General features: G+C 37.6%; 1 protein-coding gene and 1 non-coding gene across 2 annotated transcripts; one reads left to right on the top strand and one right to left on the bottom strand.

Annotated features, from left to right (window-relative positions):
• Positions 1–23,960: 23,960 nt before the first annotated feature.
• Positions 23,961–24,068, bottom strand: LOC112700211 (small nucleolar RNA R71). Its single transcript, XR_003153125.1, has one exon. It is a non-coding gene; the product is annotated as a small nucleolar RNA R71 (small nucleolar RNA).
• A 20,806-nt stretch (positions 24,069–44,874) lies between these two features.
• On the top strand, positions 44,875–47,348 carry LOC112696761 (NDR1/HIN1-like protein 10). The gene has a single exon (XM_025749620.3). It carries the CDS (start codon positions 46,224–46,226, stop codon positions 46,908–46,910), a length of 687 nt encoding a protein of 228 aa, XP_025605405.1. The 5' UTR covers positions 44,875–46,223; the 3' UTR covers positions 46,911–47,348.
• The last annotated feature ends 24,741 nt before the right edge of the window (positions 47,349–72,089 follow it).

Here is a 72,089-nt window from a genome sequence, read left to right as displayed (position 1 = left end):
CCACTATTCCATAAGCTTGTCTCAATGACTTGTCTGCCAATTGTAATGAGAACAAGGCAGGTTGTACCTCAATGATCCCCAGCTTCTCCATTACAGAGAGTGGCATAAGATTTATCCCTGACCCTAGATCACATAGAGCTTTTTCAAAGGTCATGGTGCCTATGGTACAAGGTATTAAGAACTTGCCATGATCTTGTTTCTTTTGAGGTAGAGTTTTCTGAATCCAGGTATCTAGTTCACTAATGAGCAAGGGAGGTTCACTTTCCCAAGTCTCATTACCAAACAACTTGGCATTTAGCTTCATGATAGCTCCTAAATATTGAGCAACTTGCTTTCCAGTCACATCTTCATCCTCTTCAGAGGAAGAATAGTCTTCAGAGCTCATGAATGGCAGAAGGACATTTAATGAAATCTCTATGGTCTCTGTATGAGCCTCAGATTCCTTTGGATCCTTCATAGGAAACTCCTTCTTGCTTGAGGGACGTCCCAGGAGGTCTTCCTCACTAGGATTTTCGTCCTCCTCCTCCCTTGTGCATTCGACCACATTGATCACATCAATGGCCTTGCACTCTCCTTTTGGATTCTCTTCTGTATTACTTGGGAGAATACTGGGAGGAGTTTCAATGACTTTCTTACTCAGCTGGCCCACTTGTGCCTCCAGATTTCTGATGGAGGATCTTGTGTCATTCATGAAACTGAAAGTGGCCTTTGACAGATCAGAGACTAGATTGGCTAAATTAGAAGTGTTTTGTTCAGGATTCTCTGTCTGTTGCTGAGAAGATGATGGATATGGCTTGCTATTGCTCCCTATTGCGTCCACCATTGTTAAAGCCTTGTTGAGGCTTTTGTTGATCCTTCCATGAGAAATTTGGATGATTTCTCCATGATGAGTTATAGGTGTTTCCATAAGGTTCACCCGTGTAATTAACCTCTACCATGGCAGGGTTCTCAGGATCATAAGCTTCTTCAGAAGCTGCCTCTTTAGTACTGTTGGATGCATGTTGCCATCCATTCAGACTTTGAGAGATCATGTTGATCTGTTGAGTCAACACTTTGTTCTGAGCCAGTATGGCATTCAGAGCATCAATTTCAAGAACTCCTTTCTTCTGAGGTATCCCATTATTCACAGAATTCCTCTCAGAAGTGTACATGAATTGGTTGTTTGCAACCATATCAATGAGTTCTTGGGCCTCTTCAGGCATTTTCTTTAGGTGAATAGATCCACCTACAGAATGGTCCAATGACATTTTCGAAAATTCAGATAGACCATAATAAAATATATCTAATATGGTCCATTCTGAAAACATGTCAGATGGACACCTTTTGGTCAGCTGCTTGTATCTTTCCCAAGCTTCATAGAGGGATTCACCATCTTTTTGCTTGAAGGTCTGAACATCCACTCTCAGCTTGCTCAGCTTTTGAGGAGGAAAGAATTTATCCAAGAAGGCAGTAACCAGCTTATCCCAGGAGTCCAGGCTATCCTTGGGTTGTGAATCCAACCATATTCTAGCTCTGTCTCTTACAGCAAAAGGGAAAAGCATGAGTCTGTAGACTTCAGGATCAACTCCATTCGTCTTTACAGTCTCACAAATCTGTAAGAACTTAGTTAAAAGCTGATGAGGATCTTCAGATGGAAGTCCATAAAACTTGCAGTTTTGTTGCATTAAGGCAACTAGCTGAGGTTTTAGCTCAAAGTTATTGGCTCCAATGGCAGGAATGGAGATGCTTCCTCCATCAAACTTGGATGTTGGCTTTGTGAAGTCACCAAGCATTCTCCTTGCATTATTATTATTGGGTTCGGCTGCCATCTCCTTCTCTTGTTCGAAAATTTCTAAAAGGTTACCTCTGGATTGTTGTAATTTAGCTTCTCTTAATTTTCTCTTCAGAGTCCTTTCAGGTTCTGAATCAACTTCAACAAAAGTGCCTTTATCCTTGTTCCTGCTCATATGAAAGAGAAGAAAACAAGAAAAGAAAGAGGAATCCTCTATGTCACAGTATAGAGATTCTTTTATGTTAGTAGAAGAAGAAAGGGGAGAAGAGTGAAGAAGAATCCAAACTCAAGGGATAGATTAGGTTCGGATCTTTAGATGAAGAGAGGTGAAGAGAGGTGTTAGTAAATAAATAATTAAATAGAATAAGAAAAGAGATGGAGAATTTCGAAAATAATTTTGAAAAAGTGGTTAGTGAGGGAAGAATTTAAAACAAAAAGAATTTTTTTTTTTTTAAAAAGAGATGAGATATTTTCAAAAATTAGAGAGGGAAGAGTAGTTAGGTGGTTTTGAAAAAGATAAGAAACAAACAAAAAGTTAGTTAGTTGATTGAAAAAAGATATTAAAATCAAATTTGAAAAAGATAAAAAGATAAGAAGTTAGATAAGATATTTTGAAATCAAATTTTGAAAAAGATAAATTTTTTTTGAAAAAGATAAGATAAAAGATAAAAAGATTTAATTTTTAAAATGACTTAACTAACAAGAAACTACAAGATAAGATTCTAGAACTTAAAGATTGAACCTTTCTTAACAAGAAAGTAACAAACTTCAAATTTTGAACCAATCACATTAATTGTTAGCTAATTTTTGAAAATTAGATGTAAAAGATAAGAAAAAGATTTTGAAAATAATTTGAAAAAAGATTTTTGAAATTTTCAAAAAAAAATAGGAAAGAATGAAAAAGATATAATTTTTTTGAAAAAGATTTTGAAAAGATAAGATTTTTGAAATTGAAATTTTGACCTGACTTGTAAGAAATAATTAATTTTAAAAATTTTTTGACCAAGTCAACCCAAAATTTCGAAAATTTGGAGGGAAATAAGGAAAAGATATTTTTTTGATTTTTGAAATTTTTAAGATGAGAGAGAAAAACACAATCATGACCCAAAACATGAAAATTTTGGATCAAAACACTTAATGCATGCAAGAACACTATGAATGTTAAGATGAACACCAAGAACACTTTGAAGATCATGATGAACATCAAGAACATATTTTTGAAAAAATTTTTGATGCAAGGAAAACATGCAAGACACCAAACTTAGAAATCTTTAACGCATGGACTCTAACAAACAAAAAATGCACATGAAAAACAACAAACAACACAAAAAATGAAATCATCAAGATCAAACAAGAAGACTTGTCAAGAATAACTTGAAGATCATGAAGAACACTATGAATGCATGGATTTTTTCGAAAAATGCAAGAAAAATTTTTAAAGCATGGAATTGACACCAAACTTAAAAATTGACTCAAGACTCAAACAAGAAACACAAAATATTTTTGATTTTTATGATTTTATAATTTTTTGTATTTTTATTAATTTTTTTCGAAAAACATTATTAGAAAAACGAAAAAGAAAAGAAAAATTTTGAAAAATATTTTTTTTTTGAAAGAAATTTTTGAAAAGAAAATTACCTAATCTGAGCAACAAGATGAACCGTCAGTTGTCCATACTCGAACAATCCCCGGCAACGGCGCCAAAAACTTGGTGGACGAAATTGTGATACAAGAGTTCCAGGTACTGTTAGAGAAGCTTTTTCTTTCCACAACTCTGTTCAACTTAACCAGCAAGTGTACTGGGTCATCCAAGTAATACATTACGTGAGTAAGGGTCGATCCCACAGAGATTGTTGGTATGAAGCAAGCTATGGTCACCTTGTAAATCTCAGTTAGGCAGATTAAATTTGTTTATGATGAGTTCGAAAATTAATAATAAATAGAAAATAAAAAGGGATAGAAATACTTATGTAATCAATAGTGGAAATTTCAGATAGGCATATGGAGATGCTGTGCTCCTCTCGTATCTCTACTTTTTTATTACATTCATCCAATCCTTCTTACTCCTTTCCATGGCAAGCTGTATGTAGGGCATCACCGTTGTCAATGGCTACATCCCATCCTCTCAGTGAAAATGTTCCTATGCTCTGTCACAGCACGGCTAATCATCTGTCGGTTCTCAATCAGGTTGGAATAGAATCCCTTGATTCTTTTGCGTTTGTCATCACGCCCAGCCTTCAGGAGTTTGAAGCTCGTCACATTCATTCAATCCCAGAATCCTACTCGGAATACCACAGACAAGGTTTAGACTTTCCGGACTCTCATGAATGCCGCCATCTATCTAGCTTATACCACGAAGATTCTGTTCGGGAATCTAAGAGATATGCGCCCGGTATAGAGTAGAACGGAAGTGGTTGTCAGTCACGCGCGTTCATAGGTGAGAATGATGATGAGTGTCACGGATCATCACATTCATCAGGTTGAGTGCAACGTATATCTTGGAATAAGAATAAAAGAGAATTGAATAAAAAGTAATAGTAATTGTATTGAAACTTGAGGTACAGCAGAGCTCCACACCCTTAATCTATGGTGTGCAGAAATTCCACTGTTGAAATACATAAGTGAAAGGTTCAGGCATGGCCGAATGGCCAGCCCCCTAAAACGTGATCAATAGCCTATTAAGATGAAGAATAAAACAAAACTGAGACCAAAGATGTCTAATACAATAGTAAATTATCCTATTTATACTAGACTAGCTACTAGGGTTTACATGAGTAAGTATTTGATGCATAATTCACTTCTGAGGCCCACTTGGTGTATGTTTGAGCTGAGCTTGATCTATTCACGAGCTGAGGCTTCTCTTGGAGTTGAACGCCAAGTTATAACGTGTTTTGGGCGTTCAACTCCGGGTCGTGACGTGTTTCTGGCGTTTAACTCCAGACAACAGCATGTACTTGGCGTTGAACGCCACTTTACGTCGTCAATTCCCGAATAAAGTATGGACTATTATATATTGCTGGAAAGCTCTGGATGTCTAATTTCCAACGTCGTTGAGAGCGCGCCATTTGGAGTTCTGTAACTCCAGAAAATCCATTTCGAGTGCAGGGAGGTCAGATTCCAACAGCATCAGTAGTCCTTTTGTCAGCCTTTTTCAGAGTTTTGCTCAAGTCCCTCAATTTCAGCCAGAAATTACCTGAAATCACAAAAAAACACACAAACTCATAGTAAAGTCCAGAAATGTGAATTTAACATAAAAACTAATGAAAACATCCCTAAAAGTAGCTTGAACTTACTAAAAACTACCTAAAAACAATGCCAAAAAGCGTATAAATTATCCGCTCATCAGGAAGCATGAAGTTCTTCTCTCAAAACAGAGTCAAACAGAGCCCCCACAGTCAAACTTTAAGTTTGGTGTTGGGAGGCCACAACCAACTTCTAAGTTTGGTGTTGAACCCCTACAGTCAAAGTCTAAGTTTGGTGTTGGGAGGTTCCAACATTGCTCTGGGTATCTGTGAGGCTCCATGAGAGCCCACTGTCAAGCTACTGACATTAAAGAAGCGCTTGTTGGGAGGCAACCCAATGTTATATTTATCTATTTTCCTTTGTTATTTTATGTTTTCTGTAGGTTGATGATCATGGGAAGTCACAAAATCAATTGAAAAAGCAAAGACAGAATGAAAAATAGAAAGAAAAATAGCACACCCTGGAGGAAAACTTGCTGGCGTTTAAACGCCAGTAAGGGCAGCAAATGGGCGTTTAACGCCCAGTCTGGCACCATTCTGGGCGTTTAACGCCAGAAAGGGGCACCAGACTGGCGGTAAACGCCAGGAAAGGGCAAGAATTTGGCGTTAAACGCCAGAAATGGGCACCAGCCCGGCGTTTAACGCCAAAATTGGCATAAAGAGCAATTTTGCTCGCCACTTGGTGCAAGGATGAATTTTCCTTGACACCTCAGGATCTGTGGACCCCACAGGATCCCCACCTACCCCACCACTCTCTCTCTCTTCTTCACCCATTCACCAATCACCCCAACACCTCTTCCCCAAAAACCCCTCCCCTATCAAATCCCACTATTCTCTTCACCACTCACATCCATCCTTCATAAAACCCCACCTACCCCACCATCCAAATTCAAATCAATTTCCCTCCTAACCCACCCATAATGGCCGAACCCTACCCCTCTCTCCACCCCTATATAAACCTTTCTTCACTCCTTCATTTTCACACAACCTAAACACTACTTTTCCCCCTTGGCGAACCACAAAGCCTCCTCCATCTCCTCTATTTCTTCTTCTTCTACTCTCTTCTTTCTTCTTTTGCTCGAGGACGAGCAAACCTTCTAAGTTTGGTGTGGTAAAAGCATTGCTTTTTGTTTTTACATAACCATTTATGGCATCTAAGGCCGGAGAAACCTCTAGAAAGAGGAAAGGGAAGGCAAAAGCTTCCACCTCCGAGTCATGGGAGATGGAGAGATTCATCTCAAAGGTGCATCAAGACCACTTCTATGAAGTTGTGGCCATGAAGAAGATGATCCCCGAGGTCCCTTACAAACTCAAAAAGGGTCAACTTTGATCAAAGGTTGGACCAAGTCCTCATAGACATTTGTGAAGAGGGCGCTCAATGGAAAAGAGATTCAAGAGGGAAGCCGGTTCAACTAAGAAGGCATGACCTCAAGCCCATCACCAAGAAAAGGGTGGAGCAAATAAGAGAACCTCATTAAGAGCATGAGGAAATTCCTCATGATGAAATCCCTGAGATGCCTCAAGGGATGCACTTTCCTCCACAAAACTATTGGGAGCAAATCAACACCTCCCTAAGAGAATTGAGTTCCAACATGGGACAACTAAGGGTGGAGCACCAAGAACATTCTATTCTCCTCCATGAAATTAGAGAAGATCAAAGAATCATGAGAGAGGAGCAACAAAGACAAGGAAGAGACATTGAGGAGCTCAAGCACTCCATAAGATCTTCAAGAGGAAGAACAAGCCGCCATCACTAAGGTGGACCCGTTCTTTAACTTCCTTGTTCTTTATTTTCCTGTTTTTTGAATTTTTATGCTTATGTTCATCTATATTTGTGTCTTATGATCATTAGTGTCTTAGTGTCTATGCCTTAAAGTTATGAATGTCCTATGAATCCATCACCTTTCTTAAATGAAAAATGTTCTTAATTGAAAAAGAGAAGACTTGCATGAATTTTGAATTTTATAACAGATTAATTATTTTGATGTGGTGGCAATACTTTGACTTCTGAATGTATGCTTGAACAGTGCATATGTCTTTTGAATTTGTTGTTCATGAATGTGGGCTCTTGAAAGAATGATGAAAAAGGAGACATGTTACTGAGGATCTGAAAAATCATAAAAATGATTCTTGAAGCAAGAAAAAGCATTGAATTAAAAAAAACGAAAAAAGGGGAAAGGAAAAAGAAAAAAATAAAGTTGTGATCCAAGGCAAAAAGAGTGTGCTTAAGAACCCTGGACACCTCTAATTGGGGACTCTAGCAAAGCTGAGTCACAATCTGAAAAGGTTCACCCAGTTATGTGTCTGTGGCATGTATGTATCTGGTGGTAATACTGGAAGACAGAGTGCTTTGGGCCACGGCCAAGACTCATAAAGTAGCTATGTTCAAGAATCATCATACTTAACTAGGAGAATCAATAACACTATCTGGATTCTGAGTTCCTATAGAAGCCCATCATTCATAATTTCAAAGGATAAAGTGAGATGCCAAAACTGTTCAGAGGCAAAAAGCTAAAAGCCCCGCTCATCTAATTCATACTGATCTTCATAGATGTTTTTGGAATTCAGTGCATATTCTCTTCTTTTATTCTTATTTGATCTTCAGTTGCTTGGGGATAAGCAACAATTTAAGTTTGGTGTTGTGATGAGCGGATAATTTGTACGCTTTTTGGCATTATTTTTAGTATGTTTTTAGTATGTTTTAGTTAGTTTTTATTATATTTTTATTAATTTTTATTTAAAATTCACTTTTCTGGACTTTACTATGAGTTTGTGTGTTTTTCTATGATTTCAGGTATTTTCTGGCTGAAATTGAGGGACCTGAGCAAAAATCTGATTCAGAGGCTGAAAAGGACTGCAGATGCTGTTGGATTCTAACCTCCCTGCATTCGAAGTGGATTTTCTAGAGCTACAGAAGCCCAATTGGCACGCTCTCAACTGCGCTGAAAAGTAGACATCCTGGGCTTTCCGGCAATGTATAATAGTTCATACTTTGCCCGAGATTTGATGGCCCAAACAGGCGTTCCAATTCAGCTCAAGAATTCTGGCGTAAAACGCCGGAACTGGCACAAGAATGGGAGTTAAACGCCCAAACTGGCACAAAAGCTGGCGTTTAACTCCAAGAAGAGTCTCTACATGAAAATGCTTCAATGCTCAGCACAAGCACACACCAAGTGGGCCCGGAAGTATATGTTTATGTCATTTACTCGTTTTTGTAAACCCTAGCTACTAGTTCTCTATAAGTAGGACCTTTTGCTATTGTATTATAGGTCTTTTGATCACTTGAATCTTTTGATCATGTTTTTATGATTGAACCCTCTTTGGGAGGCTGGCCATTCGGCCATGCCTAGACCTTGTTCTTATGTATTTTCAACGGTGGAGTTTCTACACACCATAGATTAAGGTGTGGAGCTCTGCTGACCTCGAGTATTAATGCAATTACTATTGTTCTTCTATTCAATTCAGCTTATTCTTGTTCTAAGATATTCATTCGCACCCAAGAACATGATGAATGTGATGATTATGTGACGCTCATCATCATTCTCACTTATGAACGCGTGCCTAACAACCACTTCCATTCTACAAGCAAACAAGGCTTGAATGTTTATCTCTTGGATTTCTTAATCGGAATCTTCGTGGTATAAGCTAGAATTGATGGCGGCATTCAAGAGAATCTGGAAAGGTCTAAACCTTGTCTGTGGTATTCTGAGTAGGATTCAAGGATTGAATGACTGTGACAAGCTTCAAACTCGCGATTGTGGGGTGTTAGTGACAGACGCAAAAGAATCACTGGATTCTATTCCGACATGATCGAGAACCGACAGCTGAATAGTCGTGCTGTGACAGAGCGCGTTGAACATTTTCACTGAGAGGATGGGAGGTAGCCATTAACAACGGTGAAACCCTACATACAGCTTGCCATGGAAAGGAGTAAGAAGGATTGGATGAAGACAGTAGAAAAGCAGAGAGACGGAAGGGACAAAGCATCTCCATATGCTTATCTGAAATTCTCACCAATGAATTGCATAAGTGATGAGCGGATATTTTATACGCTTTTTGGGGGTAATTTTATGTAGATTTTAGTATGTTTTAATTAGTTTTTAGTAGAATATTATTAGTTTTTAGGCAAAAATCATATTTCTGGACTTTACTATGAGTTTGTGTGTTTTTCTGTGATTTCAGGTAATTTCTGGCTGAAATTGAGGGAGTTGAGCAAAAATCTGAGTTAGGCTGAAAAAGGACTGCTGATGCTGTTGGATCCTGACCTCCCTTCACTCGGAATGGAATTTTTGGAGCTACAGGAGTCCAATTGGCGCGCTCTCAACGGCGTTGAAAAGTAGACATCCAAGGCTTTCCAGCAATATATAATAGTCTATACTTTGCGCAAAGATAGACGACGTAACTTGGCGTTGAACGCCAAGTACATGCTGCTGTCTGGAGTTAAACGCCAGAAAAACGTCATGATCCGGAGTTGAACGCCCAAAACACGTTATAACTTGGAGTTCAACTCCAAGAAAGGCCTCAACTCGTGGATAGCTTTAGTCTCAGCCCCAGCACACACCAAGTGGGTCCCAGAAGTGGATTTCTGCACTAATTATCTTAGTTTACTCACATTCTGTAAACCTAGGCTACTAGTTTACTATTTAAACAACTTTTAGAGACTTATCTTGTACCTCATGACATTTTCAGATCTGAATTTTATACACTTTGACGGCATGAGTCTCTAAACTCCATTGTTGGGGGTGAGGAGCTCTGCAGCGTCTCGATGAATTAATACAATTACTTTTGTTTTCCATTCAAACACGCTTGTTCTTATCTAAGATGTTCATTCGCGCTTAATTATGGAGAAGGTGACGATCCATGACACTCATCACCTTCCTCAATCCATGAACGTGTGCCTGACAACCACCTCCGTTCTACATCAGATTGAATGAGTATCTCTTAGATTCCTTAATCAGAATCTTCGTAGTATAAGCCGGATTGATGGCGGCATTCATGAGAATCCGGAAAGTCTAAACCTTGTCTGTGGTATTCCAAGTAGGATTCTGGGATTGAATGACTGTGACGAGCTTCAAACTCCTGAAGGCTGGGCGTTAGTGACAGACGCAAAAGAATCAATGGATTCTATTCCAACCTGATTGAGAACCGACAGATGATTAGCCGTGCTGTGACAGAGCATAGGAATGTTTTCACTGAGAGGATGGGAAGTAGCCATTGACAACGGTGACACCCTACATAGAGCTTGCCATGGAAGGGACCTTGCGTGTGGGAAAAGGATTTCAAGGAAAAGTTGAGATTCAGAGGACAAAGCATCTCCAAAACTCCAACATATTCTCCATTAATAAAGTAACAATTCCTTATTCCAAATACTTTGACTTCTTATCATTAAATCCAATTAATCTTATGGCATCCTAACTAGGATTAATAAAATAAACATAGATTCCTTCAAACCAATAATCTCCGTGGGATCGACCCTTACTCACGTAAGGTATTACTTGGACGACCCAGTGCACTTGCTGGTTAGTTGTACGGATTACAAATTCGTGCACCAATAAGTATCTCTATCTTTATTTTATGTTTTATTCATAAATCATTCATAACCATTTGAATCTGCGTGACTGAGATTTACAAGATTACCATAGCTTGCTTCATACCAACAATCTCCGTGGGATCGACCCTTACTCGCGTAAGGTTTATTACTTGGACGACCCAGTGCACTTGCTGGTTAGTTGTGTGAAGTTGTGATAAAGAGTTGAGATTGCAATTGAGCGTACATGTTGATGGTGCCATTGATGATCACAATTTCGTGCACCACACACGTCACGCGGCCGCGTCATCCACGCGATCGCGTCACTCAGCGTTTTTCGTACCACGCGTGCGCGTCATCCATGCATTCGTGTTGTTCGTGCAGCTTCCAATCCATGCAGTCGCGTCAGGCACGCGCACGCGTCACTCTAATTTCTTCCATTTCGCGCAGTCGCATGAGCCATGCAACCGCGTGACTTCTCATTGGTCATCCCCTCAATTCCTTGTGTTCCTTCCATTTTTGTACACTTCCTCTTCATTCTCTAAGCCATTCCTGCCCTATGAAGCCTGAAACACTTAACACATAGATCAAGGCATCGAATGGTAATAAGAGAGGGTTAAGATTAGCTAAATTAAGACCAAAGAAGCATGTTTTCAATCATATAACTAAACTAGGAAGGAATTGTAAAATCATGCAAATCATATGAATAAGTGGATGAAAAGCTTGATAAAATCACTCAATTAAATACAATATAAACCATAAAATAGTTGTTTATCAACCTTCCCACACTTAATCATTAGCATGTCCTCATGCTAAGCTCAAGGAGACAAAATAAATGAGCAGGGAAAAGCAGGACTCATGCAATGCAACCTATGAATGTGAATGCAACTACATGCTAAAATGATTCTACCTACTTGGTGAAAAAGTAAATAAATCCTTCAAGAATAAATATGAACTCGATTTCACTAATTCAAATCACAAAATACAATATAAATAACTTGCAAGAAGATGATAGCTTATGAAAGCAGGGAACATAGAATTAAACACTGAACCCTTACTAGTAGTGTATATCATTCTAACTCTCAAGTGTCTAGGGTCAATTCTCTCAATTCTCTACTAATCTTGCTTTCTGTAGCTTACTTTTCATCTAACAATCAACAAAAAATTTAATGTACCAATACACAAATCAAGAGGTCTTTTAAGGGTTGTAATGGGGTTAGGGTCATGGTAGGATTGTATTTGGCCAAGTGGATTAAAATCTGAATCCTTAATTAACATAAACTTTCCACCTAACTTAGGACAATCCATGTAATATAAAATCAATAACTACCCATTAACTGTGTTTACTACATATTTATGCATTCCAAGTTTTGAGTACAGTACATATGCGTTGCTATTGCCATTTACTTTGGGACATTTTGTCACCTTTTTATTTTTCTGCTCTCTTTTTTTTTCTTTTTTTAATGCATATGATTAAGGTTTTGAATGCATAAACATGTTCTTAACATTTTTCACATTTTCACACAAAGTCTAACATACTCAATTCTCAAACCAAACGTTTCCAAACCCACTTTTCCCCACACTTAATTCATGAGCACTTTCACTAGTCTAAGCTAATTAAGGATTCAAATTAAGGACATTATTGTTTTCCGCTTAGAGTTAGTGATGAGCTAAAGTAAAGAATAACGGGTAAAATAGGCTCAACATTGGTTTGCAAAGGATAATGAAAGGTAAGGCCATATGGGTATGTAAGCTCAGTGAAACAAGGCCTCAATCATATAAGTGTAATGGAAATATAGAATTAAGCAAGACAAAGATCACAATTTTAGAGAGAAAAACACATACCAAAAAAATAACATATTGGTTGATAAAATGCAACCAATCAAATAGGCTCAAAATCTCACTGGTTTTGTGTGTTCGAGCTCTAAATCATGTTCCAAAATAATATTTCTTCAGACAAGTTTTTCAAAAAGTTTTTAATTTAAATTAGTGAAATGCTGTAAAAAGTTTCTTGAAAAAGAATTCATCACTTCAACTAAGTAATGGTAATGTATGCACAAAATCAAACAAACATGCAATCAGATATGCAAATGCAACAATGAAAAATAAAAATTGGTGTTGAGAAGAAGGTGACTAACCCACGGAGATCGGTATCGACCTCCCCACACTTAAAGAGTGCACCATCCTCGGTGCATGCAAAGTTGTATAGGTGGGTGGGGGTCGTGGTTCTTCAGTTGGTGCTCTTAGCAGAGTCTTTTTCTTTACCCTTCCTGGTGGCCATCCTGAAAAGGGAGAAGAGAAAGGGACATGAAGTCAAAGGGATAGAGCAGAGAGGAGGGCAGTATGAGTGATAATCATGCCAAAGTAAAGAAGAATGTCGTTAACACATGGTCGTGATTCCATGAAATTAGGACAATAATGGAAACAGGGCATGATAAATTGAGGCAATTAGATGCAAGATGTTTATTGTCATGCTGGCAAAGGCGTGAGTAGCATAAATCAAGCGTTAAAAGCCATAATGTATTATTAGTCGTAAGAAACAAACAATAACGTTTGTATTGACAATCATTTTTAATTAATAAAATATTGGAAAGGGTTTTATGAAAAAACAGGCATTAGAGTAGAAGGATAGAATAATGAAGAATGCATAATGCCATTCGGGCTTTTTCACAAACACAAAGCTTGCATATTAAATAAGGTATGGAAAGTATTAAATTGAACATGCAAGCACCCTTAAAAAAATAATATATAATTGTCAAGCAATTTCCTAACAATCCACAAGAAAAATAATGACCCAAATAAATTGCCAACACCAATTAAAAGAAAAAAGAAAGAAAAAGAAAAAGAAGGGAAAGAAGAGATATAGATTTGGGGAAGAAAAGATAAGATATTTGGCTTATCTGGATAAGTTGTGCGGCGCTTGTGACGCGGACGCGTGAGTGACGCGTTCGCGCGGATAGCGCTTCTATGAAATGACGCGGACGCGTCATCCACGCGGTCGCGTAGATTGATTTGTGCCATTAGCGCAAGGGCAGCCTCGCGGTCTCGCAACTCTCTGTTTGAAATTCATATTGCCAAATCTTTGGGTGACGCGGTCGCGTGGTTGACGCGATCGCGTGGATGGCTTAAATTTGAAAATGGCACGTACGCGTGGCAGAGCTTGTGCTTCTAGCACGAGTCCAGCCCAATTCTAGCTCAACTTTCGGCCATACACCCTTGTTACGTCGATTTTGAGGCACGCGTTCGCGTGGGTGACGCGGACGCGTGGGAGGCATTTTTCTCACATGACGCGGATGCTTCATCGACGCGGTCGAGTGGACCAATTTGTGCCAAACGCACGCCTCCAGCCGCACTTTCGCATGACTCTCTGTTAAGTTTCTTCTCTTCCCAATGCACTGGTGATGCGGACGCATCAGCGACGCTTACGCGTCGCGTGCGTGATTTTTTTTGATGCAGTATGCAGAATGCAAAATGCAATGAATGTCATGCAAAAATTTCAGGTTCAAACAAAATTAAAAAACAAAGCAAAATGGAAAGGGAACGATCATATCATGGTGGGTTGTCTCCCACCTAGCACTTTTAGTTAAAGTCCTTAAGTTGGACATTTGGTGAGCTCCTTGTTATGGCGGCTTGTGCTTGAACTCATCCTGAAACTTCCACCAATGCTTGGACTTCCAATAAGCTCTATCAATACCAAGTAAATTTACCAAGCATTGATGAAGTTCTCCACAAGTTTCGAGCTCCCAAAGTTGATCTTCATATATTCCTGTATCCCAAATCTTGTTTCTACACCCATCTTCAAGTTGATTATCATGATTCCATCCAGGTGGTTCAGCTTTAGAATTCTCATTGAAATGTCCAAACAACTTCCTAGACCCATTCAATTGAGCTCTATACCAACCTTTGTGTTTAAACTTAAAGCTTCCAGCCATAATGAACCTTGCAGGACAATTCTTACCACTGACCATCTTCCTCTTACTCTTAATGCCACAAAGAGCTCCAAGTTGACCATCCGTCTCCAATAGCCCGTATTCAAGTGGAATTAGAAAGCTAAAGGATATGAATTTTACCCACTTGAATGTTGTGAAGGATGATGGCACCTTAGGGGGAGGTGTTTCTAATGAACGTGCAAGCTCCACTCCCTTGTGCTCTTCTTCGACATCTTCCACCTCTTTGCAAGCTTCTTCAATTTCAACCTCTTCCTCTTGGTAGCTTTCTTTTGATTCAATTTCTTCTTCATTGTTCACCAAGGGCATGGGAGGTTGTGCTTCTTTTTCTTTAATCTCCATGTCAAGTCCAATGGGAGAGAATTCAAATGTAGATAAGAATTCATTAATGATTGAATCCATCTCTTGATTGTCCCATTCAAAGTCTTCAATCATGAGATGCCTTGGAGGTTGTACACCTTCCTCAACATCAGTTTCAAACGTCTTTGAAGGAGGCTCTATAACTTGACCTTCCCATGGAGGTTTAGCATGTTCTAAGTCTTGAACCGCTTCTTCTTCTTTAATAATTCCGGCTTCCTCCACTTGTTCGAGTACAAAGTCACGCTCCTTATTGTCCACTGGAGTTTCTAGTGTCTTCTTCATGCTACGTTCTTCATTAGATCCTGCATATGAAGCCATGAGGGTTCCTTGAATGTCCGAACGTCGGAAAGGCTATCAATTTATCGCTTGATCCAGGTGTTTAAGTATGAAATCGTATTCCTCCTTGATGGATTCTTTTCTATGATAACTCCCTTCAACTACTCCTTCATCTTTAAAGGTCTCTACTACCTTCACCTTTAGTGCCTCCTCTAGCTCCTTATGAAGTATGGATTCGCGAAGATGATCCTCTCTCTCTTGTTCCATGTCAATAGTATCATTGGGATCATGTCGCTCTTGGGTTGATGGATGTGGGTGCTCTTCCATGGATGGTGGTGATGGGATGGGTGGATCATTATGTGGTTGAGATGGAAGTGCATTGGAGCTTGAGGGTTGAATATTGGGGGTAGAGGGTTGGTCCATGCGGGATATAAATGCTTGAAGAGTAGAGGTGAGACTACTGATAGAGGCAAGTGTGCTCTCCATGGAGGTTTGGGATGGATAGGAGGGTTCATTTTTTTGGAAAACAGGTCCATAATATGGAGGTGGTTCTTTTTTATAAGGATAAGGAGATAGTGAATATTGAGGTGGTGGTTCTGGGTATGGTTCATATGGTGGTTGGTGTGGTGGATAAGGATTAGGGTCATATGGAGGTGAATGGCGAAAAGGGACTTGTGAGTATGGTGGTCCAAAGTCATGTTGAGGAGGGGGTTCATAGGCATATGGTGGTGGTTGTTGATAATCAAGAGAGTGCTCACCATAGCCCTTGCCTTGATATGCATCACAGAATGGTTGTTGATAGTCCATTGGAGGTGATTGTTGCCACAAGGGTTGATTAAATCTTTGTGGCTTCTCCCATCTTTGATTGTTTCAACCTTGATGCCTGTTCTCATTGTAATTTCCTCTTTCTGCAACATAATTGTAACCAGACTCATAGCCAAAGGGGTGAGAGTTCATAGTAGTAGGAGAAAACAAAAACAAAAACTAACAAAAAGAAAATATTTTGAAAAAGATTTGATTTTTTTGAAAAATAAAATAAGATAAGATATTTTTGAAAAAATAAGATAAGATATTTTGTTTTCGAAAAATATTTACAATAACCAATAATAAGGCACACGTTTGCAATTCCCCGACAACGGCGCCATTTTGAAGAGAGAACTTTTGTGTGGTCAAGAATTCAGAATAAATTTCCGTTGCAAGTATAGTTTCTAAACCAACAAAAGTCCTTTCTTACAAATGTTTTGGTTGTCACAAGTAACAAACCCCTAAATAAATTGATAACCGAAGTATTCAAACCTCGGGTCGTCTTCTCAAGAAATTGCAGGGAGGTATGTTCTTATTATTCGTTATGAGTCTTGTAAATTGCGGGTTCTAAAAGTAAGGAAGAAGTATGTTAATTGACAAGTAAAATAAATAAATGACTATAAAATAAACTCTTGGCAAGATATGAGAAATTGGAAGTCCTATCCTAGTTATCCTTATCGATGGTGATGAGGATTGAGTTTTAATCCCACTTAGTTAACCTTTACTAAAGCAAAGGAAAGTTAAGTGGACTAATTAGTTTGATCCTCAGGTCCTAGCCAATTCCTAAGAAAGGACTAGAGTTATTAGAATTCAATTCAATTAACAAAAATAACAATTATCAATCACGATGAGTTTGATAACTCAAGAGTCTCTAATTAATCAATTAAAGCCAAGAATATAAAAAGCTAGATAAAAATCATATGTCTGAAAATACCTCAATTTATATCAAATAAAGAAAATCATAACATAAATGGTCATTAAACAAATAAAAGAGAAAATAAATAAATAAGAACATTGAACCTGAGTTGAAGAAGATAAAAATATTCCTAAGTTCTATAAATCCTAATCCTAAATCCTAAGAGAGAGGAGAGAGCCTCTCTCTCTCTCTCAAACTACACAAATACTTGCCAAAACTTGCCAGATTCACCCAAAAATCACCAAAAATCATAAGAAAAACACAAATACTCAAAGTAGCATCCAAAATGTGAATTTTGCACTAAAACATACTAAAACATAATAAAACTCAATAAAATATAACTAAAAACACTAAGAAGACAGTACCAAAAAGGGTATAAAATATGCACTCATCAATTGCCCTTAAAAAGATAACCTTCTTAAATGAAGAATTGTCAATATGGTTGTTGCAAATAGCACGTCCAGATTTCTCCAAAATCTTGATCTTTCTTATATAACTCCTCTACAACCTCAAAGCCATAAACATTAATTTGTAGAGTGGAAACGAGAGTGTGTCGTCGACTTAAGGCATCGGCAACCTTATTTTGAGTCCCAGATTTATGCTTAAGGAGAAATGGAAAAGATTGCAGAAACTCACTCCAAGTTGCATGGCGTTGATTCAACTTTTCTTGGGAGTTAATATGCTTAAGAGCCTCGTGATTAGTATACAAGATGAGCTCCTTAGGCAATAGATAATGGCTCCAATGGATTAATGCTCGCACGATTGCATAAAACTCCTTGTCATAAGTGGAATAATTCATTTTAGCATCATTTAGCTTTTAACTAAAGAAAGCAATTGGTCGACCTTCTTGAGAAAGTACATCACCCATATCAACATTTGAAGCGTCACAGTTGACCTCAAACATGGAATCAAAGTTTGGAAGTGTAAGTACATGAGCAGAAGAAATCCTTTCCTTCAAAGCCTCAAAACTCTGTTGTGCTTTAGCACTCCATGTAAAGGTATCATGCTTAAGACATTCAGTAAGTGGAGTAGAAATGGAGCAAAAATTCTTTATGAAACATCGATAGAATGAGGCTAATCCATGGAAGCTCCTTATATCATGCAACATCCTTGGAGTAGGCCAATTAACAATAGCATCAATTTTGCTATAATCCACCTCAATGCCTTGATTTGTGACAACATATCCAAGAAATATAACTCTATTCATCAAGAAGTCACACTTTTTGAGATTAGCATATAGCTTTTGCTCTTAAAGCACCGCAAATACTTGACGCAAATGGACTAGATGTTCATTATGATCCTTATTATGTATTAAGATGTCATCAAAGTAAATAACAATAAACTTTCCAATGATGGATCAAAATATCTGGTTCATCAAGTGCATAAAGGTGCTTGGTACATTAGAGAGGCTGAATGGCATAACCATCCATTTGTACAATCCATCTCGTGTCTTGAAAGTTGTCTTCCACTTATCACCAGGCCTCATATGGATTTGATGATAGCCATTCCTTAAGTCGATCTTAGAGAAGGTAACATCACCATGTAATTGATCCAGCAGATCATCAAGTCAGGGAATATGAAACCTGTACTTGATGGTAATCTTATTCACAACACGACTATCAATGCACATACACCACAAACCATCTTTCTTTGGAAATAGTAGAATAGGAACGGATACAAAGACTAGAACTTTCTCTGATTAGGACTTTATCTAAATGTTGTTTTACTTGGTGTTGCAACTCTTCATGCTCCTTGGGACTTATACGATATACTGGCTTGTTTGGAATCACTGAACCAGGGACGAAATCAATGGCATGTTGGATATCTCACATTAAGGATACCCTGTTAAGGATCTCCTCAGGGACCACATCAGAAAAATTCTTCAATCAAAGGCTTGACATCCTCATGCACGGACAAGATCTCCTTATTGTCTTCACAAATCAATAAAAAAAACACATGAAGTTGAGCTTTCGATGAGTTTCGTTAAAGTCTGACCTTATGATTAGTGTAACACCCTACCATACAGAGTCTTATGCTTAAGTCATAATTCAGAGATGGCAAGGTATTACGACCTCTAAAATAAAAATTTAGTACGTATAGTAGTATGAATGATTGATTATAACTAGGAGCCTTTGTAGAAAAAGGGGTATACAAAAAATCGCAACTCAAAAGCGCAACACTCCGATCGATAACGTAACGAACAAGGATAAACCAACGCGAGATTATATATATACAAAAGAGTGTCAAAAACAAGAATATCAAGACTCAAAATCCGGCTGCGAAGATAACCGGTCCGAGCATAGCAATATATACATATGATAAAATAAGGAAAACCCCAAAGGAAACCCAAAGGGACACAAATACATAAAACCTATTCTCCAAAATCTCCCATAAGAGGAGTCATCACAGTTTGTATTATTTAATGGAGATAAAAGTATCTAAGCAAAACGTATAAACCAAAACATAGTCCCGAGAACAAGGATCTTCGCAATCTAGAAGTCTCCAGCATGCCTCAGCGGGAAACCTCACGTCCTGCATCTGAAAACCACAAAATCCGCATGGGTGAGAACCAGAGGTCCCCAGCATGGTAACAGCTTCCACATATATAATACATAATAATGGAGAAAAGCCAAAGGCAAATCCTAAAACTTCCTCCCGATAATATCAAAGCTTATAAACAAGCTAAACCATGAAAGGGCATCTGACTAAAGATTCTTCAGTCTAACTAATACTTTCCTTTCCAATTACTTCTCACCTCCCAACCACCAGCAGGAGTATAATGTAGCAAACACAGTTATGTTAAACAAGGAATATACAATTAGGAACAAGTAAGGCATTTAGACAATTAGCAAGTAATATGCAGTCACATAGGCAATCTCAAACAATTCATATAGTATGCATATGATGAATGCCTGTCCCTAGTGGCTGATGATATCATCTTGTCGATTATAGAGCTAACCCGACAAGTCCTGGTCGCTAACCATTGGACTGTCCCTCTGTCACGCATCCCCAACTCGAGTTATACTCGTTATAAACTTGATCATAATCATGATCTATATCCATCACCCTCACTGGTGAATATTTACGGGGGCGAGCTCATCCGGGTCTTTCACAGTGCCCGGTCACACTTACGACACAGGGTCAACAGAGTATCAAGTCTCAACCTGGAGCATGTGGTGGCTAGCCACTGTTACTACCCAAGGAAACTCGTATCTCAGATAGTGGAAGTGCAAATCACAATTATCAATAATTCAGCATAAACATGCATGAATTCTTGATGAGCGGATAATTTGTACGCTTTTTGGCATTGTTTTTAGTATGTTTTTAGTATGATCTAGTTAGTTTTTAGTATATTTTTATTAGTTTTTAGTTAAAATTCACTTTTCTGGACTTTACTATGAGTTTGTGTGTTTTTCTGTGATTTCAGGTATTTTCTGGCTGAAATTGAGGGACCTGAGCAAAAATCTGATTCAGAGACCAAAAAGGACTGCAGATGCTGTTGGATTCTGACCTCCCTGCACTCGAAGTGGATTTTCTGGAGCTACAGAAGCCCAATTGGCGCGCTCTCAACGGCGTTGAAAAGTAGACATCCTGGGCTTTCCAGAAATATATGATAGTCCATACTTTGACCAAGATTTGATGGCTCAAACCGGCGTTCAAAGTCACCCTCAGAAATCCCAGCGTTAAACGCCAGAACTGGCACCAAAATGGGAGTTAAACGCCCAAACTGGCATAAAAGCTGGCGTTTAACTCCAAGAAGAGTCTCTACACGAAAATGATTCATTGCTCAGCCCAAGCACACACCAAGTGGGCCCGGAAGTGAATTTTTATGTCATTTACTCATCTCTGTAAACCTTAGGCTACTAGTTCTCTATATATAGGACCTTTTACTATTGTATTTTCATCTTCGGATCCTTGGAATCTTTTGATCACTTTAGATCTCTAGATCATCTTTGGACATCTAGTTCTTAGATCATTGGGAGGCTGGCCATTCGGCCATGCCTAGACCTTGTTCTTATGTATTTTCAACGGTGGAGTTTCTACACACCATAGATTAAGGTGTGGAGCTCTGCTGTACCTCGAGTATTAATGCAATTACTATTGTTCTTCTATTCAATTCCGCTTGTTCTTGTTCTAAGATATCACTTGTTCTTCAACTTGATGAATGTGATGATCCGTGACACTCATCATCATTCTCACCTATGAACGTGTGACTGACAACCACCTCCGTTCTACCTTTGATTGGGTGAATATCTCTTGGATTCCTGATACACGATGCATGGTTGATCGCCTGACAACCGAGTGCTCGCCTGACAAACGAGCCAGCCATTACGTGAGGTCAGAGTCTTCGTGGTATAGGCTAGAACTGATGGCGGCATTCATGAGAATCCGGAAGGTCTAACCTTGTCTGTGGTATTCTGAGTAGGATTCAATGATTGAATGACTGTGACGTGCTTCAAACTCCTGAGGGCGGGGCGTTAGTGACAGACGCAAAAGAATCACTGGATTCTATTCCGACCTGATTGAGAACCGACAGATGGATAGCCGTGCCGTGACAGGGTGCGTTGAACATTTCCACTGAGAGGATGGGTGGTAGCCACTGACAACGGTGAAACCCTTGCTTAAGCTTGCCATGGAAAGGAGTAAGAAGGATTGGATGAAGACAGTAGGAAAGCAGAGAGACGGAAAGGAAGGCATCTTCATACGCTTATCTGAAGTTCCTACCAATGAATTACATAAGTATCTCTATCTTTATCTTTATGTTTTATGCGTTTATCACCATACCCATTTGAGTTTGCCTGACTGAGATTTACAAGGTGACCATAGCTTGCTTCATACCAACAATCTCTGTGGGATCGACCCTTACTCGCGTAAGGTTTATTACTTGGACGACCCAGTACACTTGCTGGTTAGTTGTGCGAAGTTGTGTTTATGCCATGGTATTGAACACCAAGTTTTTGGTTTCATCACCGGGGATTATTTGAGTTGTGAAAAGTAGTGATCACAATTTGGTGCACCAAGTTTTTGGCGCCGTTGCCGGGGATTGTTGAGTTTGGATAACTGACGGTTCATCTTGTTGCTTAGATTAGGTATTTTTTCTTCAGAGTTCTTAAGAATGAATTCTAGTGTTTCAAGGTGATGTTTTTATCATCACCAAAGCTGATTGATCCTCATCAATTTAGCTCTTGAATGCAATGTTCTGCTGAAGCTTGGCTAGCCATGTCTAATTCCTTTAGACTGAAGCTTTAGACTAATATTGCATGATTCCTGGAATTCTCATCAAGAATTTTGATACCTTTATTTTCTTTTCTACATAATTTTCGAAAAAGCACAAAATAATTACAAAATCATAAAAACCAAAAATATTTTATGTTTCTTGTTTGAGTCTATAGTCTCATTTTAAGTTTGGTGTCAATTGCATGTTTCTATTCTTCTTGCATTCATTCATGTGTCTTAAGTGATCTTCAAGATGTTCTTGATGATTTCATTACTCTGATCTTTAATTTCTCTTGACTTGAATGTTTTGTGTTTCTCATGTGCATTCTCATTTTGTTAGTGTCAGTAGTATACAAACTGCTAAGTTTGGTGTCTTACATGCATTGTTTATTTGATTTTAGTTGCATTTTGATTATTTCTTATTATTAAAAATCCAAAAATATTTTTAATTTGTGTCCTTTCAAGTCAATAATACAGAGAATTGAAGATTCAGAACATACTGCAGAGGAATTGCACAGAAAAAGCTGGGCGTTTAAAACGCCCAGTGAAGAAGGACAGACTGGCGTTTAAACGCCAGCCAGGGTACCTAGTTGGGCGTTTAACGCCCAAAAAGGTAGTGTTTTGGGCGTTAAACGCCAGAATGTGCACCATTCTGGGCGTTTAACGCCAGGATGGCACAAGAGGGAAGATTCTGTTTTCAATGCAATTTTTTTTTCAGGTTTTCAAAGTTTTTCAAAATCAAATCTTTTTCAAATCATATCTTTTCAATCAAATCTTTTTCAAAATCAATTTCTTTCCTTTTTCAAAGATACTTGCTATCAATTAATAATTTGATTCAACATTTCAAGTATGTTGCCTTTTCTGTTGAGAAAGGTTTAATGTTTGAATCATATCTTTTCTTGTTAGGCAAGTTATTAATTTTTAAAATCACATGTTTTTAAAATGTTTTTCAAATCATATCTTCTCAATCACATCTTTTTAAAAAACTAATCATATCTTCTTAACCACATCTTTTTCAAAATAGTTTTCAATCAAATCTTTTTGATTTCTAATTTCAAAATCTTTTTCAAAAATCACTTGATTTCTTTTCCACTCTTGGTTTTCGAAAATCAATTAAGTGTTTTTTAAAATGTTTTCAAAATCTTTTACTTAATTTTCGAAAATTGCTTCCCTTCTTCTCACATCCTTCTATTTATGGACTAACACTATTCCTTAATGCAAAATTTGAACTTCATCTTCTTTGATAAGTTCGAATTTTCTACTTCTGCCTTCCATTTTTCTTTTCTTCTGACACCTCAAGGAATCTCTATACTGTGACATAGAGGATTCCATATTTTCTTATTCTCTTCTCTTTCATATGAGCAGGAGCAAGGACAAAAGCATTCTTGTTGAGGCTGACCCTGAACCTGAAAGGACCTTGAAGCGAAAACTAAGAGAAGCCAAGGCACAACTCTCTGTAGAAGACCTAACAGAAATCTTCAAAGAAGAAGAACCCATGGCAGCCGAAAACAACAACAATGCCAACAATGCAAGGAAGGTGCTGGGTGACTTTACTGCACCTACTCCCGACTTCTATGGGAGAAGCATCTCTATCCCTGCCATTGGAGCAAACAACTTTGAGCTTAAGCCTCAATTAGTTTCTCTAATGCAACAGAATTGCAAGTTCCATGGACTTCCATTGGAAGATCCTCATCAGTTCTTAGCTGAATTCTTGCAAATCTGTGACACTGTCAAGACTAATGGGGTTAACCCTGAGGTTTACAGACTTATGCTATTCCCTTTTGCTGTAAGAGACAGAGCTAGAACATGGTTGGACTCACAACCTAAAGAAAGCCTGGACTCTTGGGAAAAGCTAGTCAATGCCTTCTTGGCAAAGTTCTTTCCACCTCAAAAATTGAGTAAGCTTAGAGTGGAAGTCCAAACCTTCAGACAGAAGGAAGGAGAATCCCTCTATGAAGCTTGGGAAAGATACAAACAATTAATCAGAAAGTGTCCATCTGATATGCTTTCTGAATGGAGCATCATAGGTATTTTCTATGATGGTCTCTCTGAACTATCCAAAATGTCTTTGGATAGCTCTGCTGGAGGCTCTCTTCATCTGAAGAAGACGCCTACAGAAGCTCAAGAGCTGATTGAAATGGTTGCAAATAACCAATTCATGTACACTTCTGAAAGGAATCCTGTGAACAATGGGACTAGTCAGAAGAAAGGAGTTCTTGAGATTAACACTCTGAATGCCATATTGGCTCAGAACAAAATATTGACTCAACAAGTCAATATGATTTCTCAAAGTCTGTCTGGAATGCAAAATGCACCAAGCAGTACTAAGGACGCTTCATCTGAGGAAGAAGCTTATGATCCTGAGAACCCTTCAATGGAAGAGGTGAATTACATGGGAGAACCCTATGGAAACACCTATAATCCTTCATGGAGAAATCATCCAAATTTCTCATGGAAGGATCAACAGAGACCTCAACAAGGTTTCAATAATAATAATGGTGGAAGAAACAGGTTTAGCAATAGCAAGCCTTTTCCATCATCCTCTCAGCAACAGACAGAGAGTTCTAAGCAGAATAACTCTGACTTAGCAACCAAGGTCTCTGATCTGATCAAAACCACTCAAAGTTTCATGACTGAAACAAGGTCCTCCATTAGAAACTTGGAGGCACAAGTGGGTCAGCTGAGCAAGAAAATTATTGAACTCCCTCCTAGTACTCTCCCAAGCAATACAGAAGAAAATCCAAAAGGAGAGTGCAAGGCCATCAACATGGCCGAATTTTGGGAGGAAGAAGAGGCAGTGAACGCCACTGAGGAAGACCTCAATGGACGTCCACTGGCCTCCAATGAGTTCCCCAATGAGGAACCATGGGAATCTGAGGCTCAAAATGAGACCATAGAGATTCCATTGGACTTACTTCTGCCATTCATGAGCTCTGATGAGTATTCTTCCTCTGAAGAGGATGAGTATGTCACTGAAGAGCAAGTTGCCAAATACCTTGGAGCAGTCATGAAGCTGAATGACAAGTTATTTGGAAATGAGACTTGGGAGGATGAACCCCCTTTGCTCACCAAAGAACTGGATGACTTGTCTAGGCAGAAACTGCCTCAAAAGAGACAGGATCCTGGGAAGTTTTCAATACCTTGTACCATAGGCACCATGACCTTCAAGAAGGCCTTGTGTGACTTAGGGTCAAGTGTAAACCTCATGCCTCTCTCTGTAATGGAGAAGCTAGGGATCTTTGAGTTGCAAGCTGCAAAAATCTCACTAGAGATGGCAGACAACTCAAGAAAACAAGCCCATGGACTTGTAGAGGATGTTTTGGTAAAAGTTGAAGAACATTACATCCCTACTGATTTCATAGTCCTAGAGACTGGGAAGTGCATGGATGAATCCATCATCCTTGGCAGACCCTTCCTAGCCACAGCAACGGCTGTGATTGATGTTGATAGAGGAGAGTTGATCATTCAAGTGAATGAAGAATCCTTGGTGTCTAAGGCCCAAGGATATCCCTCTGTCATCATGGAGAGGAAGCATGAAGAGCTTCCCTCAAAATAGAGCCAAACAGAGTCCCCACAGTCAAACTCTAAGTTTGGTGTTGGGAGGCCACAACCAACTTCTAAGTTTGGTGTTGAACCCCCACATTCAAACTCTAAGTTTGGTGTTGGGAGGTTCCAACATAGCTCTGAGCATTTCTGAGGCTCCATGAGAGTCCTCTGTCAAGCTAATGACATTAAAGAAGCGCTTGTTGGGAGGCAACCCAATGTTTTATAATTAACTATTTTCTTTTGTTATTTTATGTTTTCTGTAGGTTGATGATCATGAGAAGTCACAAAATCAATGAAAAAAGCAAAAACAGAATGAAAAATAGGAAGAAAAATAGCACACCCTGGAGGACGCACCTACTGGCGTTTAAACGCCAGTAAGGTTAGCATTCTGGGCGTTTAACGCCAGAAAGGGGCACCAGACTGGCGTTAAACGCCAGAAAAGGGCAAGAAGCTGGCGTTAAACGCCAGAAATGGGCACCAGCCCGGCGTTTAACGCAAGAAATGGCTAAAAACGCAATTCTGCTTGCCATTTGGTGCAGGGATGACTTTTCCTTGACACCTCAGGATCTGTGGACCCCACAGGATCCCCACCTACCCCACCACTCTCTCTCTCTTCTTCACCCATTCACCAATCACCTCACCACCTCTTCCCCAAAAACCCTTCACCTATCAAATCCTATCTTTCTCTTCACCACTCACATCCATCCTTCATAAAACCCCACCTACCTCACCATTCAAATTCAAACCACTTTCCCACCCAAACCCACCCTCACTTGACCGAACCCTACCCTTCCCCCACTCCTATATAAACCATCCTTCAGTCCTTCATTTTCACACAACCTAAACACCACTTCTCCCCCTTTTTGGCCGAACACAAAGCCATTCCCTTCTTCCTCATTTCCTCTTCTTCTACTCTCTTCTTTGCTCTTTTGCTCGAGGACGAGCAAACCTTTTAAGTTTGGTGTGGTAAAAGCATTGCTTTTTGTTTTTCCATAACCATTTATGGCATCCAAGGCCGGAGAAACCTCTAGAAAGAGGAAAGGGAAGGCAAAAGCTTCCACCTCCGAGTCATGGGAGATGGAAAGATTCATCTCAAGGGTGCATCAAGACCACTTCTATGAAGTTGTGACCTTGAAGAAGGTGATCCCCGAGGTCCCTTTTTCACTCAAAAAGGGTCAACTTTGATCAAAGGTTGGACCAAGTCCTCATAAACATTTGTGAAGAGGGCGCTCAATGGAAGAGAAACTCAAGAGGGAAGCCGATTCAACTAAGAAGGCATGACCTCAAGCCCATCACTAAGAAAAGGATGGAGCAAGCATGAGGAAATTCCTCCTCATAAAATCCCTGAGATGCCTCAAGGGATGCACTTTCCTCCACAAAACTATTGGGAGCAACTAAACACCTCCCTAGGAGAATTGAGTCCAACATGGGACAACTAAGGGTGGAGCACCAAGAACATTCATCCTCCTCCATGAGATAAGAGAAGATCAAAGAACCATGAGAGAGGAACAACAAAGACAAGGAAGAGACATTGAGGAGCTCAAGCACTCCATAAGACCTTCAAGAGGAAGAACAAGCCGCCATCACTAAGGTGGACCCGTTCTTTAATTTCCTTGTTCTTTATTTTTTTGTTTTTCAAAATTTTATGCTTATGTTTATCTATGTTTGTGTCTTGTGATCATTAGTGTCTTAGTGTCTATGCCTTAAAGTTATGAATGTCCTATGAATCCATCACCTTTCTTAAATGAAAACTGTTTTTATTACAAAAGAACAAGAAGTACAGGATTTCGAATTCATCTTTAAAACTAGCTTAATTATTTTGATGTGGTGACAATGCTTTTTGTTTTCTGAATGTATGCTTGAACAGTGCATATGTCTTTTGAATTTGTTGTTCGTGAATGTTAAAATTGTTGGCTCTTGAAAGAATAATGAAAAAGGAGACATGTTACTGAGGATCTAAAAAATCATAAAAATGACTCTTGAAGTAAGAAAAAGCAGTGAATACAAAAAAAAATCGAAAAAAAAGAGAGAGAGAGAAAGAGAAAGAAAGAAAAGAAAAAAAAAAGAGGGAGAAAGAAAAAAAATAAAGTTGTGATCCAAGGCAAAAAGAGTGTGCTTAAGAACCCTGGACACCTCTAATTGGGGACTCTAGCAAAGCTGAGTCACAATCTGAAAAGGTTCACCCAATTATGTGTCTGTGGCATGTATGTATCCGGTGGTAATACTGGAAGACAGAGTGCTTTGGGCCACGGCCAAGACTCATGAAGTAGCTGTGTTCAAGAATCATCATACTTAACTAGGAGAATCAATAACACTATCTGGATTCTGAGTTCCTAAAGAAGCCAATCATTCTGAATTTCAAAGGATAAAGTGAGATGCCAAAACTGTTCAGAGGCAAAAAGCTACTAGTCCCGCTCATCTAATTGGAGCTAAGTTTCATTGATAATTTGGAGTCTATAGTATATTCTCTTCTTTTTATCTTATTTGATTTTCAGTTGCTTGGGGACAAGCAACAATTTAAGTTTGGTGTTGTGATGAGCGGATAATTTGTACGCTTTTTGGCATTGTTTTTAGTATGTTTTTAGTATGATCTAGTTAGTTTTTAGTATATTTTTATTAGTTTTTAGTTAAAATTCACTTTTCTGGACTTTACTATGAGTTTGTGTGTTTTTCTATGATTTCAGGTATTTTCTGGCTGAAATTGAGGGACCTGAGCAAAAATCTGATTCAGAGACCAAAAAGGACTGCAGATGCTGTTGGATTCTGACCTCCCTGCACTCGAAGTGGATTTTCTGGAGCTACAGAAGCTCAATTGGCGCGCTCTCAACGGCGTTGAAAAGTAGACATCCTGGGCTTTCCAGCAATATATGATAGTCCATACTTTGCCGAAGATTTGATGGCCCAAACCGGCGTTCAAAGTTACCATCAGAAATCCCAGCGTTAAACGCCGGAACTGGCACCAAAATGGGAGTTAAACGCCCAAACTGGCATAAAAGCTGGCGTTTAACTCCAAGAAGAGTCTCTACACGAAAATGCTTCATTGCTCAGCCCAAGCACACACCAAGTGGGCCCGGAAGTGGATTTTTATGTCATTTACTCATCTTTGTAAACCTTAGGCTACTAGTTCTCTATATATAGGACCTTTTACTATTGTATTTTCATCTTCGGATCTTTGGAATCTTTTGATCACTTTAGATCTCTAGATCATCTTTGGACATCTAGTTCTTAGATCATTGGGAGGCTGGCCATTCGGCCATGCCTAGACCTTGTTCTTATGTATTTTCAACGGTGGAGTTTCTACACACCATAGATTAAGGTGTGGAGCTCTGCTGTACCTCGAGTATTAATGCAATTACTATTGTTCTTCTATTCAATTTCGCTTGTTCTTGTTCTAAGATATCACTTGTTCTTCAACTTGACGAATGTGATGATCCGTGACACTCATCATCATTCTCACCTATGAACGTGTGACTGACAACCACCTCCGTTCTACCTTCGATTGGGTGAATATCTCTTGGATTCCTGATACACGATGCATGGTTGATCGCCTGACAACCGAGTGCTCGCCTGACAAACGAGCCAGCCATTCCGTGAGGTCAGAGTCTTCATGGTATAGGCTAGAACTGATGGCGGCATTCAAGAGAATCCGGAAGGTCTAACCTTGTCTGTGGTATTCTGAGTAGGATTCAATGATTGAATGACTGTGACGTGCTTCAAACTCCTGAGGGCGGGGCGTTAGTGACAGACGCAAAAGAATCACTGGATTCTATTCCGACCTGATTGAGAACCGACAAATGGATAGCCGTGCCGTGACAGGGTGCGTTGAACATTTCCACTGAGAGGATGGGAGGTAGCCACTGACAACGGTGAAACCCTTGCTTAAGCTTGCCATGGAAAGGAGTAAGAAGGATTGGATGAAGACAGTAGGAAAGCAGAGAGACGGAAGGGAAGGCATCTTCATACGCTTATCTGAAGTTCCTACCAATGAATTACATAAGTATCTCTATCTTTATCTTTATGTTTTATGTGTTTATCACCATACCCATTTGAGTTTGCCTGACTGAGATTTACAAGGTGACCATAGCTTGCTTCATACCAACAATCTCTGTGGGATCGACCCTTACTCGCGTAAGGTTTATTACTTGGACGACCCAGTACACTTGCTGGTTAGTTGTGCGAAGTTGTGTTTATGCCATGGTATTGAACACCAAGTTTTTGGTTTCATCACCGGGGATTATTTGTGTTGTGAAAAGTAGTGATCACAATTTCGTGCACTAATTCTCATCCATGGATCAACATCCATATCAGCCATCCGGCTCACGGTTCAGTCCAGAACCAGCCAATATTCATATCATACACAGCCATTTCGGCTCACGGTTAAATCCATAACCAGCCAATATTCATAGCATACACAGCTATTCCGGCTCACGGTTCAATCCAGAACCAGCCAATATTCTTAGCATACACAGCCATTCCGGCTCACGGTTAAATCCATAACCAGCCACCCGGCTCACAGTTAAATCCATAACCAGCCGCTTTATTAACAATTACAGCCTTTCGGCCCATGGCATAACAAGCACTTCCACCACCATCCTCCGCATCTCACATAATCATCTTTGATCCTCATTGATCATTCATTTCCTTTTTTCCTTGCTTCACTCGCAAGTTACCTCATTCACTAGCCCCTCTTTAATAGCTAGGCATGTCATAATGATTTAAGACATAAATGGTGAGATCAGAGGCTTAGAAGTATGAGATTTGGCTTTTAAAACTCAAAAATCAACTTTGGGATGAAAACAGGGCCACGCGTACGCGCACTCCACGCGCACGCGTGGATGGCCTCAAAAACTCATCGACGCGCAAGCGTCATGCACGCTAACGCGTGGATTAAAAATTTGCCAATCGACGCACACGCGTCAACCACGCGTACGCGTGGGTGTTCTCGTGCCCCAGGCACAACACTGGCACAGTTCTGGCATAACTCTCTGGAAAATGGCTGGGCATTGGGTGCAGCACAATCGGCGCGCCCGCGCACATCACGCGCACGCGTGGATGGCATTTTCTGGAAGAACGGCGCGTAGGCGCACTTGAACGGCGCGTACGCGCCAAGTGCGCCTACGCGCGAGGGGTCATTTTGCTAAAAATTTTCTAAGTTAAAAGGCTGCAGAATTCACAGATTTAAACCCCAATCTTCCAACGGACATAACTTCCTCAATTTAAATCATTTTTCACCCGTTCTTTGAACGGCATGGACATCCCGGATCCAATTTCATTTCTAAATAGATTTGGCATAAAACAAAGATCCGTAGTCCAAGTTATGTCCCGTTATGCCCAAAAACCATGATTTTCATAAAAACCACAAAGTGCCATTTTCAAACAGGCCATTTTCAACTCTTTTCAAAACCAATCAAAACATGCCAATTTCATCCCTTTTCTTTGAAATCAATCAATATATATCAAATTCAATATCAAGCCTCCTTAACTCACACATTGACACATTACCACAATTTACAAAATCACTATCTCATCATTTTAGCCCACTTCACCCAAGTGGCTCAAACTCAAACATATTGACATATCATATACTCTTCCTCATGCCAATTCTCAACAACACCAATTCCAATAAATCATCATTGTACATAATCAATATCATACTCACCATCAACATGGTTCAACCCACAATTCAACCATAACCAATCATCAAGCATATATCACAACATGCATATTTCTCATACATCATACCACCAAGGCATCATTAATCATCATCACATATATGACCACATCATATATATCAACAATTCAACAACATCAACAATTCAATGCCTATCTTAGGGCCTCTAGCCTAAGTATTTCCTACCACATTACATATTAGATACGGGAAACCGAAACCATACCTTAGCCGATTTTCCAAGCTCAACCGGAGCACTTCCAAATCACTTATCCACAAGCTCTCAAGGCCTCAACACCTCCAAGAACAGATTTTTCACCACCAAATCCCTTTTTAAGCTTTTCAATATCACCAATCAAGCTCCAATATTCACACATACACAACCTAAGCCACAATCATCATACCCATACACAACATCTCAATACCCAAACATCATAGAACAACAAATTACACTAGGGTTGAGAATCTTACCACACCCAAGATCCAAGGAGATAAGATTAACCTTCTCCTTCAAGAGAGTTGGGTCCTATAACATCAAAGAACCCAAAATCTCAACATTTCACCCATGAAACTCGAAAATAAGGGCTGGAATTTCGAACAGCAACACGTGGCTTACCTCAAGATTGATTGTACAGGTTTTGTAGAGCTCTCCGCGGTGAACGCGTGGCCACAAACAGAGCGGCAATCAGAGCTCTAGATCAAAAGTTATGGTGGTTTGAAGATCAAGTGAGAGAAAGAACTTGAGAGAGTGTTCTTCCCTCCATGGCCTCCATTTTCAGCATGTGAGTGTGTTTAGTGAGGAGAGAGAATGCTGAAAACTAGGATTTTGGTCTAGTTATGTTGGGCCAAGGGCCCACTTTGGGTCCGGTTGGCCCGATTTGGCCCGTTCGGTCCAATCTTGGTCCGATTTCTATAAAATTGGTACCAAAATTCTCGTCTCAATCTCCTCTATCATATTTAGCCACAAAAATCACATTTTGGGCTTTCTAGAATAAATTCTCATTTATGGGTTAATTAGCCATTAATTAACCGGGTTTTACATTCTACCCACCTAATTGGGAATTTTGCCCACAAAATTCAAATGCAATTACCTGAGAATAAATGCGGATAATCCGTTCGCATCTCCGACTCAAGTTCCCAAGTGTGTTCCTCAACACCGCCTCGACTCCATGCCACTTTGACTAATGAAACCTCTTTTCCACGCAACCGTTTGATACTAGTATCATCGATTCTGACTGGAGCCACTGGAAGCGTCAAATCTTCCCTTAACTGAACCGACTCAAGTTCCAACACATGGCTAGCATCAGGAGTGTACTTCCGAAGCTGCGACACGTGAAACACGTCGTGCAGATTCGAAAGATAAGGTGGTAGAGCCATCCGATACGCCACCGGTCCAATCCTCTCCAGGATCTGAAATGGACCAATGTATCGAGGATTCAACTTCTTTGCCTTAATCGCCCTACCTACTCCTGTAGTCGGAGTAATCTTAAGGAAAACATGATCTCCTTCCTCAAATTCTAAGGGCTTTCGCCTCTGATCGGCGTAACTCTTTTGACGACTCTGCGCCGTAAACATCCTATCACGGATTTTCTTGACTTGTTCAGTAGTCTCAGCTATCATTTACGGCCCCAACAAGCTTTTCTCTCCAGCTTCATACCAACATAGCGGAGATTGACATTTCCTCCCATACAAGGCCTCATACGGAGCCATTCCGATGCTCGCATGATAACTATTATTGTATGCAAACTCCACTAATGGCATATACCGATCCCAACTCACCGGTTGGTCCAAAACACAAGCTCTCAACATATCCTCTAGTGTTTGGATCGTCCTCTTGGATTGACCATCTGTTTGAGGATGGTAAGCCGTGCTCAAGCTTAATCGGGTTCCAAAAGCTTTCTGAAATGCACCCCAAAACCTTGAAGTGAAACGAGGATCTCTATCAGAGATTATAGTAGCAGGTACACCATGAAGTCTCACAATCTCCTTTATGTATAACTGTGCTAGCTCCTCAGGGTGTAAGTCATCCGAATGGGTAAAAAGTGAGCTGACTTCGTCAGTCGGTCCACAATCACCCAAATAGCATCAAAACCAGCCCTAGTCCTTGGCAATCCTGACACAAAGTCCATTGCAATACTTTCCCACTTCCATTGCAGAATCTCTAAAGGTTGCAACATCCCGGAAGGCCTTTGATGTTCAATCTTTACCTTTTGACAAGTTAAGCACTTTGATACATATTCCGCCACATCATTCTTCATACCCGGCCACCAGAACATTGCCTTTAAATCATGGTACTTCTTAGTACTTCCCGGGTGAATGGAGAATCTGCTTTTGTGTGCCTCCTTTAAAATATCTTGCCTCAAAGTGCCAACATCCGGCACAATGATCCTACCCTTGAATCTCCATAACCCATCTTTTTCTTCCGACACTCTCCACCGTTTTCCTTGCTCAATAGCCGGTAACACCTTCCATAACGCTTCATCATTTTGATGAGTCTTTAGGAGTTCGGACTTAAAATCACTTGAGATCTCTAATCGGCTCAAACACAAAGTTCCGGATACTTCTCGAGTACCAATTTTTAGACTCTCAAATCCCTTGAGCAACTTCTCCTCTTGAAGTATCATCCAAGCCGCATATAATGACTTCCGACTCAACACATCTGCCACTATGTTCGCCTTTCCCGGATGGTAATGCAACTCAAAGTCGTAATCATTCAACAATTCCATCCACCTTCTCTGCCTCATATTAAGCTCTTTCTGATCAAAGAGATATTTCAAACTCTTGTGATCGGAGAAGACTTGGAATTTAACCCCATAGAGATAATGCCTCCACACCTTCAAGGCAAACACAACTGCAGCGAGTTCCAAATCGTGCGTAGGGTAACTAACTTCATGAGGTCTCAACTGTCGTGAGGCATACACCACCACATTATGATGCTGCATCAGCACGCACCCTAGACCCTTCAATGAGGCATCACAGTACACCTCCAATGGCTCGTTCGGCTCAGGTAACACTAACACAGGTGCAGTGGTCAACTTTTTCTTCAATGCCTGAAAGCTCTCCTCGCACTCAGGAGTCCAAACAAACAGAGTGTCTTTGCGGGTTAACTTTGTCATTGGCAAGGCTATCTGTGAAAAGCCCTTGATAAACCTTCGGTAATAGCCAGCTAAACCCAGAAAACTCCTTATCTCTGTTACGGTGGTTGGTTGTTTCCAATCCATCACAGCCTCCACTTTAGTTGGATCTACAGATATTCCCTTCTTACTCACCACATGGCCCAAAAACTTCACCTCACTCTTCCAAAACTCACACTTCGATAGTTTTGCATAGAGTTTCTCCTCCTTTAGAATCTGCAACACGGTCCTCAAGTGTTCCGCGTGCTCTTCTTCAGTCTTGGAGTAAATCAGTATGTCATCAATGAAGACAACAACGAATTTATCCAGAAACGGACGGAAAACTCTATTCATGTAATCCATGAATACCGCAGGAGCATTCGTCAACCCAAAGGACATTACAGTGTACTCGTAATGACCATAACGAGTCCTGAAAGCGGTCTTAGGGATATCCTCACCCCTCACCCTTATCTGGTGATAACCGGATCGCAAATCGATCTTGGAGAAAACTCCAGCTCCTTGTAACTGATCCATGAGATCATCAATTCTCGGCAATGGGTACTTATTCTTTATTGTAACCTTGTTCAGCTGCCTGTAATCCACACAGAGTTGCATACTCCCATCCTTCTTCTTTACCAGTAACACTGGAGCACCCCACGGAGAGACACTTGGTCGTATGAAATTCTTTCCCAACAAATCCTCTAACTGAGACTTTAGCTCGTTCATCTCTAACGGTGACATCCTATAAGGAACACTTGAGATTGGTCCTACCCCAGGCACCAATTCAATAGCAAACTCAACCTCTCGGTTAGGTGGAAACTCATCAATATCATCGGGAAACACTTCCGGAAACTCACACACAACCAGAATCTGTTCCAACCTTTGATCATCACCCGAAACGCCCGCGGTTAACAACATGATACCCTGACATTCGGTTCCAGAACAGTTCACCATCATCGAATTCAAGTAATAATTATTTACCACGACCGGCCCTTCAGTATCTTCCGGCATAAAGTACACCGACTTTGTAGAACAATCAAGCAGAACATGGTTCTTAGATAACCAGTCCAATCCCAAGATAAGATCAAGACCGATCATCGGCAAGCAGACTAAATTATGAACAAAATCACGCTGCTTGAACCTAAAGGAAATTTCCGGGCATCCTAGCCTAGTTACAATGGCTTCATGGGTAGCATTGTACACTCTTAGATCATAACCTAAGGTTACAATCTCCAATCCTAACTCATGGGCCTTTATCAAATGCAATGAATGAATGTGATGCTCCCGAATCAAATAAAGCATTTAAAGTTTGACCAGCCATTTCACAGTTACCTCGAATGAGTGTCTCATATCCCTCAGCTCCTACAGCTGAAGTGGTGAACACCCGACCAGTCTGTTGTGCTTTCCCAGCACCTTGTTTCTGCTTCTCAGGACAATTTGCGGCTTTATGCCCCGCCTTTCCACAATTGTAGCACAAACCCCATCCGGCCTTGCATAGTGCTCCCGGATGGTGACTTCCACACCTAGTACAAGCTTGATCATTCTGAGGCTGCTTCCCATACCTTTTTCCTTGGGAGTTGTTGTTGCTGGGCCTCTTGAAAGAGCTTCCCCTCTTGAAAGACGGACCTCTAGGTGCAAAGCTCTTCCCTTGGTTCTGTAGGAATGATCCCTTGTGACTTCTTCTCTCAGCGGCTGCCTTCTTCACACACTCTTCAGCAACCCTATACTTGTTTACCATCACAGAGAAAGTTCTGACCTCTATTGGTCCCTGAGCTCTATTTCCGTCGTTGCCACGATTGTTCATCTGTTGCCCAAGAGCTTCAGCAGTGGCTTGCATCACAGCAGCCACGTTCTCCAACGCAGTCATAAGGTTTACCGGGTTATTAGAGTTATTCTCTGATGCACGAACATTCGTACGACCTCTCACACTACCTCTACCGCGTCCACGAGGCGCCATCTGGTTCCTATACACACCAAACAATCGATATTAAGTTGATTAGTCTCAATATCGGAAGTCTAGTGCTTCAAAGTCCCAAATGCATGCTCATGAACGTTTCTGCCAATTATATCAAGCAGATATACTAATAGCACATAACACACACACAGAGAATGCACAGAAGCATAGTCAGTCCATCCCTCAGGCTCTACAGAAACGAACGGCTCTGATACCATAATGTAACACCCTACCATACAGAGTCTTATGCTTAAGTCATAATTCAGAGATGACAAGGTATTACGACCTCTAAAATAAAAATTTAGTACGTATAGTAGTATGAATGATTGATTATAACTAGGAGCCTTTGTAGAAAAAGGGGTATACAAAAAAATCGCAACTCAAAAGCGCAACACTCCGATCGATAACGTAACGAACAAGGATAAACCAACGCGAGATTATATATATACAAAAGAGTGTCAAAAACAGGAATATCAAGACTCAAAATCCGGCTGCGAAGATAACCGGTCCGAGCATAGCAATATATACATATGATAAAATAAGGAAAACCCCAAAGGGACACAAATACATAAAACCTATTCTCCAAAATCTCCCAGAAGAGGAGTCATCACAGTTTGTATTATTTAATGGAGATAAAAGTATCTAAGCAAAACGTATAAACCAAAACATAGCCCCGAGAACAAGGATCTTCGCAATCTAGAAGTCTCCAGCATGCCTCAACGGGAAACCTCACGTCCTGCATCTGAAAACCATAAAATCCGCATGGGTGAGAACTAGAGGTCCCCAGCATGGTAACAGCTTCCGCATATATAATACATAATAATGGAGGAAAGCCAAAGGCAATCCTAAAACTTTCTCCCGATAATATCAAAGCTTATAAACAGGCTAAACCATGAAAGGGCATCTGACTAAAGATTCTTCAGTCTAACTAATACTTCCCTTTCCAATTCCTTCTCACTCCCAACTACCAGCAGGAGTATAATGTAGCAAACACAGTTATGTCAAACAAGGAATATACAATTAGGAACAAGTAAGGCATTTAGACAATTAGCAAGTAATATGCAGTCACATAGGCAATCTCAAACAATTCATATAGTATGCATATGATGAATGCCTGTCCCTAGTGGCTGATGATATCATCTTGTCGGTTATAGAGCCAACCCCGACAAGTCCTGGTCGCTAACCATTGGACTGTCCCTCTGTCACGCATCCCCAACTCGAGTTATACTCGTTATAAACTTGATCATAATCATGATCTATATCCATCACCCTCACTGGTGAATATTTACAGGTGCGAGCTCATCCGGGTCTTTCACAGTGCCCGGCCACACTTACGACATAGGGTCAACAGAGTATCAAGTCTCAACCTGGAGCACGTGGTGGCTAGCCACTGCTACTACCCAGGGAAACTCGTATCTCAGATAGTGGAAGTGCAAATCACAATTATCAATAATTCAGCATAAACATGCATGAATTCTCATCCATGGATCAACATCCATATCAGCCATCCGGCTCACGGTTCAGTCCAGAACCAGCCAATATTCATATCATACACAGCCATTTCGGCTCACGGTTAAATCCATAACCAGCCAATATTCATAGCATACACAGCTATTCCGGCTCACGGTTCAATCCAGAACCAGCCAATATTCATAGCATACACAGCCATTCCGGCTCACGGTTAAATCCATAACCAGCCACCCGGCTCACGGTTAAATCCATAACCAGCCACTTCATTAACAATTATAGCCTTTCGACCCATGGCATAACAAGCACTTCCACCACCATCCTCCGCACCTCACATAATCATCTTTGATCCTCATTGATCATTCATTTCCTTTTTCCCTTGCTTCACTCGCAAGTTACCTCATTCACTAGCCCCTCTTTAATAACTAGGCATGTCATAATGATTTAAGACATAAATGGTGAGATCGAAGGCTTAGAAGTATGAGATTTGGCTTTTAAAACTCAAAAATCAACTTTGGGATGAAAACAGGGCCACGCGTACGCGCACTCCACGCGCACGCGTGGTTGGCCTCAAAACTCATCGACGCGCAAGCGTCATGCACGCTAACGCGTGGATTAAAAATTTGCCAATCGACGTGCACGCGTCAACCACGCGTACACGTGGGTGTTCTCGTGCCCCAGGCACAACACTGGCACAGTTCTAGCATAACTCTCTGGAAAATGGCTGGGCATTGGGTGCAGCACAATCGGCGTGCCCGCGCACATCACGCGCACGCGTGGATGGCATTTTCTGGAAGAACGGCGCGTACGCGCCAAGTGCGCCTACGCGCGAGGGGTCATTCTGCTAAAAATTTTCTAAGTTAAAAGGCTGCAGAATTCACAGATTTAAACCCCAATCTTCCAACGGACATAACTTTCTCAATTTAAATCATTTTTCACCCGTTCTTCGAACGGCATGGACATCCCGGATCCAATTTTATTTCTAAATAGATTTGGCACAAAACAGAGATCCGTAGTCCAAGTTATATCCCGTCAAAGTATGCCCAAAAACCATGTTTTTCATAAAAACCACAAAGTGCCATTTTCAAACAGGCCATTTTCAACTCTTTTCAAAACCAATCAAAACATGCCAATTTCATCCCTTTTCTTTGAAATCAATCAATATATATCAAATACATCAAGCCTCCCCAACTCACACATTGACACATTACCACAATTTACAAAATCACTATCTCATCATTTTAGCCCACTTCACCCAAGTGGCTCAAACTCAAACATATTGACATATCATATACTCTTCCTCATGCCAATTCTCAACAACACCAATTCCAATAAATCATCATTGTACACAATCAATATCATACTCACCATCAACATGGTTCAACCCACAATTCAACCATAACCAATCATCAAGCATATATCACAACATGCATATTTCTCATACATCATACCACCAAGGCATCATTAATCATCATCACATATATGACCACATCATATATATCAACAATTTAACAACATCAACAATTCAATGCCTATTTTAGGGCCTCTAGCCTAAGTATTTCCTACCACATTACATATTAGATACGGGAAACCGAAACCATACCTTAGCCGATTTTCCAAGCTCAACCGGAGCACTTCCAAATCACTTATCCACAAGCTCTCAAGGCCTCAACACCTCCAAGAACAGATTTTTCACCACCAAATCCCTTTTTAAGCTTTTCAATATCACCAATCAAGCTCCAATATTCACACATACACAACCTAAGCCACAATCATCATACCCATACACAACATCTCAATACCCAAACATCATAGAACAACAAATTAAACTAGGGTTGAGAATCTTACCACACCCAAGGTCCAATGAGACAATATTAACCTTCTCCTTCAAGAGAGTTGGGTCCTATAACATCAAAGAACCCAAAATCTCAACATTTCACCCATGAAACTCGAAAATAAGGGCTGGAATTTCGAACAGCAACACGTGGCTTACCTCAAGATTGATTGTATGGGTTTTGTAGAGCTCTCCGCGGTGAACGCGTGGCCGCAAACGGAGCGGCAATCGGAGCTCTAGATCAAAAGTTATGGTGGTTTGAAGATCAAGTGAGAGAAAGAACTTGAGAGAGTGTTCTTCCCTCCATGGCCTCCATTTTCAGCATGTGAGTGTGTTTAGTGAGGAGAGAGAATGCTGAAAACTAGGGTTTTGGTCTAGTTATGTTGGGCCAAGGGCCCACTTTGGGTCCGGTTGGCCCGATTTGGCCCGTTCGGTCCAATCTTGGTCCGATTTCTATAAAATTGGTACCGAAATTCTCGTCTCAATCTCCTCTATCATATTTAGCCACAAAAATCATATTTTGGACTTTCTAGAATAAATTCTCATTTATGGGTTAATTAGTCGTTAATTAACCGGGTTTTACAATTAGGGATGGTTCAACTTGCTTCTTGTATTCGTCATGTCTTAATGGAGTCAACACAATTTTCACTCCATCCTTGAAGAAGGAATATGTATTGTTGAATTCGTCATGAATAGCACGACAATCATATTGTCAAAGGCGTTCTAGCAACAAGTGACACGCGTCCATTGGAATGATATCATACCATACTTCATCTTTATATTTACTCCCAATTGAGAATTGAATGCAATATCGCCTTGCCACTTTGACCTCATTCCCTTTTCTCAACCACTGTAACTTATAAGGACAAGGATATTCCTCAGTTGGAATCTTCAATTCCTCCACCATATAAGTTGCAACAACATTCTTACAACTTATGGAGTCAATGATAACTTTGCACACCTTTGCTTGCATAGTGCACCTTGTGTGAAAAATGTTATGACAGAGCCAGCGTTCGTCTTCAGTTAGCATGGGAGCGTTCAAAATATGGTGAACCACCAAAGCTTCACCACAATCTATTGGAACCTCCTCTTCGGCATCATACTCAATCTCATTTTTCTTCTCAAACTCTTCACTTGGCTCTTCGTGGTTTTCTTCTTCAAGTAGAGTGATAACTCTTCAATTTGGGCAATCAGCAGTAATATGCCCAAATTCTTGACACTTGAAACACCTTCTATTAGATTCAGTAGCGCAAGAAGAGTTGTGCTCCTTATTGGTTGGTGAACATTTTAAAAGACTTACTTTAGAGGATTGGTGGGGAGTCCATTTTTGCTTTGGAAAATTAACCGCACCCTTCTCTTTTGAGAAGCGATTGTTCTTCTTCTGTGTTATCTGCTTTTTAACCTTCAAAGCTAGTCTTATAACATCGTCCAATGTCCAAAATGGTTGTAGTTGAACAATGTTTGCAATGTCTTCATTAAGCCCTCCGAGATAGCGAACAGTTGTCTGTTCTTCAGGTTCTTGGATATCACACTTTATTTGAAGCTCTTTAAACTCCATAGTGTATTCTTTCACAGTCAATAATTTTTGTTTTAAATTGTGAAATTTGATGAAGACTTCTTGCCTGTAGTGCTCTGGAAGGAACTTTTTCCTTAGTTCACGGTGCATTTTATCACATGTCTTGATCTTACTCCATCCTTCTCTTTCTTGTTGACGCTTGAGATTCTCCCACCATACTAATGCGTGCTTCTTTAACTTGATTACTACAAGCTTCACGCGCTTGTCATCTGAAATGTCTTTTAACTCGAACACTCTTTTCACTGTGTAAAGCCAATCGATGAAATCATATGGTTGGAGTCTTCCTTCAAACTCAGGAACATCAATTTTGATTCCTAAGTCTTAGCTTTCTTGTTGTTATGTCGTGCTCTTCGTGTGGACAAATCTTCAAAGATAGAAGAATAATAAAATGGATTTGCATTATTCTCTTTGCTAGAAGAACTGTCTTCACTCTGCTTGCCATGATTATTTTGAGCGACTTCATATTTTGTAAGTTGCTTTTGCAACTTCTTAACTTGACGGCGTAATTCCTCCATTTCAATCTCTTGAATAGTTCTACACTTTGTGGACATCTTTTACTTCTATTCAATGATGTTGATGCTTTGGCACCAATGTTATTATAAGAGATGATGCACAACAATGATGCGAATGTACCAATGATCATAATGATGGGAAGGTACGAAAGAAAATCACTAACAGAAAAGGTACCAAAAGAAGAGAAAAGAACGATATTACCTGGAACTCGCAACAGACAACCTACACTGACGACAACTCATGCTGGGAGCATCGCACTGAAGACCCATACCCATAAACGAAATAAAATTTCACTGGAGTAAGGCAAGGACCGACCTTGCTCTGATATCAAACTGACGCTGGGATATCGTTTGTCTCACCAATCTTGGCAAGGTTAACAACCCCACTATGGTGAAAATAGCGAAAAACCCACCTTGGTTGACCAAGTCAAGGATATATCCATTTACTCTTAAAATAGCCTATAAGAGATAAGTGTAATGCTTATAATATAAGAAGTGTTTATTACTCAAATCATGTGACAAAAGGAATATATAGACTTATTTATAGTAGTAAAAGGAGGAGAACCTTTAAGTATTAGACGATGTAGAACTAATTCATATGCATACTATAATAACATAACTAAATTTTACTACCTCAACTAGTATTTGTAATGACCTAATAGATGCTCCTGCGTCAAATAGCTTAGCTTTAATTTGTACCAGTATTATACAACTGGAGAATTCTTCAGGTAAACCCTCACAAATAGCTTCTATATGATTTTTATTGGTAATTGAATATCCAATTGTAACTAATTGATCCACGATCTTCTTTATTTGAGACAAGTATTTTGTGATTTTGAGGTTCCTTTTTTCATTATCTTTAACTGATTCTGTAGTTGTTTAATCTTGGTTTGGAAAATTTTACTAAATTAAATCTGTAATTTTTGCCAAATTTCTAGTCCTGTAGTGCAGTGAGCAATTCGATTCTTGAATTTAGAATCAACAGAGGCCATCAACCAAGAACAAATATTGTATTCTTGTTATATCTATTTAGTATATTTTGTTGAAATTTTTCTAGTAGCTTGAGCTTCATCCGAATTAAATTAAGAAGGGACTTTGTCTTTTTGAAAATGGTCTTCAAGGTTCTATCCCATAATATTGAAGAGCACTTGCTGCTGCCAAGTGACGTAATTGACTTTATAGAGTTTATCCAAAATAGGAAAAAGAAAGTTCTTTTGATTGATTTAGAATACCATAGATCGATCCTGCTCTTTATACCATGTCAAGCTGATTCAAGGTTGCGAAATAGAGAGCTAATGCCCTTGAAAATTGAGTTAACTTGTAACGCAAAGAGAGAGTGGAGAGAGAGTGAAATGAAACTGTATTAACATTATTGTTATAACCTACAATTTTTTTATAATACATCAATGTCTCATTTATACTAGTTAGGACTATTAATCTATCTTGTTACTTGTATTAGTCTCCACAATTTTTAATAATTGTTTATAAGGATATTTTAATATATATAATATAATATTTTTTTAGAAAGAAAGAAAAATTAATGCTAACCCATAGATTATATGTGGCATTTTTTTACTTGTCTATTTTATTTATCATATTGATATGTATTAATTAATCACTATTATGATAGAAATAGGTCACATAGTCTGTCAGGAGCCTACAGCCTGATCTAAACTGGTCTGTTATAAAATAGGCTAAGACTTAGGCTATTATAAAGTCTTAATATGTTAATAAACTAGGTCCAAACTCACTGATTAGCTTTATTGGCTATCAGACCTGCTTGAATCTATTAAAACATAAATAAATATATAAATAATGATAATATTAGGAGACAAAAAAATAACCCAAACTTATTTTGTTTAGTATTAATTAATTTGACAATAATTAATAAATATTAAATAAGATAAATTTTGACTATTTTTGATAAAAAAAATTTATTATTAAATATTTTCATATAAATAATTTTTTAATAAAATTATTAGATATTTTAATTTATTATATTTTATTATAAATACTTATATATATATATATATATATATATATATATATATATATTAAGTACTTTAAAAATTTAGAAACTTTTATAAATATTAAATTTGGTAGATTACATATAAATAATTTTTATTAAAAATAATTTTGATAAATAATATTTTTAAATTTTTTTAATTTTTGTAATAAAAAAAGACAAGTCTTTTACTAAGTTTCAGGTTAGGTTAGATTTAATAATAAATCAGATTTAGTACTTAAAAAAAAGTCTATAATAAACTAGAGATCAAACTCAAATTAATTAACTACATAAAAGATCTAATTTTTTAAAAATAAAGATTGACCAATTTCCACTCCTAATCATCATATACCAAAACAAGTACTATTATTTTACTAAATATAATCTATAGTTATTTGTATTTATTATTATAAATTATTTTTAATTTAATTTTACAAATTATTTTTCAAAATTACTTATAAAAAATAAAAAAAATTACCAAACTTAATTTGTACCACTCATTATTCCTTAATAAAAATAATGTGAGTCTAATAGTATATATAATAAACAAAAAATTTAAAATTAAAAGTAAAAATATAAATACAAAAAGGAAGAAATGTTTTGCTCTTCGTATCCATATTCCATCTACGTTTATATATATATAATATAAAAAGAGTTTTTAGTGTACCTAGAATATCATATTTTAGTTATTTTATTTAATCGTTGATTTGAATTATAAAAAATATATATAATATATATTAATTAAAATTAATAATTAAAATAATTAAACATCGATATTTTAGATATACTTAAAATTTTTTCTATAATATAAAATTGGCTTTTTGGTTTTTATTTTAATTTTTAAAATTTTAATTTATTCATTTTAACTTAGTAAAAGGATATCTTAAACAAAGCGAATATACGTGTATCTTTCATTTTCATATATATAGTCAAAGACACGATAAAAAGGTTGACTTGGTGTTTTGTGAAGTGTCAGTTTAATTTTAATTTTCATTGTTGAATAGCGATAGCCGATAAGTACTAGTAAACGATGACCATCATGAATAGTAGTGTTTTTCAATCGAAAATATTTGTTATTTTATTTAATATTTATTAATTATTACGATAATTATTAAACAAGATAATTTTTAGCTGTTTTTTTTTTTATTTCTCTACCATTACCACCGTTTTCAATATACAAGATGTTGTGCTTGATGAAACGGCTTCCACACACGACCCAATTTGCAAATATTAAGATAGGGAAGATAAAAATTAGTGCCACAAATAAATTAGAGTAAAGTATTATTTTTGTTCAACGTTTGGAGTAAATTTTATTTGTGTCTCTAATGTTTAAATCATTTTATTTGTATTTTTAACGTTTGTAAAAGTAATTCAATGTTATTCTGTCGTCAATTACACATCATAAACGTTTTATTTTGACTTTTAAAAATGTCTTCTTTATTTGAAGTTAGAATACAAATATTTGGGATAGAATCGATAATCTACTCCGGAAAATAGCTCCTCAAAAGTTGAAACTAATTCTTACAATATTTACATAATTCACTTTTTTAGGGATATAATTGAATCTAAACATAAATAATAGGTATAATATTAAAATCGAACACATTCAAGTGAGACTTAATTGAGAATGAATACATTTAAGTGAGAATAATTGAAAAATATAATCTGATTTGTTAGTATAATTAATAGTAGGATAACATTGAATCACTTTTATAAACGTTAGGGATACAAATATTAGGACGATTTAAATGTTAAGAACACAAATAGGACTTATCCCAAACGTTAGAGACAAAAACGATACTTTACTCAATAAATTATTTTAATTCGATTAGTAGGTATATAACTAATTAATTAACTATACATGTTGATTACAGCGGCATTACATATAAGTTTGAAGAATTAGTATAGGGAGAATATTTTAAGGAGGAACAAACAATATGGAGCAGAGAGTATGCGTAATACTAATATTAATTAATATCATAAAATATGCCTCACCTAATATTGTAAGCTAGTACCAAAAGTGAAAAGAAACCTAATCCTAAACGGAAGTGAATGCATGAGAATTAAGTTGGAACACAAGAAAAAGAGAGGAATCAAAGGGAGCAGCTGAGGGAGGTTGAAGAATCATTGCCTTTAGAAGTTTCCACGAACTAACTAACCACACAGAATTGCTCCAATTTTGATTTATTCACGCGCCTCAAAACCTCTCTCTCTCTCTCACGCACACACAAACACAAAGCAACCGCGTCTTGCATGTTTTCTGTGTTCTTACGGAAGCACCCAAACACGCGTTAATTATTTAGTGACCATACTACTCTTCTTAGCTTCTTGCCGGGTTACTTGCGGTTAATTTTGTTGACTATTTAAACGCGCTTTTCCACTAGTTATAGCCTCTTTATAAGCACCATTTCTCCCCTCATTTGTCATAAACCAAACACACCTTAATTATTAATAGTTATTATTCTTTCCTACAAATCATCAGAAAACCATGTCTGCGAACCAGCCACAGCTCAATGGAGCCTACTACGGCCCCGCCATCCCCCCTTCTAAATCCTACCACCGTCCGGGACGCGGCGGTGGCGGTCTCCTCGGCTGCTGCTGCGGCTGCATCTTCAGCCTCATCTTCAAGCTTATCCTCAGCATCGTCATCATCATCGGCATCGCCATCTTCATCTTCTGGCTCATCGTTCGCCCCAACGTCGTTAAGGTCCACGTCACCGACGCGTCCCTTACCCAATTCAACTACAGCGGCAACACCTTAAATTACAATCTTGCCCTCAACTTCTCCATCCGAAACCCAAACAAGAAGCTCGGCATCTACTACGACTATATCGAAGCCAGAGCGCTGTTTCAGGATTCTAGGTTTGACTCTGACCTCTTGCCTACCTTCTACCAGGGGCACAAGAACACTACCGTGCTGGCCCACGTGTTCGAGGGCCAGCAGGTGGTGCCTCTTAGCACCGACCAGGTTTCCGAGCTAAACAAGGAGAAAAGCAAAGGAGTTTATGATATCCGAGTGAAATTGTATTTGAAGGTGAGATTTAAGCTTGGTGCAATCAAGACCAAGAAGGTCAAGCCAAGGGTTACCTGCGACTTGCAGGTACCTTTGACTTCTTCCAAAGGTGTTTCCTCTTCTGATATCTTTCAGACCACCAAGTGCGATTGGAGTCGCTGATTGATTTATTAACTACTTTTATGCTTTTGTTTAGGAAAATGCTATATCAGTAGGTATATACTGTAGACAATTAAATTATTAACTGCAGTTAAACGCAAATGATCTTTTCGTTTAAAAGCAGTTATTGATGTAGTTGTCCAGTCTATAGTTGTTAATATAGCATTTTTCTTTTCTGCATGTTTATGCGTTTGGCAGTGTTGCCTTGTGTTTTTCGTCTTCTTGTTTTTTAGACGGGATATTTGTTCATTGTTTATTTGGACATAGCTATACATTATAGTCATACACCTTGACTTATTCAAGGATTTTGTTACACTATGTACGTTTATTTTATTTTATTTTTCATATCCTCCGGTTCCATTCAGTGGAGAGGATTTTTGACATTATTATACATTTATCTTGTTATTATTTGTGAATAAATAAATAAATAAAATATGAATATCCCCTCGGTCTTACGTAGATTAGTTAGTTCTCTGGTTTCTCAAGTTGTCTGTTAGCCATGTGAAAATATATTGTTAACGTAATTGTGCCGTTATCTTAATCTTTACAAGGTCACATATCACAATGAAATCACATTTTCTATCCTTTTCTCCAATCGCGCTAATGAGAAAGATTCAATTCTAAAAGGAAAAGTTTAGGGGACCAGCAATTTTTGTGATTATTAGCCATCACCTAGCCATCAATGATGATTTGATGGTGTGAGATTGGTGTGAGATTTCATCCAATGGCTCACCTTCCTCTGCTGGTTACATGCTAGCCAAAATTCAATAAAACTGCTGCCCCCTAGCATTCCTCATTCTGAAAATATCCAAACAGGATCGGAGCAAGATTAATAATATGTAGTATTATATAATGCATTAATGCTACAGAAGCGCAGGTCAGTAATAAGTATAGCGGTATTCACACGATATATATATATATTTTTTTTTGCAGTCAGCTAGTACCCAAGTAGGTACCAGCTACCTTAGAACAATTTTTAAAATTATTAAAAAGTAAAATTTTTTATTTTTAAAAATAGAATTTTAAATTTGTAACCATTTCTAACAAATAAAATTTTAAATTTTTAAAAATAGAATTTTAAATTTATAATTACTTCATTAATGTGAAACTCCATCTCATTCCTTCTCATCGTGTCACCGTATCTCGTCTTCAACTGCTCAACACACTGCTATTATATTCTCCACCACAACTTTTCTGTGTACTGTGCAGGATTCACCTGCATTGAAGTATCCAAGTTTAATAAAAAAATATTTCAATTTAATAGTAAAAATATTTCAATGTAAAAAAAACATGTAATTAAAAATCTAAAATTTAACAAAAAAACATCCATTATAAATTTTTTATTTGTTTATGGAAATTTTTCAGTGGAAGATATTACAAGCTTCCATAATATATTTTATTAGTGCCAATTTGTAAAACTTCCCTAAATTATTAACAAAATCTCTCACTGCTATTAGAAGACTCTCATCCTAATCAATACTAAAAATATTCCAACCCAAATAAATGTTAGCCCATAAAATCTCATTTATTAATGAGAGCTCAGCTCTCTTCTCCCCAAAACAACACACACACGCTGCACAAAGAAAGGAAAAGGGGGAAGATTGAAAACCCTTGTTCCTATTCACTTCCAACTTCCATGGTTGATAATTTTTTATCTGGAGCTCCGATTGATGCACCGTTTGCGGTCACGCCGCGACCGCGGCGTCGAGCTCTACAAAACCCATACAAGCAATCTTGAGGTAAGCCATGTTTTCTTCTTCAAATTCTTACCCTTGATTTTCGAATTTCTTAGGCAAAATGTTGAGATTTTGAGCTCCTTTGTATTATAGGATCTAATAATTAGCTTGAGGGGAAGGCTTGTTCTTACTTCCTTGATCCTTGGGTAAGGTAAGAGACCTCAAAATCTAGTAAGAATGTTGAATTTGAGGTATTGGGTATTGAGTTATTGTGTTTTAATGTGATATTATGGCTTAAGCTTTATGTATATGTGTATTGGAGCTTGATTGGTGGTTTTGAAAAGCATGGAAAGGAAATTGGTGCTTGGAGATCTGTTATTGAGGCTTTGAGAACCTTGAAAGGTGGAAATCTAAGTGTTCCGGGTGGAACGAAAATTGGCCAATGTATGATTTCGGTTTCCTGTATCTAAAATGTAATGTGGTTGTGAAAACGTAGGCTAGTAACCCTAGAATAGGACTTTGGAATGTTGATGTAATTGTTGGATAATCTGGGTTGAGTTGATTATGTATGAATGATGATGGAATTATCTGTGAGTGGTTGCATTGGTTGATAATGTATGAACTTAGTGGCTTGTGACATGTTGAGATATTTAATGAATGAATTGGATTGTGATGGATATATGGTTTGATGTGTTTGGTTGATGAAAAGGTTAAAGCTCTTGTGATGAGCATGTTTTTGGAGTATGATATTGATATGTGAAAATATATGGTGATTGATTGTTGTTTTGGAAATTGAGAGAGGAAAGAATAAATATAGAATTGAGTTATAGAATGTTGATTTTGATATGAGATTTGGTTAAATATGGTAGAATTGGTGGGTTGAAGATTAAAAAGGGGTTTGGAAATGCTTGAGCTTGGAATGGTTGAGTTTTGGGTTGATTTTTGTATGGATTGGCAATTGTATGTTTGAAAATAGGAAGTTTATGAGTGATAAACCATTATTTTATAGTTTATCTTGTGCTCAATTGAATGGTTTTTATCAACTATTTACCCACTTATTCATACTAATTGCATGGTTTTACATTTGCCTTCCTAATTATGTGCTTTGATTGAAAACATGCTTCTTTGGCCTTAAGTTTCCTATGTTTAATCCTCTCTTATTACCATTAGATGCCTTGATATGTGTTTTAAGTGATTTCAGAGATTACAAGGCAGGAATGGCTCAGAGGATGGAAAGGAAGCATGCAAAAGTGGAAGGAATACAATAAGTTGGAGAAATTGCTAAGCTGTCCAACCTGACCTCTTCGCACTCAAATGGCTATAACTTTAGCTACAGAGATCCAAACAACGTGGTTCCAATTGCGTTGGAAAGCTAACGTCCGGGGCTTCGATTTGATATATAATTTGCCAAAGCTGCCTCGACGTCAGGTGACGCGAACGCGTGACCTGGCAGGAACGCAACCTGTGCGGCCGCGTCACTTTTTCGCGACCTGTACGGACCAGAAAGCGCTGGAAGTGACTTCTAGGCTGTTTCTGACCCAGTTTTTGGCCCAGAGAACACAGATTAGAGGCTATAAAGTGGAGAAAATGCATCCATTCATAATTATGCTCTCATAATTCACTTTTCATATTTTTAGATGTAGTTTTTAGTGAGAGAGGTTTTCTTCTCTCTCTCTTAGGATTAGGATTAGAATTAGGATTAGGATTTAGGACTTCTCTTAGTTTTAAGAGTGATTCTCAATCCAAGTTCTTGTATTTATTTATTTTTCAATGTTCCATGTTTAGATTGATCTCCTTAATTAATGTTATTTGAGATATTTCAGATTGATGATTACTGTCTTTTATTTATATAAATAATTTGGATTTTCCTGTTTCCCTTTTGGCTTTGGTTGAATAATTGGTGACTCTAGAGTTATCAAACTCATTGTTGATTGAAAATTAGATTTCTTCATTTCATTAATTCATATTCCAATAACTCTGGCCTTTTCCAAGGAAAGACTAGGACTTGAGGAATCAGAATTAATTTATCCACTTAACTTACCTTCATAGTTAGAGATTAACAAAGTGGGAGAAAAATCCAATTCTCATCATAATTGATAAGGATAACTAGGATAGGACCTCCAGTTCTTGCACCTTGCCAAGAGTTTATTTTACAGTCATTCATTTACTTTTATTGCTTTGAAAATATACCTGTGCCCATTGCCCAACTAACCTTTTACCTTAATCCAAAATCCCAAACACACTTTTTCATAACCAATAATAAGAACATACCTCCCTGCAATTCCTTGAGAAGACGACCCGAGATTTAAATACTCGGTTATCAATTTTAAAGGGGTTTGTTACTTGTGATAACCAAAACGTTTGTATGAAGGGATTTCTGTCGGTTTAGAGACTATATCTACAACGCGACTATTTTTATGAAATTCTTTACTGGCAAAAATCCTAACGTCAATGAGTTTTGGTAAAAGTAAAATTTTAGTGAACTTCAACGGATCATATCTTGAGCAATTGTTTTCAGAATTTGATGACTTTATATCAATTGAAAGATAATTTCATAAGCTTTAAAATGGTTTAAATTTGGATGAAATTGGAATTTTGTGGAAGGAAATATGACCGTTGGAAGTTTGGGTTAAAAATCTGAATTCTGCAACTTTTGTAGAATTTGTGATTTCTAGTTTGTGTGCGCACGCACACTCCATGAGAATTTGGTCTTGTGCGCACGCACAGCCTTGTGCATACGCACACACGGAGACAGGGCTACTGATGGCAGCACTAGCACACCTTGTGCGCACACACAACCAATGAAGGATTTCGAGTTGTGTGTATGCACAGGTCTGTGCGCACGCACACGTTGGAATTGGCATACTGTAGGCGGTGCTAGCATACGTTGTGCGCGCGTCCCACCCTGAACATTTTGCTTTCTGTGCGTACGCACAGACCTGTGTGCATGCACACTTTTAAAAATGCTTCTGGGCGTACGCACGCGACCCAGTTCTTTTCCAAAACTTTGTTTTCAAGCTCTTCACATTCCCAACAAGCTCGTAACCTTCCGAGATTTTATTTCATGATTATAAATCCCCAAATTCATCCCTTAAACCTTGAATTGGTATAGAACGCCTAGTGATTGAGAATAACTAGGGGAGAGGGTAACTTGTGGAAGAAGAAAAGGGATGTTATGATGAATATGATGAATGATGATGATATGAGTTGTTGAGGAGGGTGGTGGAGTGCTGTATATGAGATGAACCGAATGGTTAAGCATGTTATGAGCCGAATGGCGGTGTATGATGGTGATTATGGCTGATTATGTACTATGATTTGAAAGCCGGATGGCTGAGATGAATATTAATGTGTGGCTGTGATTTAATGCATATATGCTGAATTGAATTGTTGATATTATGATTGTTTGTACTCCACCTATCTGATATACGAGTTTCCTTGGGTGAAAGCAGTGGCTAGCCACCACGTGCTCCAGGTGGAGACTCGATACTCTGCTGACCCTATGTCGTAAGTGTGGGCGGACACTGTGAATGTTCCGGATGAGTTCGCCCCCGTGAATATACACCAGTGAGGGTGTTGGATATATATTATAATTATGTTTATGGATACTCGAGTTGGGGATGCGCGACAGAGGGACAGTCCAATGGTTAGCTACCAGGACTTGTCGGATTGGCTTTATAATCGACAGATGAGACTCATCAGCCACTAGGACAGGCATCCATCATATGCATTATATGTGATTTGTTTGGAATGCCTAATTGATTGCATCATTACTTGCTAATTGCCTTATCTGCTTCCTACTTGTGCATTCTTTACTTGATATACTTGTGTTTTCTTTTCCACTATTGTTGGTGGTTGGGAGGTTTGCAGGATTTGGAAAAGGGATAAATAGTTAGACCGAAGATCCTTAAGTTAGTTGCCTATTTACATTTGTTATGGTTTAGTTATGTTTATACGCTCTGGTTATAATCTGGAAGTTCTAGGATTGCCTTCAACTTTCCCAGGACATTACATGTTAGATATTTGGGCACTGTTACCATGCGGAGAACCTCCGGTTCTCATCCATGCGAATTTTGTGGTTTTCAAATGCAGGACGTGAGACTCCTTGCTGAGGCATGCTGGAGACTTCCTTTTGGCGGAGATCCTTAGCTTTCGGGGATTTTATTTTGATCTTATATATATATATATATGGTATTGACTCCTCTTAGAGGTTATTTTGGAGAAACAGGATTTGTGTAATGTCTTTTGGGTTGTCTTTTGGGATTTCCTTACTATACATGTATGTATACTGTATGCTCGGACCGGTTATCTTCGCAAGCCACATCCCGAGTCTTGATATATGTATTTTGGCATTCTTTTGTATATCTCTTCGCTTTAGCTTAATCTCTATCTGTTCGTTTACGTTATCGATTAGAGTGTTGCGCTTTTCGATTGAAACGGGTTTGATTTACCCCCTTTATTTTAAAGGCTCATAATGTATGAACATTTTTGCAATACTATACGTACTAAATTTTATTTTAGAGGTCGTAATACCTCGCCACCTCTGTTTTATGACTTAAGCATAAGACTCTATGTGGTAGAGTGTTACAAATATTTCAGGTCAAGAAAAATGATTTGATATAGATTTAATTAAGTTGATTTGATATATTATAAAGGTAAAGAAACAAAATGAAAAATTGTTATTCTCTATTGAAAATTTCTATTTCTTTATGAAGTAAAAATGATGTTAAGGTTCATAGTTTAGGTGATCTTTAGGTTCAACTATTTTCATTGGAGGCTATTCTCTTTTATTGATGCAATCTTGTTGAGATATATCTATAAATTAAGTGTTTAGTAATTTGTCGATTCAAATTTCAGAATGAGAAATACTTATCTTTTGTATGCCTTCAAGATGTACCATTTTTTGTTGATCATGGTTGGTAGAAAAATTTTTAAAATATAGGTTTAATTAATCTATTTGTCCCTATAGTTTTACTAAAATTTTAATTAGACCCTTATATTTTTTTTCTTTTCAATTGAGTCCCTATACCATATCAAATTTCATAATTAAGTCCCTATCGTTACAAAAAGTTAAAATTAACAAAATATTTCGTTAAATAAAATGAATATACCACATGTAAAATAAAAAATCTAAAAGATAACACTTTTTATTTTTTAAATTACAAAACTGTCCTCAAATCCACCTTTTCGAGAGAGAATTCCAAAGAGAGAATTCCATGCCATCCACCTCTTGCATCAAATCCACCTCTTCGAGAAAATTCTAGAGAGAAATATGCAATCGGAAAAACTTGGCAGCGGAAAGACACTCTTCGGCGTTTTGCTCTATGCTGGAGCTCTATTGAGGGAGAAAATGTCACTACAAGAAAATAGGCCTATGGCCACACTTTTATGAGGGTGGCGATTGATTAGAAATTCGGCCACATTTTTCTCGCCACGCTTCAAAAACTTGTCGGCATGCTTTTGTGAGCGTGGCAATTGATTAGAGATACGGTCACGTTTTTTCTGCCTGAGAAACAGGGACATTTTGAAAACGTGGCAACAGAATTTCATTACAGTAGCATTTATAAAGTGTGACCATATCCTGTTACTCTTTTGGCACGCTTTAAAAGCGTGGCCAAAAGGTTTTAAAAAAGGAAAACCTAATAACCCCAAACCCAATAACCCTTGAATCCTAATAACCCTAAAACTTGGCCAAAAGTCTCGAGACTTTCTCATTCTCTGTCGCTCACAACCCCTAACCCTAATAACCCCTGAAGAACGAAGAACATTGCCGGCGCTCACAATGCCTCCCTCGGCATTCCCACCATCGCTGGTCCCACCATAAATCCCTAACCCTCTTCCCTCTTCTCGGCAGTGACTCTGACTTCCCTCGCAAGTCTTCCGTGGATTCTCCCTCTATCGTTGCAAACCCGTGACCTCTTCTGTCGTCACTCCCTTTCGTTGGTCGAAAGAGATATCTTGTTATGCGTTTGGATAGGTATTTGTAAGAACGATCTACATTCATAGTAATAGTAACTGTATTATGAGTACTTGAGAATTTTGATATGCCATTTCTTTTTTATAGAATTATAGTCCATAGATTATCGATTTAATTTCAAAATTTATGAATGGAAATGAGAAAAGAACCTTTATAAGTTTTAATTTCTTCATGCTTTGACACTGGAAATGAAAATATAATTGTTGCTATCATAGATGTGGAATATTGAACTTAGTGATTCTCATTTTGATTTTCCTTTTTAAGAACTTAGTGCTTATTTTGAACATAAATTCCAGAGGAATGCTTTAAACCATATGCTCTGTTTTGAACCTGACTTTGTGTTCCAATCTCAACCTCTGGTGCCTTCTTCTCGTATTTTTAATTGTTCTCTCAGGTGAATATTCTTTTTCCCCCTCAGTGCATTGCCTTTGAAAAGACTTAACAATAAACTAGAAAGAACACTTTACATTCACATCATAAGGTATATTTATGCTTTCACCCACATAAAGCTTCATTAGAATTTGTTTAAAACTCTTAGATTTACAAATATACTGTCAATAACACTGATAATGTATTAAAATTAGATTGGTAGGTAGATCAATTGAAATGACCCAAAATAAAGATTGTTCTTTTCAACTGGAAGGCAAAATTCTAATTTAAGTTCTGGCAAACAAATTTTCAATCAGGGAAAAATATTTATCAGAGTTGGCCTACCATTAACTTTTGTTATTGAATATCAGAAATTAACATCACACTTACAGAACTGTATTTCATGCAATTATATAATATTTTACTATTACTATGGTTTTGCTTGTTTCCTTTTCTTTTATTCTTTAATATTCTTTTAAAGTTTATTTACAAGATAATACATGTTTTGGTTTGCGATTTTGAGTGATGGGTTAAAAGAAAATAAAGCTAGTGTTGCCTTGAATGGAAAGTGAACCTTCAAAATAATTTATCAATTTTGTTTCTATTTGTTTCTTATTTTGCAGGTAAAAAAGTTTACAAATGTTTCAGAAACAATTATTTTATCATTTTTTTCTTTCATAGTATCATAAATAAAATCTTTTGGTGGTTAAAATGAATATTTACTCACTACTTGTCTATTTATATTATTACTATGAGCTTCCAAACAAGTTAATAGCTCAATGTCTTATCCTCTCGACATGGTTCATTTTTCTCTTCTTAGTACAGTTGATGTTAAAAATCAAAACTATTAAAACGTGTGCTATTGCCACAGTTCACTTAATGTTTGTTTTCGAATAAAGTCTCTTATTTATTGTTATATTAGTATAGCTACCTAGGTTTATCAATTTCTAATTTGGTGAACATTATAGGCCCAATTGCGACAATAATCTCATTATAGTTTAGATGAATTATTAATACCGATGCTAATGATAATTGTCTTGTAGGCATTTATATACTTGTGTCTTATTGAATTAATTGATTATTCCCACATTTTGATGAGTATATAACATAGCCAAATTATAAACTAGTTATATAGATTCTGTTACATTGGTGGTGGCTGAATATGCATGGAAATTTAATTGGGTGGCATTATTTACATTGTCAATATTTTTTATGATTATTGGATCTACTATATCTAACTTGTTTTTTTTCTTTGACTAGGTGAATAAGCAGCTTTTTCTTCTATCCTTGCAACCAAGAGAAATCAACTAATTGGTGCTTGGATTCAGCTTGGCTATGAGACCAAGATATAATCCAGTTTGATCATATCACTGGTGTAGGAAGTTATTTCGGGGAATCATATCTGACAGTAGTTTAGTTCATTAATTTTTTCTTTTGTTTCGGTGTTGAAGTGCTAATTCACTATTGACTGTTATTTTAGATACACGCATTAGTCAAAATAAATAATGGGTAGAGTTTTTTCATCTAATAAAGAAATATATAGTATATGAGGAAAATGTTTGCCCACATCACATTTAACGATTATGTGCAGGCAAGTTTTTATATGATTTAGACAACGCATGCTTGTTGATGGTTTGAAGTCCTAATTTTGAAGGATTGAATTTCGTATATAAACAAGTTTAACAGCTTAAACAAAATATATAATCAATTTTCTTTACTAGAGATTATCAAACCGTTTCATTTTGAAATTTTTGAATTTTCTTTTGTACATCAATAATTTGACTTGATCATTGATGTTAAAATATTCTTAGTTTTCTTTATATTCATTCTAGCTAGGTGATTCAGCAAGTCGCCATTCCACTACTCGCATGCATGCATCGGTGTTTCAAGTTTACATTAGATATAATTTGGGAGGTTTATTTGATTTAATTGTATTTGAGACTAATAATTTAATTCACATATCGAGAATAGAGTTTGATCTAATTCCAAATGAGTTGATAATTAATGATGCAGTGACACTTGTTATTATAATTTATTTTATATATGAATTAATACTAATGGGTATTTTTTTAAACTAAAAACCTAATAAATTCATGCATCATACATTGTACTATATATACATTAGTCATATAATCAATGCGCATTTCTTCTATTTTAGTATTTACTTACGTTTAAGTCTATTTTTGTTCAGCCTTTTGATATTTATCTATCTACTACTGTTGTTACTTCTTTTATTCTATTCTATCCACTACTACTGTCACTTTTTTTATTATACTGCTTTTGTGATACTAATTATTTACTGTCGAATAACTATTTGCTGTCGCTGCCACTTCTCTAATTTTGCTTCTGCTGCACTGCCATTTTGCTGCTATTGTGGTACAGATTAAGACAGTAATTAAGATTGGTTTAGGCAAATTTAAATACATCTATTAATTTGTTATTGATGTTATGCATACAACTTAAGTGCTTTTCTGAGGTACTCATGATTTTAGGACCTTTTTTAAGCATTGCTAAAATTCAATTTTCTTTATTATTTTATGTCTAATGCCTTCAAAGTATTTTGGAGGCTTGCACACCATTGTCTCTTAGTTAATTAGGAAGCTAGATTCGCAGTTAGTGAGACTAACAGTAAGGACTTCAATCTAAAAGTTTAGCAATCTATATGAAATATATATATTTTCAATGGATGTGTCCAAGGACTGGATGGATACACCACGTCACTGATAAACCTAGAAAATTTTAAAAGTGGGGGCAAAAATATGTATATTAAAATAAATTTTGTTGAACATTATTAATTATATCAAGATATAAAAATTAAAAAGAGTTAGTGAACACTTTCATTCTTAAAATACTATTCATTATATATAATTTATAAAAAAAATATTTCTAAAATTTGGACTGAAAATATTTTAATTAAATTATATATAATTTGTTATCCTAACTAATTTTATTTTTATTTATTTTTATACGCATTTAATAATAAAGACTAAATCAATGGACACATTAACGTCTAATGATATACTAGTATTTAGAAGTTGAAACTAGAATTATATATAAATACTAAAAAAATTAAATATGTATATGAAAAGTATATTTATATAAAACAATAGAAACTTAATTTATAATTTTTTTATTTTTAAAATAATTAAATTTGTATATATTTTTTAATTTAATTTTGATATAATATCAGATGAAAAATTTTATGCATTTGTTTAATTATGTATTATGATTAAAATATTTTTTCATTACTATTTCTGAAAATAAAAAATATATTTTAAATTTGTAAATTAATCAATTTATTTCAAAAATTTATACGCAAGTACATATAATAGAATAAAAGATAAAAAAAAGTAATATAGATGAATAAATTGAGAATAAAATAAAATATATAAATCCATGAAGAGAATAAAAAACTAGATTAATACCTAAATTATAATGGTTTGAATTAAAATTTGTAGTTAAAAATATCAAAAAGAGAAACAATGAAATTGAAACATATAGAGAGAGCTATATAAAAAAGACATGGAGAATTTGAAATTTATCTTTTGATGAAGATAGAGAAGATATAACCACTAGATAAAGAATAGAAAGGAAAAGTTGAAAATATAAAACTAAGAAGAGGATTTAAGGGAATAAAGGAATGACAGCGCAAGAACAAAATTTGATTAGGTTAACTAATAGTCAAAATGATAGAAAGATAAAAAAGTAAATTTGAGGCATTAGCTAATTGAGTTTAGTTTATTTGTAGTAGAATCATTTAAAATTTGAAGTGGGGCATATAATACATTATATATAACTATAATTTAAAAAAAATTGAAAACACGTGGGGCAAGTGCCCCATTGTTGTTACTAGGTCCGTGCCTGCACCACGTCATGAGAAAGAATATCAAGTTGGTGTAGAAAGATTTTTACACTTTGCTTTCTCATGAATGGGAGTTTCTCAAGGGGAAGAATTCAATGTCCATGTGCAAAGTGTTGTAATAGACTTTGGTTAAAGAAAAATGATGTATATGATTATCTAATATGCCACAATTTCGTAGAAGGTTATCACTTTTTGCTATGAATGTTGACAGTGACATAGACGGTGAATATAACTGCAATGATAACATTGATGAGTTGTTATGTGATAGATTTAGAGATACTACACAAGTTGATGGACAAAACATAGGGCCAACGAGTGTGCAAAGGAATTTTATAAATTGGTAGACGGTACAAGCTAAGAACTATACTCCGGGTGTAAAGGATTCACAAGATTATCCTTTACCACCTGTCTTTACTTGTTAAAATGCTTGTATGGTTGGAGTAATGCGTCGTTCACTTCTCTCTTGGAATTATTAAAAGAAGGAATGCCATATTTGAATATTCTTACTTCTTTTGATAAAACAAAAAATATGGTGAAGAATTTGGGTCTTGACTACCAAAAGATCGATTCATGTTTCAATCACTGCATGTTGTTTCAGAATGGGTATGAGAATGACTCATCTTGCCATGTCTGTGGAACATTGATAAACCCCAATTTTGTGGTTTATCTTGTGCTTAATTTAGGAGATTTTATCAACTTATCTCACATTTATTTAATGAAATAGCATGGTTTTGTAATTCTCCCTAAATTTGTACTTAAGAGTGAAAACATGCCTTTCAGGCCTTAAATAGCTAAATTAAATTCACTTTAATTCCATTCGATGCCTTGATATGTTTGTTGAGTGATTTCAGGTTCATAAAGCAAGTATTGGATGGAGGAAGTGAAGAGAAAAGCATGCAAAGTGGAGAATTCATGAATAAATGAGCATTTGGAGAATTGAAGGCCATGCAAATGCGTCATCTACACGTACGCGTGAGAAGGACATTCATGGCCACGCGCACGCGTCACCCACGCATATGCGTTCGGAGGAAATTTGCCAGCGATGCGCACGCATGACGCTGGTCACGTGACCTCATTAAAGTGAATTTACTGAGTGTAACACCCTAACTATCAAAATGTCATGCTTCCAGCTGCGCCACTCTGATAGCTTGGGTATTACGACGACTCTTATAATATTTAATACTAAAATATGAGCCTGTTTAAAACTCAAACCAAATTTTATCAAAACATGCATCCATATTTACAATACAAATTACAATCTTTACAAAGAATGCATACATATATATAATTACATACATATTATTAACTTTATATACATTACATAATAAATTTCCTATCCCTCTTATAGAAACTTGTAAAGATAAAGGCGAGGGAAAAAGTAACTAATACAACACAAAACATTGTTTAAAACAAAAAAGGAATAAATGAGCTTTTTCGAACTTCGTCATCCAAAACCTGAAAAAGAGAAGACTTGTTGGGGAGTGAGAACATCGTCCTCGTTGGTTCTCACTATGAGATTAGAGAATTACTATAATAGGGTACGTGAAAATAAAACCGTTACAGTGATTAATAACCGCCTTATGCATCTTTTCAAAACCAAAGGTTTAATATCAAAAATCCAAAATCCTTTCTAAAAGAGAAAACTGTTAATTCTTCAATAAAATAATCCAAAAGCCTTTTTGAATATTTTTTCTAGACAGTATGAATGACCAAGCTGTTCCAAGCATAGGTTCATTAAGTCTACGCTGAACCAGTTTAGTTTTTCATACCCTTCTAAACTAACAACACAGACCAAACATGGCCTTCGGCCCATCTCATAATCAATCATGGCCCTAGGCCCAAACAATGCAATCCACAACCAATCCATCACAATCCACCCAATTTTTTATCACAAACACAAGTAATGTTCAAGCACAATCAAGCAGTTATTTCAAGTAGAGTAGTTAGCAATTAAACATAATTATTCACATAGACAAACCAATTACAATATGCACACCCAAATAATGTCACAGAGATGCATATGATGCATGCCTGTTCTAATGGCTAATGAGTCTCATCTGTCGGTTATAAAGCCAACCCGACAAGTCCTGATAGCTAACCATTGGACTGTCCCTCTGTCGCGCATCCCCAACTCGAGTTATTCACAATCATAATTATCAATATATACACAACACCCACACTGGTGTTTATCCATGGGGGTAAGTGGTGTATGAAATTGTGATCATCAATGGCGCCATCAACATGGTACGCACAATTGCAATCTCAACTCTTTATCACAACTTCGCAGAACTAACCAGCAAGTGCACTGGGTCGTCCAAGTAATAAACCTTACGCGAGTAAGGGTCGATCCCACGGAGATTGTTGGTATGAAGCAAGCTATGGTCATCTTGTAAATCTCAGTCAGGCAGATTCAAATGGTTATAGATGATTTATGAATAAAGCATAAAATAAAGATAGAGATACTTATGTAATTCATTGGTGAGAATTTCAGATAAGTGTATGGAGATGCTTTGTCCCTTCCGTCTCTCTGCTTTCCTACTGTCTTCATCCAATCCTTCTTACTCCTTTCCATGGCAAGTTGTATGTTGGGCATCACCGTTGTCAATGGCTACAGTCTCGTCCTCTTAGTGAAAATGTTCAACGCGCTCTGTCACAGCACGGCTAATGATCTGTCGGTTCTCAATCAGGTTGGAATAGAATTCAGTGATTCTTTTGCGTCTGTCACTAACGCCCAGCCTTCAGGAGTTTGAAGCTCGTCACAGTCATTCAATCCTTGAATCCTACTCAGAATACCACAGACAAGGTTTAGACCTTCCAGATTCTCTTGAATGCCGCCACCAATTCTAGCTTATACCACGAAGATTCTGATTAAGGAATCCAAGAAATAAACATTCAAGCCTTGTTTGCTTGTAGAACGGAAGTGGTTGTCAGGCACGCGTTCATAAGTGAGAATGATGATGAGCGTCACATAATCATCACATTCATCATGTTCTTGGGTACGAATGAATATCTTAGAACAAGAATAAGCCGAATTGAATAGAAGAACAATAGTAATTGCATTAATACTCGAGGTACAGCAGAGCTCCACACCTTAATCTATGGTGTGTAGAAACTCCACCGTTGAAAATACATAAGAACAAGGTCTAGGCATGGCCGAGAGGCCAGCCCCCATAATCTAAGAACTAGACGTCCAAAGATGATTTAAAGATCTAAAGTGATCAAAAGATGAAAATACAATAGTAAAAGGTCCTATTTATAGAGAACTAGTAGCTTAGGGTTTACAAATATGAGTAAATTACATAAAAATCCACTTTCGGGCCCACTTGGTGTGTGCTTGGGCTGAGCATTGAAGCTTTCATGTGTAGAGACTTTTCTTGGAGTTAAATGCCAGCTTTTGTGCTAGTTTGGGCGTTTAACTCCCATTCTTGTGCCAGTTCCGGCGTTTTACGCCAGAATTCTTGAGCTGACTTGGAACACCTGTTTGGGCCATCATATCTCGAGAAAAGTATGGACTATTATACATTGCTGGAAAGCCCTGGATGTCTACTTTCCAACGCAATTAAGAGCGCGCTAATTGGGCTTCTGTAGCTCCAGAAAAATCACTTGGATTGCAGGGAGATCAGAATCCAACAGCATCTGCAGTCCTTTTCAACCTCTGAATCAGATTTTTGCTCAGGTCCCTCAATTTCAGCCAGAAAATACCTGAAATCATAGAAAAACACACAAACTCATAGTAAAGTCTAGAAAAGTGAATTTTAAATAAAAATTAATAAAAATATAATAAAAACTAACTAAAACATACTAAAAACATACAAAAAACAATGCAAAAAAGCGTATAAATTATCCGCTCATCACAACACCAAACTTAAATTGTTGCTTGTCCCTAAGCAACTGAAAATCAAATAAGATAAAAAGAAGAGAATATGCAATGAATTCCAAAAACATCTATGAAGATCAGTATTAATTAGATGAGCGGGGCTTTTAGCTTTTTGCCTCTGAACAGTTTTGGCATCTCACTCTATCCTTTGAAATTCAGAATGATTGGCTTCTATAGGAACTCAGAATCCAGATAGTGTTATTGATTCTCCTTGTTATGTATGATGATTCTTGAACACAGCTACTTTATGAGTCTTGGCCGTGGCCCAAAGCACTCTATCTTCCAGTATTACCACCGGATACATTCATGCCACAGACACATAACTAGGTGAACCTTTTCAGATTGTGACTCAGCTTTGCTAGAGTCCCCAATTAGAGGTGTCCAGGGTTCTTAAGCACACTCTTTTTGCCTTGGATCACGACTTTATTATTTCTTTTTCTCTCTTTTTTTTGTATTCACTGCTTTTTCTTGCTTCAAGAATCATTTTTATAATTTTTCAGATCCTTAGTAACATGTCTCCTTTTTCATCATTCTTTCAAGAGCCAACATTCATGAACAACAAATTCAAAAGACATATGCATTGTTCAAGCATACATTCAGAAAACAAAGTATTGCCACCACATCAAAATAATTAATCTGTTATAAAATTTGAAATTCATGCAATTCTTCTCTTTTTCAATTAAGAACATTTTTCATTTAAGAAAGGTGATGGATTCATAGGACATTCATAACTTTAAGGCATAGACACTAAGACACTAATGATCATAAGACACAAACATAGATAAACATAAGCATGAAAATTCGAAAAACAGGAAAATAAAGAACAAGGAAGTTAAAGAACGGGTCCACCTTAGTGATGGCGGCTTGTTCTTCCTCTTGAAGATCTTATGGAGTGCTTGAGCTCCTCAATGTCTCTTCCTTGCCTTTGTTGCTCCTCTCTCATGATTCTTTGATCTTCTCTAATTTTATGGAGGAGAATGGAATGTTCTTGGTGCTCCACCCTTAGTTGTCCCATGTTGGAACTCAATTCTCCTAGGGAGGTGTTGATTTGCTCCCAATAGTTTTGTGGAGGAAAGTGCATCCCTTGAGGCATCTCAGGGATTTCATGATGAGTGGGATCTCTTGTTTGCTCCATCATCTTCTTAGTGATATCCATGAGGACTTTGTCCAACCTTTGATCAAAGTTGACCCTTTTTGAGTTTGAAAGGGACCTCGGAGATCACCTTCTTCATGGCCATAACTTCATAGAAGTGGTCTTGATGCACCCTTGAGATGAATCTCTCCATCTCCCATGACTCGGAGGTGGAAGCTTTTGCCTTCCCTTTCCTCTTTCTAGATGTTTCTCCGGCTTTAGATGCCATAAATAGTTATGGAAAAACAAAAAACAATGCTTTTACCACACCAAACTTAGAAGGTTTGCTCGTCCTCGAGCAAAAGAAGAAAGAAGAAAGTAGAAGAAGAAGAAATAGAGGAGATGGAGGTTGCTTTGTGGTTCGGCCAAGGGGGAGAAGTAGTGTTTAGGTTGTGTGAAAATGAAGGAGTGAAAATGGGTGTATATAGGAGTGGAGAGGGGTTGTATGGTTCGGTCATGTATGGGTGGATTTGGGAGGGAAAGTGGTTTGAATTTGAATGATGAGGTAGGTGGGGTTTTATGAAGGATGGATGTGAGTGGTGAAGAGAATAATGGGATTTGATAGGTGCAGGGTTTTTTTTTTAGGGAAGAGGTGTTGAGGTGATTGATGAATGGGTGAAGAAGAGAGAGAGTGATGGGGTAGGTAGGGATCCTGTGGGGTCCACAGATCTTGAGGTGGCAAGGAAAATTCATCCCTGCACCAAGTGGCGAGCAAAAATGCTCCTTCTGCCAATTCTGGCGTTAAACGCCGGGCTGGTGCCCATTTCTGGCATTTAACGCCAGCTTCTTGCCCCTTCTTGGCGTTTAACGCCAGTCTGGTGCTCCTTTCTGGCGTTAAATGCCCAGAATGGTGCCAGACTGGGCGTTAAACGCCCATTTGCTGCCCTTACTGGCGTTTAAACGCCAGCAAGTTTTCCTCTAGGGTGTGCTGTTTTTCTTTCTATTTTTCATGATATTTTTGCTTTTTCAATTGATTTTGTGACTTCCCATGATCATCAACCTATATAAAATAACAAAGAAAAATAGATAAATATAACATTGGGTTGCCTCCCAACAAGCGCTTCTTTAATGTCAGTAGCTTGACAGTGGGCTCTCATGGAGCCTCACAGATACTCAGAGCAATGTTGGAACCTCCCAACACCAAACTTAGAGTTTGAATGTGGGGGTTCAACACCAAACTTAGAATTTGGTTGTGGCCTCCCAACACCAAACTTAGAGTTTGACTGTGGGGGCTCTGTTTGACTCTGTTTTGAGAGAAGCTCTTCATGCTTCCTCTCCATGGTTACATAGGGATATCCTTGAGCCTTAAACACAATGGATTCTTCATTCACTTGAATGATCAATTCTCCTCTGTCAACATCAATCGTAGCCTTTGCTGTGGCTAGGAAGGGTCTTCCAAGGATGATGGATTCATCCATGCACTTCCCAGTCTCTAGGACTATGAAATTAGCAGGGATGTAATGGTCTTCAACCTTTACCAGAACATCCTCTACAAGTCCATAAGCTTGTTTTCTTGAATTGTCTGCCATCTCTAGTGAGATTTTTGTAGCTTGCACCTCAAAGATCCCAAGCTTCTCCATTACAGAGAGAGGCATGAGGTTTATGCTTGACCCTAGGTCACACAGAGCCTTCTTGAAGGTCATGGTGCCTACTGTACAAGGTATTGAGAACTTCCCAGTGTCCTGTCTCTTTTGAGGTAATTTTTGCCTAGTCAAGTTATCCAGTTCTTTGGTGAGCAAAGGGGGTTCATCCTCCCAAGTCTCACTACCAAATAACTTGTCATTTAGCTTCATGATTGCTCCAAGGTATTTAGCAACTTGCTCTTCAGTGACATCTTCATCCTCTTCAGAGGAAGAATACTCACCAGAGCTCATGAATGGCAGAAGTAAATCCAATGGAATCTCTATGGTCTCAGTGTGAGCCTCATATTCCCATGGTTCCTCATTAGGGAACTCATTGGAGGCTAGTGGACATCCATTGAGGTCTTCCTCAGTGGCGCTCACTGCCTCTTCCTCCTCTCCAAATTCGGCCATGTTGATGGCCTTGCACTCTCCTTTTGGATTCTCTTCTGTATTGCTTGGAAGAGTACTAGGAGGGAGTTCATTAACTTTCTTACTCAGCTGACCCACTTGTGCCTCCAAGTTTCTAATGGAGGACCTTGTTTCAGTCATGAAACTTTGAGTGGTTTTGATTAGATCAGAGACCATGGTTGCTAAGTTAGAGTGGCTCTGCTTAGAATTCTCTGTCTGTTGCTGAGAAGATGATGGAAAAGGCTTGCCATTGCTAAACCTGTTTCTTCCACCATTATTGTTGTTGAAACCTTGTTGAGGTCTCTGTTGATCCTTCCATAAGAGATTTGGGTGATTTATCCATTAAGGATTATAGGTGTTTCCATAGGGTTCTCCCATGTAATTCACCTCTTCCATTGATGGGTTCTCAGGATCATAAGCTTCTTCTTCAGATGAAGCGTCCTTAGTACTGCCTGGTGTAGCTTGCATTCCAGACAGACTTTGAGAAATCATATTGACTTACTGAGTTAATATTTTGTTCTGAGCCAATATGGCGTTCAGAGTATCAATCTCAAGAACTCCTTTCTTCTGATTCGTCCCATTGTTCATAGGATTCCTTTCAGAAGTGTACATGAATTGGTTATTTGCAACCATTTCAATGAGTTCTTGAGCTTCTGCAGGCATCTTCTTCAGATGAAGAGATCCTCCAGCAGAGCTGTCCAATGACATCTTGGACAGTTCAGATAGACCATCATAGAAGATACCTATGATGCTCCATTCAGAAAGCATGTCAGAAGGACACTTTCTGATCAATTGTTTGTATCTTTTCCAAGCTTCATAGAGGGATTCACCTTCCTTTTGTCTGAAGGTTTGGACTTCCACTCTAAGCTTACTCAATTTTTGAGGTGGAAAGAACTTTGCCAAGAAGGCATTGACTAGTTTTTCCCAAGAGTTCAGGCTTTCTTTAGGTTGTAAGTCCAACCATATTCTAGCTCTGTCTCTTACAGCAAAAGGGAATAGCATAAGTCTGTAGACCTCAGGGTCAACCCCATTAGTCTTGACAGTGTCACAGATTTGCAAGAACTCAGCTAAAAACTAATGAGGATCTTCCAATGGAAGTCCATGGAACTTGCAATTCTGTTGCATTAGAGAAACTAATTGAGGCTTAAGCTCAAAGTTGTTTGCTGCAATGGTAGGGATAGAGATGCTTCTCCCATAGAAGTCGGGAGTAGGTGCAGTAAAGTCACCCAGCACATTCCTTACATTGTTGGCATTGTTGTTGTTTTCGGCTGCTATGTCTTCTTCTTGTTTGAAGATTTCTGTTAGGTCCTCTACAGAGAGTTGTGCTTTAGCTTCTTTTAGCTTTCGCTTCAAGGTCCTTTCTGGTTCAGGGTCAGCCTCAACAAGAATGCTTTTGTCTTTGCTCCTGCTCATATGAAAGAGAAGAGAACAAGAAAATATGGAATCCTCTATGTCACAGTATAGAGATTCCTTGAGGTGTCAGAGGAAAAGAAAAATAGATGAAAGAGGTAGAAGAATTCGAACTTAGAAAGATAGAGTTCGAATTGTGCATTGAGGAGGAGTGTTAGTCCATAAATAGAAGGATGTGAGAAAAGGGGAAGAAATTTTCGAAAATTAAAGTGAATTAATTAAAAGAAATTTTGAAAAATGGTAATTGATTTTCGAAAACTAAGATTGGGAAAGAAATTAAGTGATTTTGAAAAGGATTTTGAAATTGGTAATCAAAGAGATATGATTGAAAACTATTTTGAAAAAGATGTTATTAAAAAGATATGATTGAAAAGTTATGGTTTTAAAGAGATATGATTGAAAAGATATGATTGAAAAATAATTTAAAAAGATTTGATTTTTAAAATTAATGACTTGGCTAACAAGAAAAGATATGATTCAAATATTAAACCTTTCTCAACAGAAAAGGCAACACACTTGAAATGTTGAATCAAATCATTAATTGTTAGCAAGTATTTTTGAAAATGGAAAGAAATTGATTTTGAAAATATATGATTGAAAAGATATGATTTGAAAAAGATTTGATTTTGAAAAATTATGGAAACTTGAAAAAAATTTGAATTAAAAACAAAATCTTCCCTCTTGTGCCATCTTGGCGTTAAACGCCCAGCCAGGCACCCTGGCTGGCGTTTAAACGCAATTTTCCTTTCTCACTGGGCATTTTGAACGCCCAGCTTTTTCTGTATAATTCCTCTGTTGTATGTTCTGAATCTTCAATTCTCTGTGTTATTGACTTGAAAAGACACAAATTAATTTTTTTTTGGATTTTTAATAATGAGGAATAATCAAAATGAAACTAAGATCAACTAAACAATGCATGCAAGACACCAAACTTAAAATGAGACACTAGACTCAACAAGAAACATAAAATATTTTTGGTTTTTTTTTTTGATTTTGTAAATTTTTTTTTGGATTTTTTTGAAAATTATATGGAGAAGAAAATAAAGAGATTCAAAATTTTTAATAAGAATTCCCGGAATCATGCAATGTTAGTCTAAAGCTTCAGTCTAAAGAAATTAGACATGGCTAGCCAAGTTTCAGTAGGACATTGCATTCAAGAGTTAAATTGATGAAAATCAATAAGCTTTGGTGATGATGAAAACATCACCTTGAAACTCTAGAATTCATTCTTAAAAATTATGAAGAAAAGTACCTAATCTAAGCAACAAGATAAACCGTCAGTTGTCCAAACTCAAACAATCCCCGGCAGTGGCGCCAAAAACTTGGTGCACGAAATTGTGATCATCAATGGCGCCATCAACATGGTACGCACAATTGCAATCTCAACTCTTTATCACAACTTCACACAACTAACCAGCAAGTGCACTGGGTCGTCCAAGTAATAAACCTTACGCGAGTAAGGGTCGATCCCATGGAGATTGTTGGTATGAAGCAAGCTATGGTCATCTTGTAAATCTCAATCAGGTAGATTCAAATGGTTATAGATAATTTATGAATAAAGCATAAAATAAAGATAGAGATACTTATGTAATTCATTGGTGGGAATTTCAGATAAGTGTATGGAGATGCTTTGTCCCTTCCGTCTCTCTGCTTTCCTACTGTCTTCATCTAATCCTTCTTACTCCTTTCCATGGCAAGCTGTATGTTGGGCATCACCGTTGTCAATGGCTATAGTCTCGTCCTCTCAGTGAAAATGTTCAACGTGCTCTGTCACAGCACGGCTAATCATCTGTCGGTTCTCAATCAGGTTGGAATAGAATCCAGTGATTCTTTTGCATCTGTCACTAACGCCCAGCCTTCAGGAGTTTTAAGCTCGTCACAGTCATTCAATCCTTGAATCCTACTCAGAATACCACAGACAAGGTTTAGACCTTCGGGATTCTCTTGAATGCCGCCATCAATTCTAGCTTATACCACGTAGATTCTGATTAAGGAATCCAAGAGATAAACATTCAAGCCTTGTTTACTTGTAGAACGGAAGTGGTTGTCAGGCACGCGTTCATAAGTGAGAATGATGATGAGCGTCACATAATCATCACATTCATCATGTTCTTGGGTACAAATGAATATCTTAGAACAAGAATAAGCCGAATTGAATAGAAGAACAATAGTAATTGCATTAATACTCGAGGTACAGTAGAGCTCCACACCTTAATCTATGGTGTGTAGAAACTCCACCGTTGAAAATACATAAGAACAAGGTCTAGGCATGGCCGAGAGGCCAGCCCCCATAATCTAAGAACTAGACATCCAAAGATAATCTAAAGATCTAAAGTGATCAAAAGATGAAAATACAATAGTAAAAGGTCCTATTTGTAGAGAACTAGTAGCTTAGGGTTTACAAAAATGAGTAAATTACATAAAAATTCACTTCCGGGCCCACTTGGTGTGTGCTTGGGCTGAGCATTGAAGCTTTCATGTGTAGAGACTTTTCTTGGAGTTAAACGCCAGCTTTTTTGCCAGTTTGGGCGTTTAACTCCCATTCTTGTGCCAGTTCCGGCGTTTTACGCCAGAATTCTTGAGATGACTTGGAACGCCTGTTTTGGTCATCAAATCTCGGGAAAAGTATAGACTATTATACATTGCTGGAAAGCCCTGGATGTCTACTTTCCAACTCAATTGAGAGCGTGCCAATTGGGCTTATGTAGCTCCATAAAATCTACTTCTAGTTCAGGGAGGTCAGAATCCAACAGCATCTGCAGTCCTTTTCAGCCTCTGAATCAGATTTTTGCTCAGGTCCCTCAATTTCAGCCAGAAAATAGCTGAAATCACAGAAAAACACAAAAACTCATAGTAAAATCCAGAAAAGTAAATTTTAAATAAAAACTAATAAAAATATAATAAAAACTAACTAAAACATACTAAAAACAATGCCAAAAAGCGTATAAATTATCCGCTCATCAGCAAGCTCATCCGAAACTTTTACAGTGTCCGGCCACACTTACAATATAGGGTCAGCAGTGTATCAAGTCTCAACCTAGAGCACGTGGTGGCTAGCCACTGCTTTCACCCAGGGAAACTCGTATCTCAAATAATTGGAAATGCAACAATCACATTATCAAATCTCTAATCATCCATATTCATACTCAGTCATAATTTAATACCAATATAGCCATCCGGCTTATAACATAATTCACAGCCAGCCACAATTCATTATCATTTACAGCCATCCGGCTCATAACATAAGAGCACTTCCACCATCCAACATCATCAAACTCAAAAAGTCATCACTCAGGCCATAAATCACTTTTTCTCAAATCTCTTTTCTTTGAAATCAAAATCAATTCCTTTCAGGATTAACTTTAAACTCCCCATTTCTTAAATCATTATAGGCTCACAAGCCACTTTTTCTCAAACATAAATTTCTCTTTTTAAAACAAAGTCACATTCCTCAACATCTTTCCAAAACCTTTCAGAAAAACCATACCAAATCAAAAGTCTTTTCTGAGAGACTCAAAATCATTCATCCTAAAACAGGATTTGGTGACAAAGGTTCCTCAGCAGAGTCTCAAGTCTTTAGGGGAGAATAACATAACTCATTTCCTCAAATTCGTTTAAAATCTTTAAAACCATGGCTTCTTGATTTGAGTAGTAAGATGAGAATCTAAGTCAAACCGAGTTGCATAATTAATTACTCCGAACACATTTTCAGAACCATTTCTCTTATTTAAACAAAACCAACTTCAATTCCATGATTAAATCTAAAGCGTTTCAAATTGCTCAAAAATTGTTTTAGTCTTACAAAAATTCAAAATTCAAAGAGTACTTAAAATTTTTCCTAAAACATTGTAAAATGAGACTTGTCAATAGACATTCAAGTTGTTTCAAAGTCACTGAAACTCCTCCAATGGAAACCCTCAAGTCAAATTCAAAGACATAAACCCTTTTCACCTTTAAAACAGCCTTAAAACATAAGTTTTATCTAAATAACTTGCTCCTAAAAGAGGTACAATACTTTTCTTAAGAAACAACACTTAATCATAATTTCCTTTTTAATAATTCATTTCAAAAGCATAAGTCATCCCTTTCTTAAATAATCCAAATAAAATAGTAGAAGTCTTTAACTCATAATTTTCCAAATAATATTTCAATAAAGTCTCGGTTTTTATCAGAATTTCGGCAGCACCTCTCCTAAAACTAGGACCTTGCCACCCTTTTAGGGTGCCAACTACACCATTCCACAACCCTCTTTAATGGGTTCAAAACCAAATTAGTTCAAAATCAAGTTGGTTCCAAATGTACATCATTTCCAGATTTCAAGAACACCAATTCAAACTCAAATCAATTTCCAATAGGATAAACTCGATTTCAAAGTTTTTACAAAACAACTTTAAAGAAGCATTTCAAGAACAGTCCGTTTCACAATAAGTAACAATAAGCCAGCCAAACAAGCATTCATATTCATCCAAGACAACCAACAATACATAAGACTCATACAATCACTCAACGATATATTTTCTCACATCAATATCCATATATAATAATTCCAATTCATAAAGGAAAGTTTTCTGAAAAGGCCCCTACCTCGACAAGCAAAACCATAACCCAAGCGCCTCAGAAATCCTTTTGTCTCGACCCCAATTGACGGCAACCAAAGCCTCAGTTCTAATTGCTTTCTCAGAAGCAAAAATAGCCTTAAATGCCACATGCAAACTCGGTTTCTAACTGCTAAAACCATTAACATTGCGAATACTTTATTACACGGACTAGAACACTAATGCAGGGGCTCTCAAAACAGGAATACTTACTGAACTAACAAAACAAAGCAGTCGCGAACTCTGAGCACGAC

Source organism: Arachis hypogaea, chromosome 6, assembly GCF_003086295.3.
Source record: "Arachis hypogaea cultivar Tifrunner chromosome 6, arahy.Tifrunner.gnm2.J5K5, whole genome shotgun sequence".
In the NCBI taxonomy this organism is placed as follows: Eukaryota; Viridiplantae; Streptophyta; class Magnoliopsida; order Fabales; family Fabaceae; genus Arachis; species Arachis hypogaea.
Note: the sequence above shows the minus strand (reverse complement) of the source record. Positions and strands in the feature narration are given on the sequence as shown.

Coding starts and splice junctions, on each gene's coding strand:
- LOC112696761 (XM_025749620.3), top strand. CDS start 46,224: ATGTCTGCGAACCAGCCACAGCTCAATGGAGCCTACTACGGCCCCGCC.